The sequence below is a fragment of the Crinia signifera genome, chromosome 9 (assembly GCF_055691185.1).
Source record: "Crinia signifera chromosome 9, ASM5569118v1, whole genome shotgun sequence".
Taxonomy (NCBI): Eukaryota; Metazoa; Chordata; class Amphibia; order Anura; family Myobatrachidae; genus Crinia; species Crinia signifera.
In genome coordinates, this window is record NC_139225.1 from 132,036,101 (window position 1) to 132,108,189 (window position 72,089).

Sequence of the window (72,089 nt, forward strand, 5' to 3'; positions counted from 1 at the left end):
GGCTCCCTCTGCCCGGCTCTATGCCGCCTGTGTCCCCCGCAGCGTCCCCAGCCCCCCCCTTCTCCCACCAGCAGCCCTGATTTATCACATGTAAAAAATGGCACATCAAGTGCCAATCTAATCAAGCTCCCCCGGGGAGCAGACGGGGAAGCTCAGGGAGAAGTCGGGGGTGACTTGTCCTAAGGACAAGTCGCCCTAGTGTATGGGGGCCTTAAGGGTGTAAACTAATTTTACTGTACATCAGCATCATTCACACCAGAAAGAGCTCCACGGAGGAGAGAAGCAGACAAAAGACAGCAAATGTAACTACATTATGAAAGTTTGTTAAAGACATTGTTAAAGGTTGGGAATTGGATTGCTGGTGACAAACAAGGAGCAGAGAGTTTATTGCAGGAGACACACAAGGTGGAGAGATTTCATTGCTGGAGACATGCAAAGAACAGAAATTTTGGACACACAAGGGAGAGAGACTAGTTGGCTGAAGACAAAAGGGGAAAGATTTGTTGGCGGAAGACAAAAGGGGTAGAGAATTGATGGCTGGAGACATGAGGGGGGAAAAACTTGATTGGTGGAGACACATGGGGAGATAATTGATGTCTTGAGACACCAGGGGTAGAGACTTGATGGATGGAGACTCAAGGGGGAAAGACTTGATGGTTGGAGACATGTGGGGAGAGACTTGATGGATGGAGATTTGAGGGGGAGAGACTTGATGGCTGGAGACACGAGGGGGAAAGACTTGATCGCTGGAAACATGAGAGGGAAAGACTTGATCACTGGAAACACGGGGGGAGAGACTTGATGGATAGAGACATGAGGGGAGATGATTGAAGGCTGGAGACACTAGTGGTAGAGACGTGATGGATGGAGACCCAAGGGGAAAAGACTTGATGGTTAGAGACATGTGGGAGAGAGACTTGATGGATGGATATATGAGGGGGAGAGACTTGATTGCTGGAGAAACAAGGGGAAAGACTTGATCGCTGGAAACATGAGCAAGAGACTTTTTGGCTGGAGACACAAGGGGGAGAGATTTGATGAATGGAGACATGATAGGAAAGAGGGGGTACTTGTGTACTTTCACGGCTCCCACGATGTGCACTGTACAGGGAAAAATCGCATCGCATGCGATCGCATGCGATCTGATGCGATGCGATGTCATTTTTCACAGAAATTATGGACATGAGTTGACATCATGTGGCTCACTGCGCTCTTCACACTTTCTATTCTCAACTCCACGCCAACGTGGATAGTGGGGGTATGAAAAGGTCGTAGGATGCGTACCGCCACCCCTCGCGGGCTCCCTGCGCTCGCCATGCTGCGGGTTGGCGTTGATAGTGGGGGTGGTACAGTGTGAAAAATTACATTTGGGGTGCATTTTACATGATGTCAACTCATGTCCATAATTTCTGTGAAAAATGACATTGCATCGCATCAGAGCGCATGCGATCTCATGAGATCGCATGCGATTTTAGCAAAAATGCATACAAACATGGGAAAATCGCATCCCATCGCATGCCATCGCATGCCACTACATATGGCATGCGATGGCATGCGATGGGAGCCGTGGAAGTACACAAGTACCAAAGAGGGTTATAGACTTGATGGCGTAAGACCCAAGGTGGAGAGATTTGTTGGATGGAGACACAAGAGGAGAGAATTGATGACTGGAGTCATGAGGTGGAGAGGCTTGATCAATGAAGACACAAGGGGGAGATAAATGATGGCTGGAGTCACTAAGGGGATAGCCTAAGATGTCTGGAGCCATGAGGGGAGAGATTTGATGGATAGATACATGAGGGGGAGAGAATTGATGGCTGGAAACATGAGTGGAAGAGACTTGATGGCTGAAGACACAAGGGGGGAGAAATGGTGTCTGCAGACAGTAACACTTTCTGCTTTCCCAGTCACAAACTGTCACAAGGCCACACCAGTTTAGAAAGGCCACTTCCCCTAGTCTCTGATATGGGATAATTAGCCAGAATCTTGCCTACAGCATCAAATTGGTCAGGGGCGCACATGTCACTATAGAAGGACAAACACACAGCTTGCTCTGTTTTTAAATATTCATTTGATCTAGATTCCTTGGTGGGACTTAATATATAAAAGAGCTGCCTTCTTTGAGACAAATTCTAAGTCAGGCTGAATTAGCCCACCCTATTTATACCTATGACAGTGGTTCCCACACTGTGTGCTGTGGCACCCAGGGGTGTCTTTGGACACTTGCAGGGGTGCCTTGGGTTGATGGTCAAGGACCAGTTCAAATTATTTATGGTCAGTCATATAGTGCTGGTGGCTGCCAACACTATGTGAACAAACATAAGCAAACATTGTACATTACCACATAAATAAACCTAAGGATGGCATAACACAATTTATATTAATTTCTTAATTTGTATAAGGTACAATTGCTGTGTATGCGATACCTGGTAATGGACCTATGTAGAAATGCTTATATTGCTTTTACACCACATGCTTAGAAACAAGGGACTGATGATAACAAACTTTTACTTGTGGAGGTACGGAGGTTGTCCTGTCCAACACTGGACTTTCCGCAACACTTATTGTATTGTATTGTGCAGTATATCATCTTGTTTATATTGGGTCCCATCCAGTTCTCTTTCACATATCTGCGTTTTTCATCTCCAATTAAACCAAAGAACAAATAACATGTATTATATATATTGCAACCCAACTTATTTGAATTTCTAATTAAACAGATGAACAAAAAATAATCCCTACAGATTTCCTTATGAAAGTATGTGTGATGAAATTGTGACAGAGATCACAGGATGTGAGCACTCAGTGATATGTGAAGCGGAAGAAAATCCTCACGTAGTATTTTGGGCCTGATTCAGACATGCTCGCTAAGCAGTGGTCTTTTGCTGCTACGGGAGAGGGCAAACACCGCCCACCGGGCGAACAAATCCCCCCCGCTGCAGTGCAAATATTTGCGTGTGCATACGAATTGATGTGTACCCTTTTACATCCATCCATATGCGCACGTACGGGCAAAAAAAATCATTCGATGGTCGCTGTCCATCGAATGATTTTTTTTTATCGTAAGAAAAGACAGTCTAGGCAGACTTTTGTTTACGATGGATATGGCTGAGAACAGGGCAGACGCTGACATCATGTGGAATCAGTCGCCTGCCCTGTGCAGGCTTTGCCACACCTGCATTGCCATGGGGAGCCCCAGAATTTTTAGGGGCACGCCAGCACCCTGTCCACCCTCCCCTCTGACATTCGCACAGTGGGCCTGCACATGCGTATATTTGCCGGTACGCATGTGCAGACCCTCAACATCGCTCGATTTGCTGTGGGGTGTGTCAAAACTGAATCAGACCCTTTGCACAATGCAGCTTTTGTTTGACTTGTCTGTTTTGTATCAATATAATGAAGAACACATATGTGCTTAAACCTAAAATTACGTAGAAGCCATTAGAATACAACTGAACAGGAAACATGAGAAAGGAAACAGAAAGTTTATATTGGCTTCTAGGGTCCGAGCGATGTTCTCAGAACAGTGCATGTAACTAATCACTGAAAATAGGCACATTAAACATTTGTAAGTGCCAGGAGAGGTAGTGTCAAGACACCACCTATTTTTCAATGTGTTAGCTAAGTATGTGTGCACTACAAAATGTGCACCCACTCACCAGAACATTTCGGTGGCGCCCTCCCCCCAGGAAAGATAAGATCCCCCAACCCCTTCCTCACCCCTCCACTTGCCACCGACACAGGGTCTGTGGCCGGTGTCTGCAGATCTATTCATCTGTGGCCGGGAGTCGGGACCTGCTGATCCATTTGTCTGTGATCTACTTGTCTGTGATCTACTTGTCTGCAATCCAGGCGCTCCTCCTGCTACTAATAAAAATTGGCCCTCACAAAATGTCCACACCCTAACAGCAGACCATTTTTAAGGATGTTAGAGGAGGCCGATGCCCCATCAACATCCTCAAAAAATGTCTGAACACTCAGATCCGTGCAGGCTTTAGTGTAAAAAAATAAATTAATACATTTTAAAAAAAGGAGTGCCCCCCTCCACCCCACCCCCCTCCCATGGACATAACCAGCCCCAGGCTCACAGAGCCGATCCTGGTTTTAAAAAACCAGGGGAAAAATCAAATAGGGTTCCCCTTATTATTTAAAACCAGCGCCAGGCCCAATTGCCGGTCCTGGTTCCCAAATTACGGAGCACAAAACGAGTAGGGGTCCTACGTATTTTAAAAACCAGCACCAGGCCCAACCAGACAGCAGGGTGATGCCACAGCTGAAGGGAGACTTTTTATACCCCAGCCAAAGCATTAACCCCCTGACCGGTCAGCCTGGGCAGGGGTCCTGGGGGAGTGGGGACCCCCTCAATGAAGGAACCCCGCCTTCAGAATCTACCTACTCAGGCAGAAGCCTGGGGCTGTCCCTGATGCCCCTGTGCTGTGGGCATCGGGCTGATAAATTGTAAATTATTGTATATAGTTGTGGAACTATGAGTCCCAGCAAGCCTCTCCCACATGCAGGGACTTGGAGAACCACAAGTCCCAGCATGTGGGGCATTAAAGGGCCCACTGGAACTTGTAGTTCCACAGCAATACAGATAGTTAAATAAACACAGTTTGGCATGGTTCAGGTTCAGCGTTTTATTTTTTTGCCAAGACCCCAGGGATCCTACATGGAACCAAGAGGACCAATCTACGTCGGAGGAGACTTGTAAGTATAATTTGCTTCCACATGTACCCTACGAGCTCAACATAGGTAAGTGTCTGTATGAGTGGGCTATGTGGGCAAAAAAGTTTTATTTTTCTTGTGTGTCAGTGTGTTTATTTAACTATTTGTATTGCTGTGGAACTACAAGTTCCAGCTGGCCCTTTAATGACACGCATGCTGGGACTTGTGGGTCTCCAAGTCCCTGCTTGCGGGGGAGGCTTGCTGGGACTCATAGGTTAATGCTTTGGCCAGGGGGACCTATATAAAAAGTGTCCCCCCGGCTGTTGCATTTCCCTGCTGGCTAGTTGGGCCTGGTTTTGGGTCTTAAAATACGAGGGACCCCTATTTGTTTTGTCCCCTGTATTTTGGGAACCAGGACTGGCCCTTGGGCCTGGTGCTGGTTTTAAAAAATAAGGGGAAACCTATTCGATTTTTCACCTGATTTTTTAAAACCAGGACCGGCTCTGTGAGCCTGGGGTACACCGTTCTTTTTTTTCATTTATTTTGCCTTTTTTTTTTACACTGAAGCCTGCACGCATTCATGCAGGTGTCTGGCAAATACGCCCCATGAAAATGAAGTGTATTTTCCAGGCGTGTTTACCGGCGATAGTAAATCCCGAAAATACGAATTTGTAAAAAATAGGTGTATTTGTATATACAAATACACCTATTTTTTACGAAATGACCTTAGTAAATTTCCCCCTATGTGTTTAAGTGTGAGTGAGTGTTTAATTTTTTTTTTTTAAACACATTTTATTGGTTGGAACGTGCCTGAATACAAACAGATTAGTATACATTGACATGATACAGAAAGGGTTGCTAACATTTTACAGGTCTAGTTTGCAACAATGTCAGGTTCCAGAAAGAAAGAAGAAAGAAAAGGGATTTTCTGTTTTTTATAGAATGAAGTGAGAAAAAGGGAGGAAAGAGAGGTAAGAGATAGAGGAGAGCGTGAAAAGGGGGAAAAAGGAAGAAGAGATAGTGAGGAGGGTCCTCTCGGTGACAGGAGGGCACATTGCTCTATTATAGAAGGTCAGGTGGTGTCTCTGAGAGACTTGGAGAAGGTATGTGGGGAAAGGATACGGGTAATTAGGAAGGGAGGAAGGATGGGGGGGTAGGCCTCTTTTAGTCTAGGTCAAAAGGGAGGGGGGGCGTTCTGGGACGTCAGCCAGGGTGTCCATACCTTATGAAAGGATTTGAGGGAATGGCGTATGATTGCCGTCATATATTCCATTTTGTAAGTATACCAAATACGAGAGAGTATTGCTTGCATTGGGGCCGGGTCTGTTTTTTTCCAGTCGGCTGCAAGTTGGCAAGTCATGGCTGAGGTAACATGTCTGAACAGTTTATGCTGGTGAAAGGTAAGCATGGGGGGTTTAAGGGGGAGAAGAAAATATTTGGGGTCTAAGGGGACGGCAATACCAAACAAATTAGTAAGCAAGGTCGCTACTTCCTTCCAGATTGTAACTATCTTTGGACATGTCCACCAGATATGGAGGAAGTTCCCCTCCAATGAGCAGCCCCTCCAACACCTATCTGGGGTGTCAGGAAACATCCTGTGTAGTCTGGATGGGACGTAATACGAGCGATAAAGGAGCTTGTAAGTGTTTTCCTTGATTTTCACGCAGATCGAGCTAGAGGCCGCGTTGTCGCAGATTTCCTCCCAGTCCTCATCGTCTAAGGAGAGACCTAGGTCATTTTCCCAGGCCGTCTCATGTGGGGCCCGGGAGGAAGCCGTGCAAGTGTCCAGGAGGGAGTAGAGTGTTGATATTAGACCTTTGGAGGAGGTTCGCTTCCAACATATGTATTCGAAAGATGTTAGGGGTCTGGATGTAAGGGTTGGTGTAATTTTGGAATGAAAATGCCGGATTTGTAGGAAGCGGAAAAAATCTATGTTCGGGATCGTTGTGCCCCTTCGTATATCGGCGAACTGGGGGAAGCTAGCGTCAACTGAGATGTCGTTAAGGTAATAAATATTATCTTTTAGCCATCTGGAGAGGGGGGAGCGGCTCAGGCCTGGGGGGAAGGCTGGGTTATGGAATAGCGGTATTAGTGGAGAGGGGAGTGGGGCTAGGTTGTATAATTTGTTAACCCTGTCCCAAACCGATAAAGCACGGGAGATCACTGGATGGGATGAGGCTGCGTGGGGACATTTGGTTCTGGGTAGCCATAGCAGGGAAGACAGTGTGGATAATCCTATATCGTCCGATTCTATATTTACCCATACCTTTTGGGCTCCCCAGGGGTTACACCATTGGACATTCTGAGACAACCGTGAGGCGTAGTAGTACCTCCGGAAGTCTGGGATCCCTAGCCCACCCTGGTAGGAGGGCCGCTGCAGTAGTTTTAGCCGTATTCGGGGGCGCTTTTTGTCCCATATAAACTGAGTGGTTTGGTATTGCAATGATTTAAACACATAGAGGGGGATGTATATTGGTAAGGTTTGGAATAAATATAGGAGGCGAGGGAGGACACTCATTTTGACTGAGTTAATCCTTCCTATCCATGAGATGTAGTATGAAGACCATGCAGATAGGTCTGTTTTAATTATGTCTAATAATCGCGGGAAGTTGGCTTGGTAAAGTTGGTGATAATGGTGAGTCAGGTATATGCCGAGGTATTTGATTTTCTTTTTATTCCAATTGCATGGAAGGTGTTTCATTAGTTCGGATTTAGAAGATCCGGGTATATGAAAATCAAGGACCTCTGTCTTTTCTACATTGATTTTGTAGCCAGAGTGCTGGGAGTATTGCTGTATTTCAGAAAGTAGAGGGGGGATTGAACTAGCTGGATCAGCTAGAGTCAGAAGCACGTCATCGGCATATAAAGCAATTTTGTGCTCCGAGGGGCCGGTTCTTATGCCATGAATAGAGGGGTTGCCGCGAATCCTCGCCGCCAGGGGTTCCATGATGAGGGCGAAAATGAGCGGGGATAAGGGGCATCCCTGACGTGTGCCATTCGCTATTTTAAAGTGTTTTGACATGACTCCGTTGACAGAGACCCGAGCGGACGGCATGCGATATAGCGCTTTGATGCCTTCTAGGAAGGGTCCTGAGAAGCCCATCTTTTCTAAGACTGCAAAGGCAAAAGGCCAAGAAATACGGTCAAATGCCTTCTCTGCGTCTAGCGCTAAGACCAAGGCGGGGGTTTTCTGCCTCTGGATGACGTGGATAAGGTCGATTGCTCGTCTTGTGTTATCCGACGCCTGGCGACCTGGGATAAAACCAACCTGGTCCGGGTGAACCAGGAGTGGGAGCAAAGAAGCAAGCCGGCCCGCCAAAATCTTAGCATAAATTTTTAAGTCTACATTTCTATAGGGTCATAGGTGTGCGATCCCAGTTTTGAGGAATATATTTTATCGATAGTTCTTGACGCTTGTTGGCGCCGGAGCTTATTGGCCAGGATCGAGTCTATCTTATCTGCTTTTTCATAGAACCTTTGTTGAAGTTTTTTAAGAGTGTTGGCAGCTCGGTGTGATAGGAGTGTATTTAACTGACCTCTAATTGAGTCTATCTGAGACAATAAGGCAGGTGTGGGCGTGATTTTATGTTGATCCGTTAGCGAAGTTAATTGGGATTCTAAGGTGTGTATCTGTGCCGCCATCTTCTTACGGATAGAGGAGACCTTGGAAATTATCAGGCCCCTAATCGTTGCCTTATGGGCTTCCCAGATGGTGTTGGAAGAGAGGTCAGGGGAGGAGTTTTCTTCAAAGTAGTGGGTGATAGCAAGTTTCACTTCTGCTAGCGAGGAGGGGTGTTCAAGTAGGGAGTCGTCTAGTCGCCACCTATAGGTCCTAGGGGGACATTCATAGAGATCAATAAGTATATAAATACCTGCATGATCTGTCCAGGAGAGTGGCGTTATACCTGCCTCTTTTACTCGAGGAATCAATGGGGAAGAAATATGGATCATGTCGATCCTAGAGTATTGTTGGTGGGGGGCTGAGTAATGGGTAAAGTCTTTAGAGTGTGGGTGCTTTAGTCGCCAAGAGTCGCTCAGTCCATTATGTTTTAAGGCTGCAATAAGAGTGCGGGATGCTTTAGGGATATTTGACATTAGGGTGTGTGGGGGTGGGGAAGATCTGTCTAACAATGGGTCAATAATAGTGTTAAAGTCCCCTCCAATAATTATATGGCCCTGTGCTATTCTACCCAGTCGTTTAAAGAAGGTGTCAAAGAATTGAGATTGGTCCTGATTAGGGGCGTATAAAGAAACCAGGGTTATGGTCATTGAGCGAATGGTACCGATTACCAGCAAGAACCTCCCATCTGGATCGGCAACTGATTTAATTGGGACAAAAGGCACCCCCCTGTGAATCAGAATAGCCACTCCTCTTTTTTTGCAATCTGCCGATGCAAAAAAGTTTTGAGAGAAATAGCGACCCTTAAGTTGGGAGTGACTGCCAGAGAAGTGTGTCTCTTGCAAGAACACAATGGATGCGTTTTCCCTTTTGCAAGCTCCCAAAAGGTTCGTCCGTTTTTTGGGAGAATTCAGGCCGTTAACGTTTATGGACAATAATTTAAGGGCCATGGTAAAATATGTCAAGGCGAGTTATATATAAAACTAAATTACCAATGGGGGTAGACTGAGAGGGACAGGGAGGCCACCCTGTGAGGTAGAGGGTAGGAAAGAGGAGAGGAGGGGGAGAGGCACCGAGAGGACACCAGAGAAAAAAAGAAAATAACTGATAGATAAGAAGAGAGAGCCCAAAAGGGCTATTACCCTGAGGAGAAGGGTCCCAGGTAGGGGCCGCTACAAGAAAACAAATTTTTACAAATAGTCTAAACATTTGTGAAAGGGAATTTGTGGGGGAGTGAAGAAGCGTAGTACTGGCGTGTTAGGAACCGCCGGGACCAATAGCTTCCCAAGCTATAGAGAACTGACGAAACTACTTAAGCTAGCATGTTGTAAGTCTCTACACATATAATTATTAACTCTACGGATAGAACTAAACAGAATAAACAATATAACAGGGGTGGATCTCACCCATAGAAAGTCGTTGTTGTAAGCACACACATGGGGCCTACTACGATATACTTCAGTTTAGGTAAACATGAGAGAGTTCAGTTAGGCTCGCCGTTTTCCACTCGGTGACGAGAAACCCTTGTCCAATCTGGTGGTGGAGGGGAGTGTCGCTGAGGTCTAGGGGTAGAGGGACTCGCTTCGGCTCCTGTTGAAGGGGATGGAAGAAGGTCTAGCTTGGCCAAAAGGTCTTGACCTTGGGTCAGAGTCTTGATGTTGTGCAGTGAGTCATTTGCCGACACTTGTAGCATGAAGGGAAAACCCCACCTATAGCGAATCTTGTGTTGACGAAGGATTTTAGTGACCGGTTGTAGATCGCGCCGTTTTTGGATGGTCGAGGGGGCTAAATCTTGAAATATTTGTAGTTGCATGTCTCGGAATTGGGTGGTTGGGGAGTCTCTGGTGGTTGAGAGGATCTTGTCTTTTGTGTGATAATAGTGGAATCGGACAATAATGTCTCTTGGGGGTTGTGATTCGGGGGGTTTCGGGCGAAGGGCTCTGTGGGCCCTATCTAGAAGGCAATCCTTGTCTGAAAGCGAAGGAGCTATTTGTTGAAAGAATTCTTTCAGGAATGTTGGTAGAGAGGAACTAAGAACAGTTTCCGGGCTGGAATCCCCACAGTGACACCAAAGGAGTTCCAACAGACCAAGCCTACCAGTTTAAGACACTTGCCTTCATGGGACATCTTTGACCAAGTGGATGTACAATACATTGCTGGAATTTCCAGACTGTTGCGTCCCTCCTCCTGTGATCTGGACCCTGCCCCATCCAAGCTTCTTTTAGGGTGTATGGAAATAATCGGCCCTGCATTTGCAAAAATAGTTCAATGCTCTTTGCAGACAGGCGTTTTTCCCGAACCACTAAAGGAAGCAATAGTCAGACCACTTCTTAAAAAATCTAATTTAGACCCTGACTGCATGACCAACTACAGGCCAGTATCAAATCTTCCTTTTCTAGGAAAGGTTATTGAGAAAGTGGTTGCAACTCAACTAGAGACCCACCTGTTAACCCATGACATTTATGATCCATTCCAGTCAGGATTCAGGAGAAGACATAGCACAGAAACAGCTCTGGTATGTGTGCTCAATGATCTTCTAAATGCAAGGGATAGAGGAGACTGCTCAATCCTAATCCTTCTGGACCTCTCTGCAGCATTTGACACCATTGACCATGGGATTCTAATTGAGCGCCTGAAGAATTTCTGTGGCCTGGGTGGCACAGTCCTTAGCTGGTTCAAATCATTTCTCGCTGGCAGGTCACAGAGAGTTGCATCGGGAGTATACTCTTCACCACCAGTGCCGTTGTCTTGTGGTGTCCCACAGGGCTCTATACTATCTCCCATGCTTTTTGCAGTATACATGCTTCCACTTGGTGACATAATCAGACGTCACGGCCTGGTCTACCACTGCTATGCAGATGATACCCAACTGTACCTGTCCTTTGCTCCAGGCACCGATAACACAATAACAACTTTAAATGGCTGCCTAGCTGAGCTCCAGGAGTGGATGAGTGCCAGTTGGCTGAGACTGAACCCAGATAAAACAGAAGTCCTGATGATAAATCACAGGACAAGACGGCAGCATAGCCAACTGACAGGTCTTAAGCTGGGGGGCACAGCACTAAAAAACTCTGATCATGTGCGGAATCTTGGTGTTGTCCTGGATAATGGCCTGACACTTAAACATCAGGTGTCAGCCACAATCAAATCCTCATTCTTTCATCTGAGAAACATAGCCAGAATCAAGCATTTAATTCCCTCAGAAGACCTTCCTAAAGTCATACATGCATTTATATCATCACGACTAGACTACTGCAATGCTCTCTACCTGGGTCTTCCAGCAAAAGAATTGCACCGCTTGCAGCTGGTACAAAATGCAGCCGCCAGACTATTAACTAACCAGCCCCGCTCCTGCCACATAACTCCCATTCTTTACGCCCTTCACTGGCTACCTGTAAAATGGCGAATCGTTTTCAAGATTGGCTTACTCACTTTCAAGGCCCTACATGACCAGGGTCCAAGGTACCTGCAACAGCTGCTGATCCCTTACTGTCCTACTCGATTACTACGATCCACTGAAGAAGGACTACTAACAGTACCCAGAATCTCCCTGAATTCATCTAGGGGTCGAGCTTTCAACTTTGCAGCTCCAACTCTGTGGAACTCTCTTCCTCGCACAGTGCGAGAAGCGCCCACTATAGAATCCTTTAAAAATAGACTAAAGACATACTTATTTACTCAAGCATTTCACTGACATCTACTGTTAAGCTTGTTTTGTATTTCGAGCTGTAAAGACAATGTGTGAAGCACTTTGAGTCCTATTGGGAGAAAAGTGCTATATAAATATCATTATTATTATTATTATTACATTGCGGATGCGCAAATTGTTGCGCCGAGAGCGATTTTCTTGATCTTCTTGTCTCTCTTTGAGGGCCTCCATCTCTTCATGGAGTCTGGAGAGTTCTTTATCCAGACGGGATTGGGAACGAAATAAGTCGTCTGTTTTAGATTCTAAAGCGTCAGTTCTGTTGCCTAGAGCTGTCAGGTCGGACCTGAACTCCGAGACTGCCTTAGCTAGCTCCTGTTTGAATGCACTTTGTACCCCTTCCAGGAGTCCGGTCATAACTGCCTGAATGTGGGGGTCTATAGTCGTTTCTGCCGTCTCAGGTTGGGAGGGGGAGTCTGAGAGCTGCATGCTGCTTGAAGAATTCTTAGATTTGGAGCCAAAGAAGTTTCCGGATGGCTGGGGGTTTTCTTGTGTCTCTGAGACATAATAAACAAGATCGGTCGTGGCCTAGATCAGCGATCAAAGTGTAAACGTGGTATTTGTGGAGTGGAAATGGCTGAGGTGATCAGTAGTGAGGGATAGCCTTGGTCCCCGCAGGTTACAAAGTGAGCTCAGGAGAGCATGTTGATGATTGTCCTGACCTCCAGGGAGGAGGTTGAACTGTTTAGGGTAGGGAGTCTCTCCCCTTTGAGCCCAGGGACCAGCCCTTGAGCTGATATTTCGCCGCCAATTGCACCAGGTGGAGCAAATAAACGGTCTTGCCCGGCTATCAGGGGGGTAGAAGGGTTGTTATAATGGGAGGGACAAGCCGAGGCTGGAGTTGAAGCCGGGGGCTTCTGTAATGGTGGTGGACCAGACGGAGGGGAGTGTGGGGTCGCTGGGTGCAGATTGAGTCTCTCGAGGCCCCAGGAGGCGGTCAGCGATCAGAGTGAGAGGTCCTCACCCTGGTCCCCAGAGGGGAGGGAGCAGTCCCTGACACTCAAGCTGGGGCACCTGGTGATGTCTCAAGGTCAGTTCTCTGCCCGGGGGTCAGCGAGGGCTGTTAAGGAAGGTGTCTGCTGGGTTAGGGGCACTCCTGAGCCACGGGGCACCCACAGATCTTAGTCAACTAAAGTGCCTGCGCCAGGGGTCTCTCTCCAGCTGTGTCCCTGCAGTCTATCAGGTCTCTACATGTATAGCCGGGCCCACCAGGGGGGGAGGGGAGGGCAGGAGGGATTTTCACCTTGGTCTTATGTTAGGTGTGTGCCCGTGGGAGAGTCTGATGTGTGTCTCCGGTGGTCCGGGACTAACCTGCTGGATGTTTGCCTCTCCCCGGGGATATCCAAGATGGCGGCCGCCCGGTGATCGGAGCGTCCGCCTGAGCTGCTGGGTCTGCTCTGGTCCTGCTGTTGGGGACCAGCGGCTCCCCGTCACGGAGGGGTCTCCGGGCTGCTGGGTGTCCCGCCGACTGAGGCTGGTGGGTCACAGCGCCGCTTCGAGCGGCCTCCTGCTCCGTTCCGGCCGCCGCGTCTAAAATCGAGGCCCCGGCTTCTGTGAATCGGGTAGGCCGCAACCCGCGAGAGCGCATGGAGCACTCCCCGGCTCCGCAGCTGCTACCCGATCGATGCTGGAAGGTGGTGGGGACGTCTGGGGGTGAGGGAGAGGGTCTTGGGGTAGAGGGGATAGAGTAAAGAGGTTTACGGAGGAAAGCAGAACGGGAGCTCAGGCTGGATGCGTCCGCTCTCCTCCACAGCGTAGCCACGCCCCCCGAGTGAGTGTTTATTAAAGTTATACTTTCACTTTGTGGATGTATGGGTTTTTATTTGCATATATCTGTGGTTGCAGAACTACAAGTTTCAGTTGACCCTTTAATTTCCCGCATGGCTGTTTCTGGTGGTTCAAGTACTAGATCTCCAGCCAAACATATTTATAGTAATTTTTACACAAAAGCTATCAACTTTGCACAAACTGCCGGTGTTGGTTCTTTAAATACAGGGGGACCCTAGTCAATTCTTCCCCTGTATGTTTAGAACCAGCAATGGCTGAAAGAGCATGGTTTGATTATGCTTAGGAGGAGGGTCCCCATGCCGCTTTTTTTTTTACATTCTCGGGCCTGATCCTCTTCATAAAAAGCAGAGTTGCTAAATGTCCTTCTTAGAATCTGGATCATAGGTGTGCGCACATTGAGTCCTATGGGTGCACAGGCACCCCCTAATGCTGTGTCCACCCTTATGAACATCTCCCTACCAACCATACCTTTTACCAAAGACTTTTGCTTTTTAGAACTGTATTCCATTGAAACAAGCGCCCATCAATCCATTATGTGTGTTTTGCATTGTTACTTGTACCAGACAATTGTCATATCACTACATATCATCCATATATGTTTTTTTTACTTTATTTGCATGTATTATTAAACTGAGAGCCGTTTTATATTGTTGCGAATACCAGTAGATGATGATAGACACGCCTGATTGGCGCTGTTATGTGGTGCTAGGCACACCCCTTTGACGGTGCACCCCCTAATAAAATGTGCTGCGCACGCCTATGATCTGGATAGTTGTTTTAGGTTCACTTCAATGTTTGATACCTCTCCCTCATATAAATATATTTAAACTCAGGGAGCACCTACACTCTGACAGCTCACAATTGATTCAAACTATTGGATACATCCATATAATATAACTAGGGGATTCATTGCGACCCACAGGCGCTCTTCACACCGTCGTAAGGGGAGTAATTTTATGTTGAGGGTGGGGTAGCGGGATTGGTGTGGGTGGTAGAGGGGTGGCTGCGTGGGTAGTGTGGGTGCGGTGTTGTCGTGACTGAGTGCAGGAGTACTGCAGATGGAGGAGGTCCGGGGGGTGGGGGGTGGCGTGGGTGGGTGCATTAGTACCATGGGATGGGGAGTGGCAGGTGCAGGGTTGCCATAGGTGGGAGAGGGTGTTTTCTGGTGCTGTGGGAGGGTTGCATGTGGGTGTGCTATGGGTGGTGGAGTTGTAGGTGCAGGGGTAGCTCATGTGGGTGGGGAAGGGGGGGGGTGCTGAAGTTGGGTGCGGGGGTCCCAGCGGTGTTGGAGGGGTGGGTGCAGGGTTGGCGGGACAGGGTTTGTGCATATTGATAGGGGGGAGGCCACTGTGGCGTGGTAGGGGTGGGTGTGGGTGTACTGCGGGTGGTGGAGGGTCGGTTGTGGGGTTATTGCAAGTGGATGCAGGGGTGCACACATCGCAATGGCCATTGCCAATGGGGAGGGATTTAACGCTCATTGCCAAGGGTGGGGGGGATATATTCATTTCCAGGGGGAATGTTACTTCAGACACAAGAGTACACGGCCATGTATGCCCGCTCACATGTAACAATGCCCCCCCCCCCCCTTTCTCATGATGGATGTGACTGGGCGGCTGACACAGAAAGAGCGGGCAATCCCAGTGTAGCTGGCCGGGTGACCAAAACTCAGCATAGTGGCTGTGTGTGGCACCCTACAACATGATGGTTGCATATATGTATACCTAAGTGAATCCTTTAGGACATGTATTAGAGGTTGGTCATTTCACAGAAATGTATAATGCATTATAAGTGCTGTGATACAATATGGTCTGCAGAGACTTTATTAAACTTTCAATGGAAACGTCTCTGGACTAAGATACACTGGTGGTCTCTTTGTTCTGCTATTAGGGGGAGCTGGTGTAAAGGAGAGGGACATGCCAATAAAGTTTCCTGGAGCGTGGACAGCTGAGGCACCAGTGTAGCGCGAGGTGAAGCATATAAAAGAAAAGAGCCGTTACCGGTGTGGCGCAGTTAGGAGGAGATAACGAGAACGGCCAGAGCTGCGCTGCTGATGTGAGATAACCGGGCGGATAAGGAGACCGACGTGACTTACCGGAGCTCGGTGTTTTGGTCCAGCGGGTCCATCCGACGGTGAGAAGCGAGACTGGGTGATCCGGTGCTCGTACAGGCTGAAGAGGCGGCACCAGTGAAGAGAGGCGCGGCCGGCTTGGTGCGTCATCCCAGAAGGCGGCGCCATTACAGAGAGGCCGTCCGGAGGTGTGACAGAAGGCGGCGCTAACACTCGGAGGGGTGTCCGTCTACAGTGTCCGGCACATCGGTGCCCAGCCAATCTGGGAAAGAGTGGTGAGTGTAACTTGTCACACCGAGCACTACTCCATTAATGTAACAAAACAGCAGGGGAAGGAAGGTACTGTTTAACCTTGTTGAGGGAAAACCGCAGGGAGTCTGGCCTGTCCCTAGAATTATTGAGGCATCGTTCAGGCGTTAATTGGTGACTGTGACTCATCTGTCCACCGGGCTAAACCCGACCCAGAGTGTCAGGGGAGGTCCCGCATGCCACCATACTCTTGCAGACAGTATACCCTTCTTGCAGCGTAGGAAGGAAATCAGCTCAGTGGAGGAGAGTGAAGAAGGAGGGATAAACCCGGCGCAATCGCCTGGGGAAACCCACTGTGGTCAACGCAGATAGAATACGGGATAAACCCGGCGCAATCGCCTGGGGAAACCCACTGTGATCTACGCAAATAGAATAACGGGATAAACCCGGCGCCGTCGCCTGGGGAAACCCATTACAGCAGCCAGTTGAGCTCATAGACATTCCTAACCAGCATAGACTCAGTGTCCAAACGCTTCATAGGGACATAATTCAAAAGACTATTTTAGTGCAGTAGTATTATATCAGTTTTATCGTAGATACAGTTGCAACATATAACTTGTCACATTGTTAGCAGTAACGGTGAACATACTTACCAAATATCCGTTTGTAGTTGCTTCAAAATAATATAGGAACCTGTAATATATAAAAGCGAGAATAGGATGTAATTCATTTATAGAGGGTAACATTGTTCATTATTGCGCAATAATCCCAAATCCGTACTGGATTGATTTTATCCAAGATAGGTTTACTTTGTCGTGTTAAGTTAGAGTCATTTGTATGTGTTATATATTGTGACCTGTCGACAAACCACAGAGGTAGGAAAAATTGTGGTTAGAAGTACGGAACCAAAAGTGATAACCAGAACACTGGATGGCAGTGCATGTTCCGGAATAATAAAGATTGTACTGTGTTAGTTGTATATTCACTATTAACCCTGTTGATAAAAAGTTGTATGTTTATTCAATTGCCTTTATTTACTGTATTATTAAATTTTGTTGAATCAATACTTACGTGTGGATATCTACAATCGAAGCAACTTAAGTACACCTGTTCCCCTCCTCCTAAGTAATAGAAGGAGTGGGACATTTGGCGTCATCCGAACAGGATAAAGACAAAGCGTCAACTATGTCTTCGGAGGAACAAGATGAGGTGCTGGAGAATCCAGGGGGCGGAGTATCCTCGAGCGTGCAGACGGAGGCCACAGAAACGGGTTCGAACCCGATAACTCTACCTTATTATTTCGGAGCACCATGGCTTCCCATGTACTCGGGGGAAGGAAAAGACGGCGATGGAAGTGTGTTTAAGGCGTTCAGAAAGAGAATTCGCTCCATGTTCAAGTTGTATAAACCAGGGAGTGAACAACAGATAGAAATATTGTTGGGACAATTAAAAGGAGCAGCTGCAAGGGAAGTAGCCTCGTGGCCATCCAGACAAAAGCAGACGGCGGATCAAATTTTTCAAAAATTAGCTACAATATTCGACACTAGTACCCTGCCGGAGCGAAAAAGTAGATTCTATAGTAGGAAACAGAAGGCCGGAGAGACGCTCCGGGATTTTGCACTCGGTCTACAAGAAGCCTTACGGGACATTGAGGGAGAGAGTTATGTGGAGGGGAGACCGGAAGACGATGACACCTTAATTACGCAATTCATGGAGGGAGCGTATCACGAAGGCATTAAGATACAATTAAAAATGCTAAAACTGCAGAATGGACCCAAAACATTCGAAGAGTTCAAAGAAGTAGCTATTAAAGTTCTGGGCAAGGTCAAAACCAAGGAGGTAACCTTCGCAGAATGTAGCGGTTATGCTGAGGAAAACAGTAGCGAATTGGAGGGAATGTTGCCAGGAGAGGAGATCCAATTAAGGCCAGCTATTGCCCAAGGGGTACAGACACCCGCTGCTGAGGTTAACTACACTTTGAAGGGACAAGTAGAAGATTTGGCTGTAAGCGTAAACCAGATTAAGCGTGATTTACAGCGGCTTGCTCAGAGAAGCGTGTCACCCCCCAGTGAAGGTGGCTGGCGAGCAAATAATAGACAAGAGCGAAGTGAATGGAGAACAACCCCAACCGGGGGAAGACGTCGCTCTACTGATCGTTTTGATCCCCAAGGTCGACCTATCTGTAGAAGGTGTGGACAAAGCGGTCATATAGAAAGGGTGTGTCACAGTGAGGAGGCGTTAAACACACAACCCCCGAGGATGGAGACCGATCCTCGGGGGCATTAATAGTTCAAGGTCCCTCGTCTGAAGAGTGGAGTTTTCAATACATTGGACATTGCCCCATTGTGCCCATCACTATCGGTGGAAAAGAAGTGTTAGTTTTACTTGATACGGGATCTCCTGTCACCACTATACAGCGGGGATTCTTTGTACAACATTGGGGAACCACAGAGGCTTTGCCTACGCCACCAGCATGGCTGAGACTTTTGGCCAGCAATGGTCAAGACATTTCGTGCATCGGTTACTGTGAAATGACCATACAAATTAGAGAGGCTGTTATGCCCAATCAGGGATGCTTGATCACCGACGTGAATGACCCGTTAGTTCCTGCAATCATCGTGGGCATGAATGTCCTAAGAAATTGCCCTGCAGAACTAACCGCGATACTGACACAGAAATCGTACAGCCAACCTCAGACTCTGAACCAAATTATGCAGCACTCTATTTATGGCCGGAGAAGCCCGGCAGGGAAGAGAGTGCTGGCTACTCAGGTGCAAGGAACTGTTACGTGGTTTAATGTCCGTAAGCGGTATGGTTTCATTAACCGGAATGACACTAAAGTTGATGTCTTCGTTCATCAGACGGCTATAACAAGAAACAACCCCCGGAAGTTGCTGCGCAGTGTCGGAGATGGCGAGGTGGTGGAGTTTGATGTGGTAGAAGGAGAGAAGGGTACTGAGGCAGCCAATGTGACTGGCCCTCGCGGTCTACCGGTTAAAGGAAGCCGGTTTGCTCCTAACAGACGTCGGGTACACAGGCGGTTCTACCAGACAAAGGCAAAGGATGCTGCAGAAGTAAGGGGAGAGGGCGTAAGTATGGACCAAGAGAGTGGAGGTAAAAGAGTGGAGGAAACGTTCCCTCAGCACAGATCTGTTCCATGCAGAAGTCCACCGCCCTTCTTCCGTAGACGATCTTCTGGTAGGAAAAATAGAGCTACGCCTCAGAAATTTAATACCCTCCCCGAGGGAACTGAAGTTATACAGCCTGGCGGAGTGAACGAACATGAGCATCGGCTTGAATCGACAGAGAATGTAATAAAGGAAAGGACGGAGACAGCCCACCATCGATCAGGACTAAGTTATAGTCAAGCCACGATTACTGCATCAATCCACGTGGGAAACCGAGTTTGGGAGATGGATAACCAACGGAGTAACGAGTTAGCTCCATTCTGGGAATCTGAAGCATATGTGATGGTCCAGCTTCCGGCTATAGGCACTGAAATGTATGAGTTACGAAGAGCTGCCTATGGCCACCAAGCTCCTGGCATGATAGTTAATACCCATGTTAAGTGTATGTAGTTTTTGATGGTTTTAAAATGCATGAGGACATGCAATTATTTAGAAGGGAAAAATGTGGCACCCTACAACATGATGGTTGCATATATGTATACCTAAGTGAATCCTTTAGGACATGTATTAGAGGTTGGTCATTTCACAGAAATGTATAATGCATTATAAGTGCTGTGATACAATATGGTCTGCAGAGACTTTATTAAACTTTCAATGGAAACGTCTCTGGACTAAGATACACTGGTGGTCTCTTTGTTCTGCTATTAGGGGGAGCTGGTGTAAAGGAGAGGGACATGCCAATAAAGTTTCCTGGAGCGTGGACAGCTGAGGCACCAGTGTAGCACGAGGTGAAGCATATAAAAGAAAAGAGCCGTTACCGGTGTGGCGCAGTTAGGAGGAGATAACGAGAACGGCCAGAGCTGCGCTGCTGATGTGAGATAACCGGGCGGATAAGGAGACCGACGTGACTTACCGGAGCTCGGTGTTTTGGTCCAGCGGGTCCATCCGACGGTGAGAAGCGAGACTGGGTGATCCGGTGCTCGTACAGGCTGAAGAGGCGGCACCAGTGAAGAGAGGCGCGGCCGGCTTGGTGCGTCATCCCAGAAGGCGGCGCCATTACAGAGAGGCCGTCCGGAGGTGTGACAGAAGGCGGCGCTAACACTCGGAGGGGTGTCCGTCTACAGTGTCCGGCACATCGGTGCCCAGCCAATCTGGGAAAGAGTGGTGAGTGTAACTTGTCACACCGAGCACTACTCCATTAATGTAACAAAACAGCAGGGGAAGGAAGGTACTGTTTAACCTTGTTGAGGGAAAACCGCAGGGAGTCTGGCCTGTCCCTAGAATTATTGAGGCATCGTTCAGGCGTTAATTGGTGACTGTGACTCATCTGTCCACCGGGCTAAACCCGACCCAGAGTGTCAGGGGAGGTCCCGCATGCCACCATACTCTTGCAGACAGTATACCCTTCTTGCAGCGTAGGAAGGAAATCAGCTCAGTGGAGGAGAGTGAAGAAGGAGGGATAAACCCGGCGCAATCGCCTGGGGAAACCCACTGTGGTCAACGCAGATAGAATACGGGATAAACCCGGCGCAATCGCCTGGGGAAACCCACTGTGATCTACGCAAATAGAATAACGGGATAAACCCGGCGCCGTCGCCTGGGGAAACCCATTACAGCAGCCAGTTGAGCTCATAGACATTCCTAACCAGCATAGACTCAGTGTCCAAACGCTTCATAGGGACATAATTCAAAAGACTATTTTAGTGCAGTAGTATTATATCAGTTTTATCGTAGATACAGTTGCAACATATAACTTGTCACATTGTTAGCAGTAACGGTGAACATACTTACCAAATATCCGTTTGTAGTTGCTTCAAAATAATATAGGAACCTGTAATATATAAAAGCGAGAATAGGATGTAATTCATTTATAGAGGGTAACATTGTTCATTATTGCGCAATAATCCCAAATCCGTACTGGATTGATTTTATCCAAGATAGGTTTACTTTGTCGTGTTAAGTTAGAGTCATTTGTATGTGTTATATATTGTGACCTGTCGACAAACCACAGAGGTAGGAAAAATTGTGGTTAGAAGTACGGAACCAAAAGTGATAACCAGAACACTGGATGGCAGTGCATGTTCCGGAATAATAAAGATTGTACTGTGTTAGTTGTATATTCACTATTAACCCTGTTGATAAAAAGTTGTATGTTTATTCAATTGCCTTTATTTACTGTATTATTAAATTTTGTTGAATCAATACTTACGTGTGGATATCTACAATCGAAGCAACTTAAGTACACCTGTTCCCCTCCTCCTAAGTAATAGAAGGAGTGGGACATGCTGTGCGGGGCCTAGGCCAGGGTTGTGCGCTTTGCTTATGTAGCTGCAGGCTTCTGGGGTGCTGTGGGCTTGTGGGGGTGAGTGGTGTGTTTTACCTGCTTGGTTATCCATGCGGTGAAATCTTGTCAGCGGTGGAAGCCGCCTCCTTCTGCTGCTTTACAGCGGCACCTTACACACAGCAGCAGCAGCCAGCGTGGAGGCGGGTGCCTCCTCCGCTGCCAGTGACACCCACTGCCTAGCCACCCCGCTGCATGCCTGGAATATGGGGTCCTAGTTAAATCTGAGCTCCAACAGCGGGATGCCCAAGGGACTACAATTCTTATGAGCCCCTGTGCTCAATTGAGGAAGCAAGAAGAGGAGGGCGGCAGCAGCAGCACAGTGAAAACAGGACAATGTGCTGCTTCTAGGGCAGGTTGGGAGTGATGTGGGTGCGAGTAATAATAGGTGTTATCATTATAATTGCTGTAGCGGCGGCAGCATATGGGGGTGTGCTTGAGCTGGAGGCAGGACCTTGCTCAGCACAAGGCCACGCCTCCTGTGATGACATCACGGGACCTTGGTGCGTGTGTCCCAGGCACGTGTATGTATATTATGTATATAGCAGTTGTGTGGCGGGGGTAGGGCACCCATAATTTGTGTGCATATGATGTTGATGCCCTGCGGCAGCTATATTTCGTTGGTGCCCTGGGGCAGCTATAGTGTGTGTGATCATTCTGTGAGTGTGTGTGTATGACCCCGCCCATGACTCTGCCCAGCATCATACACACACTCAAAGATTGACAGTACTGGGCTATTATATAAGAGATAGGGGAAACATTTTTTTTAAATATCAGCATCAACAATATTGTTATAATAATTGAAGCCATATTAGGGTGTGAGAATCATAAAGTGAGACATTTTGAGAGAGTCTTCCGCCCTGGAGAGGTGGTGGAACTCTTTTCCCATGCCACCCCCCTCCCCCCAATAGGTAGAGCCCAAGCCACTGCAAGGATTTTCGGCACCCCCTGCAAACTATAAAATTGTGCCATTCCTCCCATTCTTAAGATTATTGATCTTGCACATTTGTAACTGCTATTTATTGGACCTGATGAAAAGACCACAATCTATAATCATTTGCTGCATATAAAGAATGCAACAAGAAATATAAAAATATAATCAGGATGGCTAAATTAGAGACATAAAGAAAGATAGATGCAGATAGCAAACCTAATCCCAAAAAATCTAAAGTTATATACTGTAAATGGGAAAAAGGTTAAGGAAGGAAAATAATGGTCCACTAATAAATAAGCAGGGTACCCTGGTAATAGAAGAAAAAGAGAAAGCGGAAATATTCAAGGAATATTTTTGCTTTGGTATTTACAAGGGAAGAATCTTCGGAGGTTCTCTTATAGATTAAATCAGGCATGTCCAACCTGCGGCCCTCCAGATGTGCTGAAACTACACATCCCAGCATGCCTTGCCACAATTTGGCTATTAGAGAATGCTAGAATGATGGCAATGCATGCTGGGATGTGTAGTTTCAGCACATCTGGAGGGCCACAGGTTGGACATGCCTGGATTAAATGCTTGGCTCTTGATTGCTACGAAATTGTATTTTTGAGTGAGGAAATAGTGAAAAATAGATTACACAACTTAAATACAGTAGTAACAAATCTGTCCCGGACGAAATACACCCTAGGATACTAAAATAATTGAGTTCTGCCATAGCACTACCATTATATCTGATGTTCAATGAATCAGTACTCTTGGGGATAGTACCAAGGGACAGGCGCATAGCTAAGTAGTACCAATATGGAAGAAAGGTAGCAAAACTAACCCTGAAAATGATACACCGGTCAGCCTTACATCCATTTGGGGGGAAATATTAAAAGGAATAATACGAGATAGTATAAAACATTTCTAAGAACAGGAGAAGGTGATAAGTAAGGCTTAGCATGGGTTCATCAAAAATAGATCACGTCAGACTAATTTAAATAGCTTCTATGAGCAAGTTAGTAGGGGGGTGGACTTAAGGAAATCTGTTGATTCTTCTTGATTTTGCTAAAGCTTCTGACAGGGTGCCTCATTAATAATAACCTCAAAGGTTATTAATAAAACTAGGTAACAAGGTTAGGAGATAAAATGTGTAATTGGATTAAAAACTGGTTGCACAATCGGGGACAGAGAGTGGTGGTAAATGGTATACATTCCAGCTGGGGTAAGGTCGAGAGTGGAGTTGACCAGGACACTGGACCGGATTTCAAGAACAATACTGGAAGCAGACTTGGGGGATGATATTGGAGACAGACTTGGAGAATACACTGTAGATGGACTTGGAGAATAGAGTGGACTCAGAATAATAGTAACTGAAAGAATCTACTGGCACTGGAAGAGTTCAACAGGATACCAGACCAGACACAGGATTACAGTAACTGAAGAATATACTGGTACTGGAAGAATACAGCAGACTGTGGGATACGGACAAAGGACAGTGCTGCAAACCAGAGAGGCATACTTGAAAGAAGCCTATTTTTAACTCAATGATGAAACCAAAAATTGTTGAGGCATACTACTAAGGAATTTCAGAGAGAGTTTAATATTATCTTAGATAAAGGGTTGTCAGATGGTAGTATTACGAGAGATGAGTTTTATTTTTTATTCATCAAACACCCTGTTACATTTTTTTTTTTTTATATCACATCCCCAAAATCCATAAATCATACACATAATCCCCGGGCACCCTATAATTTCAGGTATTGATTAGTGGAGTATGGGTGACTTGAACCAGAGAATGACTAGAGGACTGGACCGGAGACACTGGAGGAATGCAGCAGACTGTTGGCAGGAACAGGTGAGACTTGTATGTTGGAACTGTCATACAGCAATGGAGCTGACAAGCGACAATGCACAAGCCAGTAACTGTAAGCTTGAGCTAGGAACTTAAACCCCTTGGGTTGCACTCATTGGTGAGTAAAGGAAAAGGTAACTGCAATAATTGGAACAGACTCTGAATGGAGCAAACCGTATGAAGCAGGAAACATGCATAATTCCACCCAGCAAGTAACTAAGGAGTTAATAGCTGCAGTCAGAGGCGTAGCGAGCCCGGAGCCGGCGGAGCACACGCTCCGGGCGCAGGAACATAGCATGGCGCCGGAGCTGTGCTGTCACCGCCAGCTCCCTCGCTTGCCCGCTCCCCTGCCCTCTGTGTGCGGGAGAGACTTCCGTGGCCGTGCTGCTATATAAAATTCATTCATAGCTCCCGCTGGCTGGACCGCTAGCCAATAGGCGCACTTGGTCCAGCAGCCACCAATTGATTGGCTGCTGGACCGCAAGCGCCCATTGGCTAGCGGTCCAGCGGGAGATATGAATGAATTTTACATAGCAGCAGCACGTCTCTCTCCCGGGGGAGGGGGGGGGGCACAGCAGCAGAGGCAGGGAGGGGGATCAGGATGCAGCACAGCAGCACAGGCAGGGGGGTGAGTAAGGTCAGGTGTACTCCCACCCTGCTGCACCCCACCCTCGCATCCACCCTGCTGCACCCACCCTGCTGCACACTACTGCACCCACCCTACTGCACTTACCCTCCCACACCCGCCCTGCTGCACCCACCTACCCACCCTGCTGCACCCACCTACACTGCTGCATACTACCGCTCCCACCCTCCCTCCCTGCTGCACACCACCGCTCCCACCCTGCTGCACACCGCCACTGGTGCACTGAATTGAAAATAGCGGACGGGAGCAGGCCGCTGCACAGTTCTGCCCCCCTTGGCAACGAGCAAATTCAGTCCCCTTTGGCATCGAGCATGAAGCCCCTTGGCATCGAGCATGAAGCCCATTGGCATCGAGCATGAAGCCCCTGGCATTGAGCATGTAGGTAAGTGGCACTCATGTGTCAAATGTGTAATGGGCATTATGGTGTGTTATATAGTATGCAATGGGCATTGCGGAGTGTTATATAGTATGTCATGGGCATTGCGGAGTGTTATATAGTATGTCATGGGCATTGCGGTGTGTTATATAGTATGTCATGGGCATTGCGGAGTGTTATATAGTATGTCATGGGCATTGCGGAGTGTTATATAGTATGTCATGGGCATTGCGGAGTGTTATATAGTATGTCATGGGCATTGCGGAGTGTTATATAGTATGTCATGGGCATTGCGGAGTGTTATATAGTATGTCGTGGGCATTGCGGAGTGTTATACAGTATGTCGTGGGCATTGCGGAGTGTTATACAGTATGTCGTGGGCATTGCGGAGTGTTATATAGTATGTAATGGGCATCATGTGTGGGCTTATGTGTAATTGCAGTAGTGCACGCAGGGGGGGTTTCTGAGTACCCAGAAACCCCCCAAGGAGTCTAAGGGTCCTAGACTTAAAGCTGATGGTCCCCTCTTTTCATGGGTACAAGAATTTTAAAAATCGGCCCTTGGGAACCGGAGATATCTGACTTCAAAGCAGTGGTCCCCATCCAAGCCTGTTAATTGCTCTTCCCAGTCAGATATTTTAGGTTCTGTCTGGCTTAGAGTTTTTCTGAGGGTATATTTCAAAAGCTGGGACTCTCCCCCTTTGACAGACACTAGTAGCTTGTCTCTACTATTCCCAGAACCAGAGATATCAGCCTTCCAGCAGCTGGTTACTGCTCCAGCGCCACACACCTGGTATGTCGTTTTATATTCTCATTGGCAGATTGCTCTGCCTCCTGAACTTTGATCCCATAGTCCCCAATACCATTTGGTAGGTGGGGTCCTCTAGTTTTTAATTCCATTAAAATCTAAAAAATCTATTTCTGGGAACTGGAGATATCTGTAGTCAAGCAAGCTGTCCTCCCACCAGAAAATTATGAATAATAAGCCCACTCCACTATAAACCCCTCCTCTGCATATTAAACATCCTCTACCACCCTGGAAGTTATGTATCAGGGCCCCTTCATTCAGCCCAATGCCCCCTTCTCCCACCATCTGTTCAGTAAAGGCGTAATTAGTGGAAATTACTGATCCAGGCCCTACATGCTGAGCGGTTGATATAATACCCCCACCACCCGGGGGACATCAAAGCTTCCCCCACCCCTACCGCTGGAGGATCGGTAGGTGCCCCAATACATTGCTATGCCCGGGGGTCTACACTGCTGTTGACGCCCCTGTATGTATGTATATATACAGTATATAAATATATATATATGTATATATATATTTTTTTTTTATTATTATTATTTATATACATTTGGTATATCTATAATACTTTAACTGACCCGGCATATACTGGGTCACCTAAGTGTCCATCTCCGTGCTTTGCTCCGCCCCTCTGGAAACCCCCTTCTGAAAATCCTGCGTTTGCCACTGAATTGGAATTACAAAGTTCACTAATGTGCAATGGGCATTACGGTGTGTGGTATAATGTTGGTCCGTGCCCACTTTTCACTGCGCTGGAGCCTCACCTACTACAAATTGGGGGGGGGTGGGCGCGAAACATGCCCTTGCTCCGGGCGCCGTGGCACCTAGCTACACCACTGGCTGCAGTAGATCTCGCAACAGCTAGGAAAACTACAGGTGTCAATTAGTAACAATGCACAGTCAATAGGGAAGCATGATTGCAGTCTAGCTGCAGCAGGCTGGAATACATAGAACTGAAGAGCAGGTAAAAAGGATTTAGGCAGGATTGTGACACCCACAAGGTTCAATATTGGGGCCCACCTTGTTTAATATATTTATTAATGATATAGGTAAGGACATAGTGAGTAAGATTGCAATATTTGCGGATGACACAACATTGTGTAAGGAAATGGGGATTACTATACAATGCGACTTAATTAAACTAGAAAGGTGGGTGGAAAGGTGGAAGATGTGGTTTATTGTTGAGAAATGTAAAGTAATTCATTATGGGAACAAAAATTAACAAGCTACTTACTGGCTAAATGGAGTTATTTTTAGTAAATTCTGGAATAGAGAAGGACTTAGGGGTCATCATAGATCAGTGGTCGCCAACCTGTTGCTCGCAAGCTACTGGTAGCTTGCGCTAGCTATCCAGGTGGCTCGACCACTGCAGCTGCCTGCCCGTCCCTTCCTCTGCCCACTACTGCCACTTCCCTTCTGAGGGAACGAGAGCGCATCATGCATCTCTCCTTTCCCTCACTGTGTATCACTGTGACTGGATCATCAGCCAATCAGAGGTCGCGGGCTGGCAGCCAATCAGGAGCAAGCCAGCGAGCTTTGATTTGCTGACGGCGCAATCACCGGGAAGTGAGGGGATGGAGAGATGCATGATGTGCTGTGCTCTCCTGCCCTCAGAATGGAAGTGGCGGTGGCGGAGAAGGTGGAGCAGGAGACAGAGACACACAACCAGCCAGCAGGGGGACACCGGACTCTCCTCCCCCCGGCAGCAGCAGGAGCAACAACTGTGAGTTGTGCTGCTGCTGGGAAATTGGGGGCATACCTGTTTCTGGCTCAGTGGGGGCATATCTGGCACCCTGGTGGCATACCTAGCAGAGTGGGGGCATATCTGGCACTGTGGGAACATATCTGGCATGCCTGGGGCATATCTGGCACTGTGGGGGCATACTTAACATCATGGGGCATACCTGTTTCTGACACTGTGGGGGCATACCTGGCACCGTGGGAGCATATGTGTGTCTGGCACTATTGGGGACATATGTGTATCTGGCACTATTGGGGACATATGTGTATCTGGCACTATTTGGGCATATGTATATCTGGCACTGCACTATTGGGGGCATATGTGTATTACACCCCCATTTTCATTGACCGCACCCCATGTGGCATGTGGCTACACCCATTTTTTGTCACGCACTTATGGCTACTAAGAGTATTTATTTAGAATGGCACCACAATCGGGCAGGCATTGTTTATCTGGCACTGATGGGGGGCATTGTGTTTATGGCATAACTGAGGGTATTGGGGGCATGGTGTAACTGGCACTGCTGGTGGCATGTGCATATATGGAACAGCATCTATTCAGAGAGGCTGAGGGCATGGCCAGCAGCTTTCAGAGGAAAAAATGATGGATGTGGCCTTGTAGGAGTACCACGATAGTAGGTCATGCCCCCTAATTTCGGGCGCAAATGTCCCTTCTCCTCTGCCTCCAGTGATGGGAGGTATGTATGCGGCATATTGGACATTGCAATGTGTGGCATATTGTGTCTGAGGCATTGTGGTATGTGGCATAATGTGTCAGGGGCATTACAGTGTGCGGCATAATGTGTAAAGGGCATTTTTTTTTATTTTAGTAGATCTTCAGGCGGTTTATTATGACTTGAGTAGCTCACACCCTGAAAAAGGTTGGAGACCACTGTCATAGAAGATAAAATGGGTAATAGTGCACAGCAAAAGCAAACAAGACACTGGTATGCATTAAAAGGGGAATGGATTCAAGGGAAGCCAATGTGATAGTGCCTTTTACAAGGCAGTGATGAGACCACACTTGGAATACTTAAAAAGGACATAAATGAATTGGAACAGGTACAGAGAACGACAGCTAAGGTGGTTAAAGGTCTCAAATCACTAGAATAGAAAGTTAACTAGAATCACTAGAATAGAAGGTTAACCAGGCTGAATATGTTTTCACTGAAGAAACTGAGGTTGAGAGGTGATATGATTAGTATGCTCAAATACAGGATTGGGTATCATATGAATCTGGAACATGATTTGTTCACTAACAGGCCTATACTTAGGACACGTGGGCAAGTACTGAGGCTGTAGGAAAAGAAATTCCGTATTGAATTAAGAAGCGGATTCTTCACCATTAGAGCAGTAAAATTCTGGAACTCATTGCCGGTGGGGGTGGTTACAGCAACTACTGTTAATAAATTTAAATCTAAACTGGATGCATTTTTGGCCACTAAGGGAATCCTATAGATATGAATTACTCAAGTCAGTAGTTACAGGTCAAATAGCTTGAACTCGATGGACTGATCTTTTATATCTGATATATGTAATTTCATTTTTCCCTTGGCTTGAATTTGTCTTTACCTACTCATAAAGCATGCCCTTGTCATTTGTCAAAATGAATCCATTTGAAACCTGTTGAAAAAGAAATGTTTTACTTTCCATAAAGGCAAAACACTCTCAGATGTGAAGATCACTTTATTCAAGTTTAGTTTTTTCTTGTATCCTTTAACAATGTTGTAATAACATAACTGAAATAGAGTGGTTTGGCTACTCTTATATGTATTCAATTCAGAACATTTAAGTTGTGCAAATTTGAATGTTTACTGTGATACTACAAGACTTTTTATATGAGAATTAAATGTGTAGCAATTCTAAAAGTCATTAAAAAACAAAATACTTAAGAGAGGGACTTAAAATAGAGATTATAGGTGACCAGGTACCCATCATTGTATACATAGAGCTTGTGGTCATTGGGATTGTAGGACATGCTCTGAATCTTCTCCATCGCCTTGTCAAATGGGATACTCACATAGCTTTCCTTACTGGTGGTGGTGTCATACATATAAAAGATCTCTTCTCACTTCGTGTTGAGAGCACGAGTGCCATACATGACCCCACAAACCATGAATGCGTTAGAAAGGCTAGGCTTGTACATTGAGGTGTTCCACGTGTTTATCAGCTCAAGAGAGGTGTCATCCAGTTTCCCAATTTGTATATCTCCATCTCTATCCTCTGTGGAGTAAATGACCCAAGTTCCATATTCATCCCCGGCCATGTCTATATCTTGGAATTGAGAAGATGAATAGGAGAATCTGTTGTTGTATGCCGCATTTGGCAGGGTCTTGCGATCTATCGTGTTATTGGTCATGTCGAGCTTACAGATATTGCCACTCTGGTAGCAGTTATAGTATAAGGAGTTGTTATACATTATCATCCCAGCACCATTACCATTTCCAAAGACTGGTCTGTCTTTGGCATTCTTGTTCACCACAAGGTCATTATAGGTAGGATATGTCCGTACAGTATAGAAGTAAGTTGAGCCATCAAGAGGGACCTGCCAATACAGTTCATCAGACCCCAAAAGTGAGTCCTTTCCCCATCCACCAGCAGGAAAGCCAGTTCCTCTCCAGTTGAGTTGGAATACTTGGGGTTTACTAATATTCACAATTCCAGCATGTTCACATGAACCTGAGGAGAACAGTTATGGAACATTAGTAGCGGTTACATTTACCTACCATAAGAGGAACGCTCCAGATGCACCCTTTATAATTCCTTGTTCCATAACTTGTTGAGCATGCTTTGTATTCATAGGCAAGCACATGAGCCAATATGGCGCTCTGGGATTATCCCCTTCCTCCGCAATATGGACTATTACCCTTTCCTCCACAACATGGACTGCTTACCCCGGGGGCCCAGCAATATGTATCAATATGTGTTGTATTTTTTTATTTCTTTATCTATTTAAGTTAAAACATTGAAATAAGTTTACTCGACTATACATTCAAACTAAAGAAACTAGCAACCAATTTACAACCAATTTTAAACAATGTTAATGGTATCCAAATTTAACTGTACTGTTATGATTAAATATTCATGGAGAAAATTAGGTCAATATTTTACAAAAGGTCGACAGGTAAATGGTCAACGGTGCTTACGCTCAATAGGTAGAAAAGACTGACATATTGAAAAGGTCAACATGACAGTGGTCGAAAGACAAAATATATTTTGCTTGATTTACTGTCCAGGTGGACATCTATTGGGAGTAATGACTAGTGATGAGAATAGCGAGCCACATTGTCTGAAATGTGGCGAGTGAACGAGCCCTTATGGGTAAACATTTGTAACAATCTGTTTAGGGTGCCAGGACCTGGGAGGTGCTACCGAGTTGGTCTATCGTAAAATGAAGCATGTTTATAAGGAAGACATCCTTGACGTACTTAGAACAGGTATCAGCTGAGGAACTTCTAAGATGTTGCCTCCACACTTTCAATTGAGGGGCTGGAAAGTGGGTATGGGCGGTAGTGTGGGGTTGAGGAGGAGGCAGTAGCATGAAGTTTTATCTTAGTTGCCCCCCTCCCAGATCCTGGCGCCCTAGGAGCTGCCTAACGATAGTTCTAGCTCATGGCACATCTCAAACTCTTAAAACCCTGTAACTCCATAACTTTTGATGGACAGGAGTGTCTAGTACAAGACATTGAAGTAAATATATATTTTATTACTAGCTGATAGCATTGAGTTTCTTAAATCATAATAAGTTCCGATTGGATGTGGGCATTCAGTGAAGGTAAGGAGAGATGTCAATAGCTAATAATAGCTATTATTATTAATTAATTATTGCTGAATCACAAGAGAGTGGTGAGAAGATCTAATCTTGTTCACAAAGAATAGGGGCTGCATTATGTCCCGGTCCCTGATGTTCGGGGTCTGCATATGCGCATACGCAAACCCCAGTAGCGAACGGTTTCAGCGATTTTCACACTTGCCAAGCCATTTGCTCCAGGAAGGGAGGGCCGGGGGCAGGCAGAGAGCAGCAGTCTAGTCAGTCTAGATTGGCTTTTATTAACATAAGAGAGAAAAAATACATTTATGCTTAAGGGCGATACCCTGGGAAGGAGCCGCAAGTGTAAACACACTTGCGGCTCCTCCAGTACATCTTGGTGTCGGGTCATGCATTGTATTATTTTAACCCCCTAGGTACCTACATGGAATAAAGGAATCCATAATGATTGGCTGCTAGGTGGCAGAACAGGATGTAAACACACATTCCCCAGTCAGTGCATGGTATCGCATACTTTGTTTTTTTATTTTGCCAAGTCCCTGTATGCCTACTTGGATAGAAGAGGACGCAATCTACACCAGAGGACCCTGTAAGTATGGATACCTTCCATAGGTACCCACATTGGATTTCTTCAGGTCCAGTGGACAGAGTATAGCTACTTACGTGTCAATGTACTTAAGTATTTGTATGGATGGGCTCTGGGTGTAAAAAAGTTGTACTTTACTGATGTTTTTGTGTTTTTATTTTACTATTTATATTGTTGTGGAACTACAAGTTCCAGTGGGCACTTTAATGCCTCACATGCTGGGAATTGTGGTTCCCCAAGTCCTTGCATGCATGGGAGGCTTTCTGGGACTCATAGTTCCACAGCAATACATAATAGTTGTTCTATTTTTCACCATTTATCAGCCCAATGCCCACCACCTAAGGGGCATCGAGGACAGCCCCGGGTTTCAGCCAGTAAATTCTGGAGGTGGGCGACCCCTTCATTGGGGGGTCTCCACTTAACCAGGATCCCTGCCCATGCTGACCGGTCAGGGGCTACATTTTTTGGCCGGGGAAACTTGTATAAAAAGTCTCCCCCAGCTGTGGCATTACCCTGCTGGCTGGTTGGGCCTGGTGCTGTTTATTGAAAAAATCCTGGGGACCCCTAGTTAGTTTTTTTTTTTTACAAAAGTCGGAAAATCGCATCTCATTAATTCTTGCCCAAAATGTTACAACAAAAGAAAAACGATGCTTGAAAATTCTAGGTTTAGAACAGGTTAGAACAAAGAAAGAGGGGGAGGTTGTTTCAAAATCTTATGCCAACAAGAGGTTTTCTGGATGTACAAAATTAACTCTAAAATGACTCAGTGGAACTGAATGTTTGTCTATAATCATACCTCTGCTCTACTTTAAGGAGCTTACAAAAAAGTTAACAAGTTATGATGACTATAGTATAGCTTAACTTCATTTGCCTTCAGTTAGAAATTTACTCCCGGGGGCGTGGCTTGGCAGCCATTATGGACAGCAGCATAGACAGGTGCCCCCCCCCCCCCCCTGAATCCTCATTATAGTATTTACAGTGGCTTATAGACCCGAGTTGTCTCACTGATTGCTCCCTAAGTTCTATTTTCCACATTAAGTTTGCTTGTGCCCAAGCGGCCTTAGTAACTTGATTTTTGTTTTGTAGATAACATTTTTCAAGTAAACAATTTTATTTTCCAACTCCTGTATTTTTACCCTAGCATTCTTTTTAATTTGGGCAATTCTCTTGATTAGTGATCCTCTAATAGTCGCCTTTCCCGCATCCCACACCACTGCCTGTGATGCAGACCCATTATTATTGCTGAAATATTCTTCAAACTTATCTTTTACAGCCTCAGTTTGGGTAATACAATGCAAGCCCCCCTTTCCCAGCCCCCCACCCCCTCTCTGTATACCTTTCAAAAAAAAAGGATACCTCTTCACCATTCCCCCCTACCTTACATTCACCTTTTCCTCATACACACATACACCCTACCTTCCCACTTGACTCTATCACACCCTCTTCTTCCCTTTTTCTTATAAAGCAATATTGGGAAATTCTTCCCTGTGATCACCTTTGCAGTGGGCTCTCTGACATGTGCATCTCTATATTTCTACTACGTGGCCTGTTAATATATTTATACCTCCCCAACCCCCCACAAACCCCCCCGCCCAACACTTCCCGCCCAACCCCCCTTTTACCAGCGCTTCATCCCCCAGGGGTACAAAGAAAAAAAGAAAAAAAAAGAACAACAAAACAAAATAACAAAAAAAAATATCACATCCTCTTTTTTTTTCATATAATTCATTAGATTTTTAATTAAAATTATATTAAGACGAAAAGAATAGTAAAGAAGTGGAATGGAAAGGAAAGGGGAACCAACCCGGCTGATGCTTGAGAGAAGAGGAAAAGAAGGGGGGAAAAGAATAAAAAAATTAATAAATAAAGAAATTATATATATTCGTATATATTATATTAATGAAATGCTTGAGGAATGTTGAAATATGAACTCCATGGGTTCCAGACTCTAATAAATTTAGCAGAAGAACCATTTAAAATGCTAGTTATATACTCCATTGAATAAATATGCCATATGTTATTAATTATCTCATTCAAAGTTGGCAATTCTGATGATTTCCAATGACTAGCAATACAAGTTCTAGTCGCGAGAACTATATGCATGAATAATTTGTTCTGAGCATGACTGGCCTCTGGGATGTTCATGGAAAGGAGAAAACATCCAGCTTTCAAGGGTACCTGAATTCCTAAAATTGAGCTAGTTAACACGTTAATTTCTTTCCAAAGTGCAATTAAAACTGGACAATCCCACCATATATGAATAAATGTGCCCTCCATACAATTACATCTCTAACAAATAGAGGAAAATTCTGAATTCATTTTATTAAGTTTAACTGGGACATAGTACCATCTGTATAATAATTTGTATGCATTTTCTTTTAGTTTTACACATATTGAGCTAGAAGAAACATTTTTGTAAATTTCTGACCATTCTTCATCGTCTAAAGGCTCTCCCAGGTCTTTTTCCCATGCCAAATCATGTAAATCTCTTATATTTGAACCTTGTTTTAATAATAAAAGATATAATGTTGAAATAAGACCCTTAGTGTTTGTTCTGCAATAAACTAAATTTTCAATTGGAGTCATGTTTCTAGCAGTGATTTGATGTTTTGTCGATAAATGAAAGTATCTTATCTGGAGATATTGAAAACCTTTTTTATGAGGAATTGAATGTAGAGTTTAAATATCTGCAAAAGTTGGAAAAATAGTATTTTTGGAAATATCATTAAGAAATCGAATTCCACTCTTCCACCAGTACTCATAAGATTTTGTCTTAATTCCTGGTTGGAAGCTGGGATTGTCAAATAATGGAATCAATGGACTAGGCAGAGGAGCAATGTTGTATTGTCTATTACATATATCCCATATATCTAAACTAAAATAAATTATCGGATGATTTTTAAAAGTTTTTGGTCGTGTTTTTTTTGGCAACCATAACAATGAAGAAATAGAGTGCAGGTTTAGAACGTTAGATTCGATTTCAACCCAAACTCTTTCTATTTTCGGTCTGTTCCAAAGGATGCATTGTGACAATTTTGCTGCCAAATAATATGATCTAACGTTAGGGACCCCTAGGCCACCCTCTGGTGGACGCTTCTGAAGTATTGAATAATTTACTCTCGGTTTTTTCATAGACCAGATAAAATTCATAATGTTGCATTGCAAAAATTTAAAAACGCACGTCGGAACCCTTACTGGTAAAGTTTGAAAATAATAATTAATCTATCACATCCTCTTATTTATGTCTCACAGTCTTCAGACTTATTGTGTTATAATGCCACTTTTTACTTATTAGCAACTGTGACTATTTTTTCCTTGTCTTCTTCTGTAAGTTGATCCATACAGATGCTTCTTCTGCCGATGCAAAAAATTTTGTTTCTCCGTCCATTATAATTCTCAGTTTCGCTGGAAACATGATTGAATACTGGACCCCAAGCTCTCTCAACCTCTTCTTAATGTTAATATACTTCAGCCGCTCCTTTTGAACCTCTCTGGAGTAATCAGGGAATATCATAATTTTAACTCCATTGATTTCCATCTGGGTTTTGGTTCGGGCAGTTCTTAAAATAATGTCACGGTCCCTAAAGTTCATGACTTTTGCAATAAGCAACCTTGCTGGTGCACCTGGTGGTAGGGGCCTTCCTGGGATCCTGTGCGCTCTCTCAATGCAGAACTGGGGGGATAACACTTCCCTCCCCAGTTGTGCTATTAACCACTTTTCTAGCCAAATCTCAGGGGTGTCACCCTCTGTTTTCTCCGGTACTCCTACCAATTTGATGTTATTACGGCGTAGACGCCCCTCCATTTCGGACATTTGGGATTGAATCCCCGCCATAGACCCTTTTAGCTGATTAATTTGGGCTGTTGATGAGGCTTGTATATCTTCTAAATTAGAGATCCTTACTTCAGTCTCATCTACCCTTGTTTAACAGTGTGCAGCTCCTGTCTCAGCAAGGCTATCTCAGCTTGTGTCTTTTCAATTCCCCCCCCCCCCCCCCCCAGTCTGTGCTCACAGCCGTTTATTGCCTCTAGTAACTGCTGCAGTGTTGCCTCTGCTGCAGGTTCTGACACTGTGGAGTTTGACAATGCAGCTTCCTGGGGGGATAGGGACTGCCGGGATTCCCCAATAACTGATTTCTCTTTGGGGTTACTTCTAGCAAACCGCTCTAATTTTGCCGCAGCTGCTGTTTGTCCCGTTTTCCCCATTTTCCAAACACTCAGGACACAGGAAGAAAAAAAAGAATGTCAGTACTTACAGTCCTGGTTGAGTTTACTCAGGGTCCAGCACTCTGCCAGAGTCCTCACACTGCACAAACTTCAGTGCTGGGTTTTGTATCCACCAAAACTGGCTCACATCAGGTGCACACTGCTTTCAGATTAATCAAAGTAATCTCCCCTCCGGCACGCTGAGCTGCGCTCCCACTCACTTGTGTGCTGGCTGCCGTTTCCAGCCTGGAGCAGTCTTCTAGTCCCTCCAGCTCAGGTCCAGGGGAGCGGTGTCTGTGGCTGCAGCTGCTTGCAGCTTCCTCCTGCTGAGCGCAGAGGGGTTGCTGGCTGAGGCAATCCCCAACTCCGTGGGGTCCCGTCATGCTGGCTGGTCTCTGTGTCAGAGCGCACACTTCCACTCGTCCCGCTCTGACGTTCAGTTACAGCGGCTGGATGTGGCTATTAGGGGTCCCTTCTTTACACCGCTACAAACAGCGGTCAGCATTTCACAGGGTCGGGCAGGTTATGCGGGGCGAGGCGGACGGACGGGTCTCATCTCTGGGCGTCCACGCACATCTCCTCCTGACTTCCCAGCATGCCGCACGACAGAGAGCCCGGACTTCCACCCTACGTCTGCCGCGCCGTGATCCCGTCTACCCAAAACCAAATATTGTGTACTTAGTACACCTGAGGGTTGAGACTCCCTTACCTTGAAGTAGAACCCCACCCACCCGACCTAATGGTACAACCAGTCTGGTCCCTGGTATTTACATACTGCACATTGGAACTAAAGGCACAATTAAGGTAAAACCTGAAAATTTGTACATTGTGCTAGTTTTAGGGATGGATTTGGGGCGCGGCTCCCCTTGGGTTGGCGTGGCTGGGTTGCCTTGGGGTGGCACACCATAACATTTAGCACTATTTATTTTTCCACTAATTAAACTTTCTAGTATTTTCACTTAAGTAACACTTTTTAACCCCTAGCTATGGCTCACTAATACCTTATCTATTCACTTGTGTGCTGCCCTGAGCTCGCTGGCTACAGCTGACCTTTTTTGGGGTGCTGCGCCCCAGGTTCAAACTTAGTATTAGGGACCCACCAGAAAATTTGAGGTTACCTTGACGCGGTTGGTGGGTTAGTATTTCTTGGCCAATAAATATTCCAAGAACCTCAATTAATTGCTTTATATGAGATAGCAGAGCTTATTATTATAGAGTGTGCATCAGGCGCCGCATGACTTTCTCTGTAGAACTACAGGTCCCAACGTGATGGCACTTCATGATATATGTATATTATTAGGGTGTGCATTTCAAGATCCCCCCCCCCCATATTGAGCATACTTCTCCCCTAAATGATGTCACTTGATCGGAACAGCTACTACCTCTGAGTGCCCAGAATGTCACTCCTGTGACGCTAATCTATACTATTGTTTTTGGACTTTCCCCATATTCAAACTTTTCGGAACTCCCTACATACATACGCTAACTCTTCATTAAAACTTTCCTTTCAACTCAATGATTCTTGGGCGCTATTCGGATATGCTGCAAACCAATCTTCTATCTCCAAACATGATAAAAAACTTCTTGTAATTCTCTCAGCAGTCAGTAGGAAAGCCATCCTACAGCAGTGGATAACACCCCCTTCTTAGAAATGGTGACCTCTAGATTACTTTTCTTATTTACCATGGACTGGCTGGAGACAGAATCTATGACCTCAGTCCTGTTTAAATGTTGGGACAGGTAAATTCACACCTTGCCCCTTAAGACTAAAACGGCGATCTGAGCATGCTTCCAGTCTACCTCATGGTATAACCTACATTCTCCCAGATAAGACTCCTGTCACACTCTGACTACTTAATTCCATACCACCCTTCCCTCTTCTCTCTTTTTCTTTGTATTATTTGTGTCTCTCTCTTTCTCCACTTTCTCATCTCTTGCTGGATGGCTGGATTGGTCCATGGAAGGGATGATGTTTGGGCGTGGGAACGGGCGGGCATTATATACTGTATTTTGTTTTGTTTTGCTCTTTATCTTTTTCTATATTTTATGTCTTTGTTATATTTTGATGCCTCCTCTAGACACAGATTTTAATTTATTCAAATATTATTGGTTACTAAAGCTGTATTATTATATCTTCTTTTTAATCTTTGTCCTATACCGTACTTTTATTACTTATTATTATTAGGATTTTTATTTTATTACTGTTATTACTTTACTTTCACTCATATCCTGGTTTTTTTTTTTTTTTAAACGCAAAGGATTTTTTTTACAATACGCACAACTATTAATACCTGTATATACAAAATTAAACTATAAGTACTGTCATTTTCTTTTGCAAAGCAATGTAATGGAACAAAATCAGCATCTCCATGTTTTTATGGGGACACCTTCTTTACCGATTATATATATATATTAAACTAAACTGGGGGAACTCCTAGATAAGCTGGAGGGCTCTGCAGTACTTTATATGCCTCCTGTGAAACTTCATTAGCTGCTAACATCACTATTTTCCGCTCGTGGTCCGAACACCTTAAGTCACATGACCAGGTGCGTTCTACGAACCAAAAGTGACACGTGGCATACGTTCCAAATACCTGAAGCACTCGCGATATTGCTGGGGAGAAGTTTTTCTGATTAGACTTCACTTTCTATGTGATTGTTGAAAGAAAAATGTAATAGTTCAATAAATTAGTTGTGCCTCCTATTAACATCTATCTTTATGACAAAAATAGACTTTTATCATTGTATTTCATAAATGGTTGGATCTATTGGATGATTGTTTGCATTGCATTTCCTGTTTTGGGGTATAAATATCCCAGCACAATACCTTTGACAAAGTTGTTGCAATACAATGAAACACGTTAGAATTCAGGAGTCTTATCTGAGGAGCATGCACTGTGTAATTTTATGGTGGATTACCTAAGTAATAATGGGGAATTATAGTCATGAGCTAACTTTATTGTAATCATTGTTTCATCATTATTGATAACAGTCCTCTCTTATTGCATATTTAGGTTATTCTGTGTATTATGTAGCCTTTTTTTCAAATATCTTCTCTTTCTTAATTTTTTCCTCCTTTTGACCCTGGTTTAGCTGTGATGTGATATCAAGTAGCCCACCTAGAAACCTTGTAATCCAGTGGACAACTATGCAATCGATAGCACCTATCCTTGTGTATGAATGCCTATTTCCCTATAAATTGGAAGCTTGCGAGCAGGGCCCTCCTACCTCTGTCTGTTATTACCCATTTTTGTTTTATTTGTGTTTCCAATTGTAATGTGCAACTGAATTATCTGTGGTATATAAGAAACTGTTAATAAAATATTGACTTTATGAAATACATTTAAACCAGATACATTAAAACCGGCACTATCTTTCTTCCTTTAGGTCAACGGTTCCCAACCTTTTTTTCTCTCCTGTACCCCTTGATTAGGCTTTTAACTAATGAGTACCTCCTCCTCTCATAAATCTCCCCACCCATCCCTCCAGTGAGCAGTATGTGTGTCCTTGCATTAAGCCTAGTAGTGGAGGAGTAGTGTGTGGTCCGGAAACAGGTCCCTTTGTGTCTGGTCGCTGGCTGTGTACTGTCTATGGGGTTCCCGCTAACTCCTGTAGGATTAATGCCGCTGCTTCCTCCACCTGTATCAGCACGGAGTAGATGAATGCTACATAGGTGCTGATTTATGTTTTTGCTGGTGGGTACTCAAGCCAAAAATATAGAGGAGTGGCTTCATAGGGAAGGGGTGTGGCCACAAAATAATACCAATTTATATTACGGAACAGAGTTGTCTCCAATATTCAAATTACGGCAACAGAGTTCCACATACATAAATGCCCCCACAGTGCAGGTACATAAATGCCCCCACAGTGCAGGTACATAAATGCCCCCACAGTGCAGGTACTCCGCGGACAGAATACACTCTTCCCGGCATACTGTTTCCCAGGTGGCGGGTCCAGCAATGTGGGTGCTGCAGCCGCAAATTACCAAGTTAATATGGCGGCCCAGCAGCGGGACTCAGGCCCGTGGGTGCTCATCAATTTCCGTGGGTGCTCGGGCCCTTGAGCACCCACAGAATCAGCACCTATGAATGCTGATGTGATAGTCTGCTCCCAATGTTAGAAGCCTGGCCCACCATTTATCCATCTAAGGGAGAGTTTGGTAGCTCCCAGTTGATAACTGGTCTGGCAGAAGCATGAAGAGATGCTGATGATGTTGCAGATGGAAACAGAAGTGACGTAATGGAAGACTTGTTCTACCATTGGGATACCTCCATTACCATTATTATTTTCAAGTACACCTAACCGATCTGCAGTGTACCCCAGGCTGGGAACTGCTGTTTTAGGTGTACACTGTATACCGGAGGTTTTCGAATTCTTAGTTTATGACCCAACACAGGTCATGTTTTCCAGGTCACCTGTAGATTTAAAAAATGTGACAGTTGGTAATACACAGTGCTCCTACCAGGTGATCTGGAAAACTTTACTTGTGTGGGGTCCTGTGGGCCGAGATTCAGAACCATTACTAGAATGTAAGCTCCTCAGAGCAGGGCCCTCTTCCCTACTGTTGTCAAAGCCCTCTTCTCTTCACATTTCACTCACAGCTTTCCCATACTCAAACACTCAGCGACCATCTTCGCCCGCATACATCTCCATCTTTGGCCACTAGCCCCTAGTAGTATGTTGATCATGTCCTCAATACTTATATTTTAGCTGTAATGTGTATTGAATCGTCGTGCTTTTTTTTAATCTGTACTCTATTTTTGCTATTTATTTAATTACTGTAATGTTAAGTTTTGTCCCCCTGTACGGCGCTGCAAAACACTTGTGGCACCATATAAATAAAATAATAATAACCATTTCTCTATATAATGCATTAATTTACTGGATCATTCTCTTCTTCAACCCTGGATAATTTGGTCTAGAGCTAGTTTACACTGATATAAGCTGCAATGCTTTTGGCAATCCGCTCTCATACATGTTGTGACTTATGTGGCAGGGCATATATTACCTGGCTGGGTCATCCCATAATTTCAGTCTTGATATTAACTGAAGCTCACTGTGACGTATTTCACCAGTGTATGTGTATGTCAGGAAAACATCACTGTTGTTCCCCGTACCCTCTTTATTTCCCTGATATAAGACTGTCTGACATACTGTTATTATAGTTTAACATTCTTAGGTGGGTCTAATGATTTGGTCGACAAATACGTTATCAGGGCACGGTGCCTCGCTACTCCCGGCAAACTCTTTTATTCCCCCACCATGCCCTAGTGAATGGTAGGGCATGAAATATCACCTGTTGGCACATGTCAGCTCAAAAAAACAAGTGAAAAACCCCATGTTGACCTTATGACCCTGTTGACCTAATGACCCTGTCGACCTAACCCATATCAACCTTCAGACATGTCAACCTTAATGCATGTCGACCTAGTGGTGTCGACCTAATGCTGTTAGACCTAATGCTTGGTGACCCAGTAACCGTATCCCGACTTAAGTCCTGATCTTACCATACTCCACTGATGAGGGTGCAAATATCATCTCGTTCTGTTTACACTCATCCAGGCGTTTTTGTAAAGAAGCGATGTCCCTTCTGACTGCCAGAACATTGTTCTTATCATATGTCTCTAGCTGAGTCACCACGGTGGATATGTTATTGATCTGTCAAAATAATGAAATACGGACAAATGTAGAACAGGTGCACTGAGTATTACTATTGACTGCCTATAATACAAAATCCTTTCCTTGATAAATATGCATCTGGTGGATGTATTATCTTTACATTTTGTGTAAAATCTACCATACCATGGACCTTATTCTGATCGGTGCGTACTTTCCCGATTTCCTACGGTGCGGTCCGCACGCCACGCTGTACGGTGGCGTGCGGACATCGTCCGTAGAAACGCCCACGGGTCCTCCGCATTCAGACGGACTCACTCTTTAAGAACAGGGCGTGTGTACGGACGACATACAAACCTTGCGTGTGCGGTGGACACGTACAGAATCTTGCACGTTCTTGCAACGTAAGCACGGTCTTACCGCATTAGAACGGACGGGAAGCTGGCCGTACGCACCGATGCAAAGTATTTTCGCTAAATACAACATTTTTTTACTGAGTACACACAGTGATCACATGACCCACTTAGGCAATTAGGCAACCTCATTAAAAAGGGATTGTTATCTATTTCAATCAATTAAATCCTAATATCTACTGAACCACATTCCTACTACATTCATTACACACATTAACCCTTACAGCATGTGAACCTAACATACATCTATATACAGTATTTACATTTTGCTTATTTAAAAGATTTTAAACAAGTTACACATATACTTTCCCATTTTAAATAAACACACAGACAACTTCGAACTGTAATAAACAATTTATTTACAAAACAAAAATTTTAGGTAATGGAAAAAAAAACAAAATTAAAAATCCCCATCCACGAGCTGGTCTAATTCCACCAGCACCTGCCGCAAGTGGCCTCTTATACGTAAGAGGGCCCCACGGAGACCCTCTTGTGCTTGGGCAGGCTCATCTGTGGACAAAATAAAAATGGAAAAATTACTAATGATATTCATGCATACATTTAACATAGTCATACCTCAATTTTAAACATGCACCGTGACAGGTGTGTGTGTATATATATATATATATATATATATATATATATATATATATATATATATATATAGACACATATATAACTATATATATGACACATACATCTATACATACATACATGCATACATACTACATGGGAAGCCTGTTTTTTCCCCTCTACCCTTTACTCTGTAGAACACCTCACAGTCATAGTGCTCCTTCTGAATACAAACCCACCCATGACTAAGCTCTGAGAAGCATGTCACGCGCTGCACCAATCCCAATTCTGCAAACAAAGTTCAGTGTCTGTTATATGATGGAGCGTGGCAGGGGAGTTAGTCAACTCTCAGGAATGCTCAGTACATTTGTGCAATCAAGCATGGCTTGCCTGCTGATGGTCTGCTCCATAAATCATTGTCATAATGCCAGTTCGGTGAAGCTGCAGCACTAACCCACTCCCATGCACTAAATCATTACTAAGACAAAATCAACACACAATTATGGTGCCAAACATACATGCAGACCGCAGGGGGTGCTTAGCTAGAGGAGGGCCCAGGGGCACTGACCACTTGTTACTCCAGTCTAAGCCACGCCTGTCCATACTCCATTTATGCCATACTGAATCTAGTTTTGTCAAATTAATCACCTGTAAACTCTACTCACCTATATGAGGCTACAGATTGTACGCTTGCAGCAGGGACATGTAACCCTTTTTTTTTTTTTTTTTTATTCTTTATTGAAATTTTAGACATATAAAAGACAAACATACATCAATTCATAAATATAGCAAACATCCACGTTCTGGGACAAGTGGGTTCTCCAGTTTTATCCAAGCATAGAAATCAAATACCCCTAGTCCCAGTATTCAATATCTTACAACACATACAATCAGTTTATTACATAAAAACATTTAAAGACAGAACACCCCTAACATACATATATGCCTAGTCTATTTTACTTCCTATCCTCTACCTCTCTATTTTTACTACTTCCACTTCCTCTATCTCTTGCTCACGATGGTTCTTAGTGGAAAGGTACCTCTTTTCTTGTTCTCTTCTCCTCTCTCCTCTATACCCTTGCCCAAACTAGTTATACAGCTGTCACCTAGATTCGCTATATCTCATATGGTATGATGGACTATACCCTAGTACCCCTTCTCTCTTTTGGACATGCCTCCATATATCTGTATTGCCCGTATTGGCCAGCTACTTTTACTTGGTTTCTGGTTAGAAATTTCTAAATGTGTTAATTTAGTGATTATAACATTATATTTTTATATCTTATATTTTGTGGAACTATTTTTATCTTTGTGGAAACAGTGATTCCCCAACAAAAAAAAAAAAACAAAAAAAAAAAATTAAAATATTTAATTTAGGAATAAAAATTAAATAATTCCTCCCTCTAATTATTAGTGTTTTTATTGCTTTATTACTTTATTCTATCGGTCTATCCACCGACTCCAAATTTTAATAAACTTACTCAGTGAGTTCCTATATATATATATACATTTCTCGTGTTGAATTGTGTATTCCACCAGTGCTTTCCAACCTTCAACATCTGGTCCTATATCTGCCAACCAGGTCCTCGCTATCATTACCTTGGCCAGGGCACATACATTGTTTATAAGGGCCTTATCCTCCTTCGTTTGAGACACATCATTGTTGATATTCAGCAAACAGCATCTATCTGTTAAGCACGCTCTATTAATACCTAGCTCCACCAGGGTTTGTATTACTTTTTCCCAAAAAACCCGAATTTTGGGGCATTCCCATATCAGGTGATAGAATGAACCCGGTGATAATTGACACTTTGGACATTCATCAGATGATCTGGCTCCAAACTTCAATAATCTTGTTGTAGTCAAATATGCTCTATGTAGTACAAACATCTGCACCTGCTGTACTCTAATGGAATTTGTAGCACCCGGGACCGCCGCCATTGCCCTCAACCAGTCATCTGATTCTATAGGTCCTATGTCCTTTTCCCATTTCTCACGTGTATCTTGTAATTCTTGTATCACACCCCCTTCCACTGATACTAGCTGATCATAAATAACTGAGATTAATTTGTGTTTTTTATCTGACCTAAGCACCTTTTTGAATGGTGATATCCCAAATATCGGAGGCCCCTCCCTAAAGTGGGCCGCAAGGGAATTTCTCAGTTGGAGGTACCTAAAAAAATGTTTAGTAGGTATCGCAAATGCTGCCTGGATCTGGCTGAATGACTTAAGTACATCCCCCTCGTATACCTGAGACAAGGCCGTCAACCCAAATGGTTCCCAAACTTTCGCCACTTGGAGGAACTCGATCCCCTTCAGGACAATCGGGTCATTTAGGGGATGTTCATCATCAAGCGCGCGAAACCCCATCCACTTATTGGCCTCCCGCCATATTTTAATTGCCTGTACCACGATGGGAGCATCTTTCTTACTTATTTGGCCCCTAACTAATTTCTGCAACGGGGAAATCCCTCTTTCGGACTGGGAGACTAATTTCACTATCCCCCTATTTTTCGCCTCTGGACTAATCCAGTCTTCTAATAACGTCAACTGACTAGCAATGTAGTATAATTTAAAGTTAGGGAGTGCTAACCCCCCTTTATCTCTCTTTTTAGTTAAATATTGTAGTCGTATTTTAGAACGGGAATTATTCCAGATGAACGCTATAAGAATATTATTTATTTTCCTAAAGAAATTATCCGCTACATATTGAGGGGAGTGTTGTAATAAATAAAGAAATTTCGGGAGCGCTATCATCTTTATAAGATTTACTCTTCCCGAGACTGTCAGTGGTAGTTTTGCCCATACCTTAATTTTATTGGCTAGATAGGTCACTAAAGGGTCTAGATTTAATTCCTTATATTCCCCAGGATTTCGTGAGATCCACACTCCCAGATATTTGAAGGTGTGTACCCATTTCAGTGGGGTATCCACTAGGGGGTTTCCTGAGTCCCGTGATTTAATTGCAAAAATGTTGGATTTACTCCAATTCACCCTAAATCCGGAGTGATCCCCAAAACTCCTAATCTCCTCCATTACCAATGGCGCGGCCATACCCCCGTCCGATAAAAAGATTAATAGATCATCCGCATATAGCGCTACGACATCCTCTATGTCGCCCGTCCTGAACCCCTCTATTCCCTGATGGTGCCGTAATATACAAGCTAAAGGCTCAATCGCCAATGCGAATAGAGCTGGTGACAGGGGACACCCCTGCCTAGTCCCTCTATAGAGGGGAAAAGCTTGAGAAACGTGACCATTAACAGCCATTCTAGCACCCGGGTCCGAATATAGCAGTTTTATCCACCCTATGAACCCTGGTCCCATTCCCATTGCACGCATAACCTCCCAGAGGTAATGCCACTCGACCGAGTCAAAAGCCTTGACCGCGTCGAGTGACATCACCACCGGGAGCGGACGCTCGTCCTGTGAGGCCTGTAAATGCACGAAGAGCTTACGCAGATTTACTGCCGTTGATTTGCCCGGCATGAAGCCGGTCTGATCCTCGTGCACTATTTTCCCTATGTATTTATAAAGCCTTGAGGAAAGTACTTTAGCCAGAATTTTTGCTTCGGTAGCTATCAGGGATATTGGCCTATAGGATTCCAATACCATTGGATCTTTTTCAGCTTTTAATATGACCACTATCTTAGCTTCCAACATCGACCGTGGGAGCTTATCTTCGCAATAACTGGCGTTGAATAACTCCAACAGCAAGGGGGCCATAAATTCAGCATATCTCTTATAAATCTCGGCAGGAATACCATCCAGTCCTGGAGCTTTGCCACTAGGTAATGAACTAATCGCCTCTTTGATTTCAATTATGCTAAGGGGGGCTTCCAACTCCTGCATATCCTCCTGCGATAACCTATTCAGGCCTATATTATTTAAGAACTCACCTGTTTCTGCCTGGGTAAACCTTGCCCTAGACTCATATAAATCCATAAAATAATCCCTAAAGGAATTCATAATTTCTTTGGTTTCGCAAACCACCCCACCATTTCTATCTAATATTTTCACTATGGTGTTTGGAGAGCTCTCAGCCCGGGCGATATTTGCTAGAAATTTACCAGACTTCTCGGCCGTTGCATATCTAATCTGTGAGCTATTCATCATCATTTTAGCATTCTCTTCTTTTACACACTCAATCCATTTCTCTTGGGCAGCCAACCAGTTTTTTTTACTTTCTTGATCATTATCAGCGATATATTGTCTCTCCCTAGCTATACTCTCTGCTTCTAGCGCGGTAGCTTTGGCCCTGCCAGCTCTCTTTAGATCCCCAATACTCTTTTTGAGACCACCCCGCATATAAGCCTTGAAGCAATCCCATACTATATCAGCAGTAGCAGTGCCTTTGTTTATTTCCCAATACTCTTTCCACTGGTCCTGAAAGTTAGTATTCTCCTCTAGTTTATCAAGCCATCTTGCGTCAAATTTCCAAAAGAAGTTCTCTCTTCTACGGTCATCTGACAGCTCTATAAAAACCGGGGAGTGGTCAGAGATACCCCTGCTCTTGTAATCTGCTTTTACAATATTGGGCATTAGATCTTTTGATATCAATGCAAAGTCAATTCTAGAGAAGGATTGGAAGGAGGCGGAGTAACATGAAAATTGCACTGCGTCGGGATTTTTCTCCCTCCATGGGTCAACCCACCCAAGGTTTTTGACAAATTCGTCAAGCCCTCTATTATTCCTACGTCCCGCCGATGGCGACTTACTCCACCTATCCATATGGACATCTAAGATATTGTTGTAATCTCCAATACAGATTATCGGGGTATCCGGGGTCAAGGCCGAGCACATTTGCAATAATAGTTCTCATTTGAGCAAGCTAGAGAAGCACATTTGAATACTAGGCATAAAAAGACAAATACATACATCACAAACACATCCCCATCCCTCCCTCCCTCCCTCCACCCTGTATACCTAACCCACCCTGGCATACTTATTACCCTACCCCCAACCACCTCTTCCAGCCCCAGGGCTCTTACTCTTCTAGCTCACCAAAAGGCGACGAGTTCCCTGGACCTTAATAAAAAAAAAATATCAATGTAATTTATTCATTATGCATTACTATTAGACATTTGACTAGTGCCTGGCATCCATTTATCCAGCCAGGCTGCGGCTTCATTTGTTGTTTGAAAAAAGACTGTTCCGTTATCAGTCACTTTTCTTAATTTTGCCGGGTAAACCATGGAGTATTTAACCCCCTTCTCCCGGAGCTTTTTCTTTATTTCCATGAATTTTGCACGCTCTCTCTGGATCTCAATCGCAAAGTCAGGAAAAAGAGACACTCTCATTCCATTGTGCTCCAATGGGCCCTTTAGCCTTGCTAACCGGAGTAGATTATCTCGGTCTTGAAAATGTAGGAATTTAATTACAATCGTGCGCGGCGGGGCACCAGGAGGGGGAGGACGAAATGGCACCCTGTGTGCTCTTTCGATAGAAAAATGATTAGAGAAAGATTCGCCACCCACTTTCTCTTTTATCCATTTCTCCAAATAAAGAATAACTTCTGTTCCCTCTTCCTTTTCAGGAAGGCCAACCAGTCGCACATTGTTCCTTCGCAATCTCCCCTCCATATCAGTGATTTTCGCCTTCACTTCGCGCATTTGCTCTGTTAAATTATTGACTTTCACCAGCAAGACATTATTACTGTCCTCTACATTAGAGACCCGTGTTTCGGCCTCTTTAATCCGTTCTTTGACCTCCTTAATATCATTTTTCATCAGGCCAATATCCTGCTGGATTGAATCAATTTTTTCTGTGAGCCTTTGCTCACTGCCATTTATGGCTTGTAAGAGTTGATTAAGCGTAATGTCTGGGGCCTGTGGGTTTGTACCCTTGGTGGGGGTACTTGGTGGGGAGTGGACTGGGGGGTAGAGGCCGGCGTTTGCCCATTATTAGTGGCCTGTACTCGGGCATATCTTTCGAGGCGGGCCGCTGCAGCTGTATTGCCGGTTTTCCCCATAATTGAGAGTATATTATACAGTCTCTAGGAGGGCGCGAGGAACACAGATACTTGACACTTCCCAATACTCCAGGTTTTCCCTTGAATTTTCTGCCTGGGAAATTGTCACAGTAGAATCACACAATAGAGTCTCTGTTCAGTATTGAAAAAGTGGCTTTTATACTGACTATGGATATACTGCACAGACTCTATCGGAGTGAGAGTAGCTCTGGCATTATTAGGCTTTGTGCCCGGGCAGTTCTCCCATTTGGGTCAGTATTAGATGATATATATACTGGGGATTCTGGGGGGTCTGTAACGAGATAATGAGGGGGACCAGTGTTAATTCCGGATAATAGCAGCACCCCCAGCTCATTCCCTGTTCAACAGACTGTCCAAAGTCACTCATTAAACGTGCTACCATAAGCCACGTCGTCAATATGTGCCCAGGTGCCCAGCAGGCAGCCTCCCCTCTCACCTCCAGATATCCACCAAGGCAGTAAGGCTTCCTCACTCTCTTCAGGGGACCCGCAGCCAGCAGCTCGCAATGAACGCAGCAGGATTCTGCCTGCGCTGTAATGTCGGAACAGCCGCCCTCTGTGGACTGGTAGCCGTCGCTCCGCCGGAGTCTTCCCCCGTCCACCTTGCCCTTCTCGCTCAGTGGGGCTTGGTCCTCTGCTTGTTTTTTTTTTTTTTTTACGTTCACTGCCGGTGTCTGGCAGCGGTTGTGCTGTGCCTTGGCTTTGCACGTGTCCCGCTGAAGCACCGCCGCGGCCGCGTCGCCTTCCTATGACGCGTCACCTGATTCTCAGCCCGCGTCACACACTCCGGAAGCCGCTCCACAGAAGCGCTCCCACTCATCTGCCGGCAAACTCCGGCACCGCTCTCAGCCCACAGCACCCGGCGTAGCTTTAGCAGGGATATAGCGGGGATCGCTCACCAGCGCTGGAGCTCAGGAGCCAGGTAATTTTGTTTGCTTAGTCGGATAGCTGCATAACAACGGATCTTCTGTCCAGGGAGCTCCCTACACTCCCCTCACTCCCGCCTTGCCGTGGCCACGCCCCGGCTCAGCAGCACTTAGGGACATGTAACCCTTACATGAGCACGTCATCCCTTTCTTCCAGGATACAGATTAACTACACTGGTTCATTGACACTTAAAATCGACCTGAAAGCCATCCCCACAACCTGTATCATTAATATGTGTCCTGGATGAAAGGGATGGTTTGCCCACCCTATCTAACCCCTAAGTGTGTCTGTTGCTGCCCAGTTTGTTTTATCACTTTATAGTATTGAAAAACACAATTGAATCACCAGTGCTACATAACAAATAGTAGATGACAAAATGAAAAATTAATCATTATGTATACATACCAATTTCGGCCGCCTGGACGACCTCACAGGCCTCAACCTCCTCCTCTTCCTCTTCCTCAGGGGCCTCCTCTGGTGGCACCTCCTCCTCTGCTGGCAGCGCCTCCACAGCCCACCCCTCCTTCTTCACTTCCTCTGCCTCCTCCTCCGCCATCCCTTCCTCAGGAAGCACCTCCTCGGCCCTTGGTTCTTCAATCTCCTCCTGGGCCACCTCTGCCTCCTCCCGGGCCTGTCTTGCTCGATCCCGTGCTGTTTGGGAAAAAACAAAAAAGTGGCAATTAGGGGTCATTTGTATTAAGCCTTATCAAGCTATAAATGCAAAGGTTCTAAGTACAGATAATTGTACAGGCAAACAGCTCCTTAGTGGCCTTTACAAAACACAGCCTGTAACATGGCAGGTATGCTGTGACATTTGGCCCATTGCAAGCATCACAAACATTAATCCTCCACAATAACATATTTTATGACCATTACAGGGTGTCAAACAGGAAGTAGCACACATATACTGTATGCCATGTTTAACTCATGATCAGGCTAGTGACCTTATTGGCTTAAATAATGTCATGTAAGCAATCAGGTACAAATGGACATTTAATGGATAAACACTCACATCTAGCAATACTGCCCCTGATTTGCTGGAGCAACTCCGGCTGCCGACGCCTCAGGTCGGACCACCGCCGCTCCAGCTGAGCGATGGTCCGCCGCACCTGTGTGCGGGCGTATATGCGCCGGCGGGCCGCCGCATAGGCATTCCTCTTCTGGCGGTTTGTGATAAATGGGCCGGCCCGCCCGCCCCAGCCTGGTCTCCATAACGGAGACCAGTGTCCTCAGCTCCGCAGCTGAAAACGGTGCTGCTCTGCCATAGGCCGCCATCTTAGCAATGGCACAATTCAAGCAATCATGTGCTGTCATTGGTTGATCAGAGTGATATTTGGTATTAACTTTATTGTTCATTTTTACACTAACAGCGTGTATGCGCCAGAACAGACGGCTAACCCATTGCATCGCAAACCCACACTTGCTGTACCTTTGCATAGTTTAGCAGACCATGCCATTACTTACTATCTCATAAACAGACAGTGTAAAATAAGATGGGAACCCATTATATATAATCTATTACATTCACCAAACATGGGTATAAGCAACAGGTGAAATAGTCAGCATCACTTGCCACTTACACCTAACTCAGCAAGGTACTAAACAGCTTTTTTATAGTGAAAGCTATGCATCAGAAACATAGCAAATAGTGCCAGACCTTTTACCAATATTAGGCCATGCTGCCATGTGTACACTTACCTTCTACTGGGCCACACTAGAGATGTTGAATGAAAAGTAGCTAGCATCAAGGCTGAATTTGGAGACCTTTCACATGTGATTTGGATGCTAGCACTGATTACTATTGCCTAAGTGGTGGACTGGATTTACATATGGAATGGGTATTGTCATTTGTACTACATACCAAACAAGTGCTCAGTACAGATGTACATTCACATATACATTTCATGTCTGTCCTCAGTTTTATTTGGGCATTGGTGTTGAAATCTGCCTTTACCTACTAAATCAGACTTACTAAGTTTGCCTGGATTTTTAAAAAAAAATTCCCGCAGCTAGGGGCGTGGCCTATGCGCCGCACGGTTGACGCTGCCATACGGAACGCAGGGTGTCGCTGATGTACGCCAATTACAGAAATAGTATATAAAGGTGTGTTAGAGAAATGCAATGTTGTTGCACACATGTCTGCATCTCAATCTGAGGAAGAGCAGGAGTGGCAGGAACTATTTGCCCGCATGGAGTCCAGCACCAGCTATGTCCCCCTCAGCACAGACCAGCCAGGGGCAGAAGAGCAGCCTGCTGGGCCATCCACATCTGCCCAAGCTGCAGCTGGCCCATCTTCAGCCTCAGCAGAATCATTGGGAACACAGCAGGTGGCTTCCCAACAGAGTAGCCTGCCCAGCACTTCAAGTACAGCGACAGGTGGCCGTGGCCGTGCCAGTGGCCGTGGCAGTGGCCGTGCCAGTGGCAGTGCCAGTGGCAGTGCCAGTGGCCGTGGCCGAAATAGGGCAACAGAGGAACCAACCACCAGAAACATGGCATTCAAAGCGCAGGAGCTGGCCATCCTGGTGCCCCGCGCACGGGATTGGATCGAGTGTCCACAGGACCGGTTGACACACACAAGGAGATGGAAGATTTGGGAGGACATAACGGCGGAGATTAATGCGGTGGCTCCACAAGTTCGTGAGACGGAGCACGTTAAGAAGAGGCAAGTTCATGTGTGTTACATTTGAGCAGTACAAGACCAGTAATGTTTACATTAGATATAAGATGGAGTTGGTCAATGGGCGGTCACGTTGCTTGGAGGCACAGACATGTTTGCCATGTCATTTAATTGATAGTTTTTGGAGGGTGAGTGTGAGTGTATCTTCTAAGGGTTGGTTTTCAAATTTTAGATAATCTAAGTTTGGTGTGATGAGGCACATGTTGTATTATATTGCAGATTGCTATGGGTGCTGCAGCAAACATGAGGAGTGACATGTATTAATATGTAAACTTTGATTGCAGGTGGCACGACTTCAAAACGAACCTCAAGAAGAAATTGACCCAGCGGTGGGAACACAGCCACACCTCTGGGGCTGGCCCCATGCCATCCAAGCTGCAGCTCACCCCCCTGGAGCAGATGGCAGAGTGCTGCATTGCAGTGGAGGAGGTCCGGGGGGTGAGCACCTTGGACAGCGAGGCCCCAGCGGAAGTCATGGCTTCTTTGCTTGAAGGTAATTATTTGACATGCCATAAGTAGGTGGTTCTAATTTTCCATGGAATGTGTGGTAATTCTAATGTTCTCTTTCACCAGCATCCCCACCGCTTGGTCAAGAATCTCTTGAGGAGGTTGAGGAGTCTGTGCCACCTGGCCCCAGTAGCAGGCCCGTGCAGCAGCAGCAGCAGCCACTGACCGCGGCTGAATTGGCCACGTGGGGGCATGTGCTTGGGAATATTCAGCAGCAGGGAGAGTCGGCATCAGAGCGGGTGCGTAGGACTGAGGAGGTCTTGCAGGGTTTGATCACCAGCCAGCAGAGTATCACTGGGAGCCTGCAGGCTATGGCTGTCACCAAGCAATCCATTGCTGCTAGCCTGCAGGTGCTGGCTGATCAAGCCCTGCGGCAAAATGACCTCCTCCTCTGCCATAATGAGCTTATGGTGGAGCTAGTTACCAGCAATAGGGTCCTAATGTCATCCGTCTCTGGTGCATTACCACCATCAGCACTCCCTGCTGCCAGAGGGGGAAGACGATCCACTCCCTCCCCAGCATCTGCTCCACCTGGCCCACCATCTGACCGTGGCCGTGGCCGTGGCCGAAGAGCTGCTGCACGTGGCAAGGAGCCTGCCAGGGGCAAACGTGCTCGCAAATGAACTTGTGTCCGCATTAATCTCCCCCCTTATGTCTTCCCAAATCTTTCATTGAGCTGTGTGTGTCAGCTTCCTGTGTCCAATTCCGTGCCGAGGGTACCCACATTTGCCCTCGCTTCGAATGTCATGTTTGGTTCCCCTGTTGCCCTGTTTCGGCTACCATTACTGTGTGCTGTACTTGAAGTGTTGGTGCTCTACTTTTGTTGTGAAGCCACCTGATGTGTTCCTAATGATTCTGCTGTGGCTATGTATGTCTAGAATACATGGATTTAGTATATATTATTTCATTGTCTTCCTGCTATGCTACCTTTTATTTTGTTGCGATTTCTAATATATTTTATAAGTTCCTTTAATAAATGTGGTTTTTTTTTTCCCCAAATGTGTGGTTTAATTGATACATGTAGAAGTGACATGTGTATTTGTATTATTTATATTAAGTTGGGTTTATTATTTGCAGTGTAAAAGTGTGTGACAAGTGCAGCATATATGTGTGTGCTTAGTAATGTTCCATTTAAGCTGCAATGGGTCCAATTGAAGCAGTGAGAAGCGTGTAATTAACAAGTAATGAGTAAAGTAGGTGATTGTATTGTGTTCAGCTGACATTGGTTGAGGTGCGTCCGTCCTGATTAGGTGTTCCGATTGCCTAGCGCATGAACGAGTGGTGTCCGCAAAGCAATACTTGCTTATGGACACCGCACATTTCTTCCCTTTTTGTTCGCGTGCATTCGGCGTGGTGTCCGAATGCACACCCACCAGAATAAGTGCACTCCCCCGTGTCCGCCCATGTTTCCGCCCAGTTTAGCCCACTTTGAAAGTACGCCGAATGACGCCCATAATACGCCCATATTTCCCGAGTGATTGCGGTGCACATTTCTGTACGGTATTAGTGAGAACGAGTACGGAGACCATGCGCAGACGGCTAAAAAACGCCATCCGAAAGTATACGGAAATGTACGCACCAACCAGAATAATGCCCCATGTGTATTAACAAAACATGTATAAAAAGTTTTCCATTACAATAATTGTACTTATTAATCATATGATGACACCACTTATTGAAAAACAACAATTATCTTCAGACAATTTGGTGGACCTCCTATTTTCAGATACAGTAACTCTTGAAAAAATGTTGACTGAGAAAATGTTTTTAACCCATGTTTTACTGACAGAGTGGGCAACACTTACATCCATATATAGGGCTTCCACTTTCTCATTCGATCCAGTAAAGAATGACTTCAGTTCCATTGCTAAGGATTCCAACTGAACGATCTCAGCCTTCAACAACTCAAAGTCTAGTTCCGTGTAGGAAACACTTCCCTTCTCCATGAGCTTCACCCTCCTTGTCAAGTTTTGTACATTCTGCATGTAAACATCCAGTTGGCTTTGGTAGATCTGTATCTGAAAAATTCCAAATTACCAATATTATATGACTGATATGTAATAGATAAATCTTTTTTTCCTTCGACCATAAATCCTGTGTGCCAAGCCCTATGTTTGGGATAAATATGGATAATCAGAGGACAAGATGCCAGTGATCAGAATACATTCTGCATTCTGATGGTGCAGCCTAGCCTCCCTTCTCAATGCCTAACCCTAACACTCCCTCCCTGCAGCCTAACCTTAACCACCCCCTGCAGTCTAAACCTAAGTCCCCCCACTAGTGCCTAAACCTAATTTCTCCACTCCCTGTGACCTAATGCTATTCTGTCCTGCATATTTATATTAGGGATGCTAGCAGTCGAGATTATGGCGGTGGAATTCTGGCATTGCCCAAAGTAATTTTTTTAATGAATGCCTTTCCAGCTCTTATATTCTTACAGTGCTTACCTTAGTGAGCTCCTGCTGCAGGCTGATACTCAGGTTATAGCTAGATTCCTCCAGAAACTCCATCCGGTCTGCAGGGAAGGTGGAATCCGGCAGCATAACAGAGCATTGACAGGCTCCACGGTCATCCTGAAACCCGCTCCATCTGTTCTGGCTTGAAAAAAATGTGTTTGGATTCTAGAGGTTCATGATAAAACATTATATTAATCATGGTCACAAGTATTTTATGTTTAAAGAGCCAGACTAATATCATATCTAGCTGTAATGTGTTAGATTTCCCAAACACATCCTCAAGACAACCTATCAGTCTGGGTTTTAAAGCTTAATTAGTACCCCAGTCAAGTTGATTGTACCATCTACGCACAAGGACAACCTTAAAACCTGGACTGTTGGGTGACTTGAAAATGAGCTTGGAAACTCCTGGACTAGAAGTTTGAGGTCGACATCAGCCAGAGAGCCATAACTAATGGTTATGCTAAGAATCTCCACTTCTGAGTATCCTGATGAAGTACCAACAGACCATTTAATCACACATTCCTTACTGTGTTATTTCTATCACTTTTTAATTATCCACAAATCAATCTCTCTCATTGCTTTCCTATCCCTCTCTGCCTTCTCTACGTCAGTCTTTCCACATACTTACTGTAGTTGACAGCTGAGCCTGGCACATTCCAAGACCTAGGAGCAGTAAGAGCATCATCTTGTTTTTGCTATGTTTTCCTTATGATTGACTCCTGACATCATAAAGCTAATATTATATACACCTCTTGCTATAGGGAGGTGGCATTCCGTTAACAATGAGCTTTCTCAAGTCTTACCATTTCTTGGACAGATTCACAAATACTTTTTTGGCTTTACAACAGATCACACAATGAACTTCAATTAATCAACCAACCATGAACAGTTATTATTGTGCACCTGCCTTTGCCATCAACTTGGTTGGTGGCCCATTAACGGGCTTGCTGGGACTCTTAGTTCCACAACAAAACCAATGGTTAAATAAAAGCACACTGACAGTAGTAAAATAAAACTTTAAAACACACAGAGCCCATACATACTGATACTTACCTTTCTTGAGCCCGTAGGTAGCCCTCGGTCCGGTGTCCTGGGGTCCGGTGTCTGCCGATACCTGCTACCTGCTAGGCGACCAATAGCGTCATTCAGAGTGAGAAGCCCTGTAAACATTTAGCACTTGTCACTGTAGCGATGGTGCTGGGTGTTCGTTTTTATTTGCCAAGCACTGTGCAGTAGCCCACGGTGCTTGGCAAAAAGAAAAAAAACGAACACCATCGCTACAGTGACAAGCGCTGAATGTTTACATTGAGCTCTTATCACTCCGAATGACGCTATTGGCCGCCAATCAGGAGCCGCTAGGCCGCCTAGCGGCCAATAGCGTCATTCAGCGCTTGTCACTGCAGCCATTTTTTTATTTATTTATTTTTTTACCCTTTTTTTTTTACACTGAAGCCTGCACGGATCTAACTGATCCGTGCAGATTAAAGCAAAATACGCCAGGAAAATAAAGTCTATTTTCCTGGCATATTTGGCCGTCAATAATCGGCAGTTTGCCGATAATTAGTGGCCGTATTTTAATACGGCTGCTTAGTAAATTAGGAACCACCATTCTTTTGAATGGTGATTCCTATTTGTATTCTATCGATGGTGTTTTCATTCGTATTTGTAAATACAAATACAAATGTGCCATCAATCCGAATACGAATTGGCGTATTTTTGGGATAGTAAATCCCAAAAATACGAATGTGTAGAAAATAGGTGTATTTCTGTATACCAATACACCTATTTTTTAGGATTTTGGATCAGTAAATTTCCCCCAATCTGTCACACAATCCGTCATACAATCCATATGCTGCATGATTGTATGATTGAAGCTTCATTTAAATAGGGGGCTGGCTATAGGGGGATCCTACTAGGATCAAAAGGATAGGAGTACCCCAAAAAAAGTCTTTATTTTTTTAATTTACATTACCAGCAAACACCAATCTGCTCACATCTGGTGCGCTACTCCATTATTAAATAGCCCGAATGCAGCAATCCTCTGCTCAGAATTGTGCAAAATGATGTCCACCGCTCTCTTCAGCCGCCCACCCGTCTGCTGCTTGGAAACTTCTCCGGCTCCAAGCATCTTCATGCTAGGTATGCGATACCTAATTTGACTGACAGTGTAATGACCCTATGTCGAAATACTGATCTTGCTTTTATGCTACATACTCAGAAACACCAGATTTATATGTGGAGGAATGAATATAGTCTTGTCCATCACTTGACTTTCCACAACACTTATTGTATTGTATGTAGTCTTATTTATATTGGGTCCCATCCAGTTCTCTTTCACATATCTTCATTTTTCATCTCTAATTAAACCAAAGAACAAATAACATGCTGTTTTACATATAGTGTATCCTGTCTTATTTCAAATTTTTTATTAAACAGATGAACAAAAATAATCCCTATGAATTTCTTTATGTCACTGTGTGTAATGAAATTGTGACAGAGCTCAAAGATTGTGAGCACCCAGAGATATGTGAAGCGGAAGAAAATCCTCACCTGGCACTTTGTTTGCACAATGCAACTATTGTTTGACTTGTCTGTTTGTATTAATGTAATGACGTGCACCTACGCACTCAAACCTAAATTTACATAAAAGTCATTAAGATACAATGACAAATTGGAAAGGAAACAGAAAGTTTATATTGGCCTCTGCACTTCTAGGGTCTGAGTAGTCCGCAACGCTGATGTTCACTGCACTTATTGAATGTGCATATAACTAATCGCTAAAAGGAGAGCATAGGAAGCCAACCAAGTCTTGGCTGGCCATAGAAATCTGGCTTTAGAAATTTAGTCAGAATCCAAAGTAGGAACATCCTAGAAAGAATACATTTGCATAACTACAGCCTGAACTTAGCCTGGACTTAAACTGACAGAAACTGAAGGAAACTGAAAACCAACTTGGTATCTTGGTAACTAAGTGAAACTGAAGGCCTGAAAACAACAGCAACTCCAAAGGACTGCTTCATACTCACAACATACTACTCCTGACTGCTTATTCTGGCTATTCAGCCGTAATATCATCATCTTTACATCTGCGAAAACTCTTACTATCACTGTTAATGCTTGTATTTGCACTGTCGGTTTTGGAAATGCCCAGCTGTACCTCTAATGACTTCAGCTCTCCTGCTCTTTCATTGATAGTAGGTGTCCCCTAAGAATGTATTCTTGGCCCTCTACTTCTCTATCTCTATACGTCCTCTCTGGGTGAGCTCATTTGCTCACTCGGCTTCCACTATCACATCTATGCTGATAATACTGGAATCTACCTCTCCTCTCCTGATCTCTCTCCCTCTATCCTCACTTATATCTCCAAATGTCTCTCTGCTGTCTAATCTTGAATCACTCAGCGCTTTTTTAGACTTAAAATATCAAAAACTAAGCTGACCTCTTCCCACCCTCCTGCATGAAACCTGGCCATCTCTCATCCTAACCTTCTGTTTATGCTCACCTCTTTCCCTTCTGTGTCATCCCAGTCTGTCTAACCCTCCCCTTTAGAATGTAAGCTCTCACGAGCAAGGCCCTCTCTCCTTATGTGCCTTTCTTAGAATATATATATATATCTCTGCCATGCTGATATTGCATCAGTGTTCTGTTTCCTGATGGAACAGTCTTTATGTGGCGGGACACACAAATAAAGCCTTAATGGTAGATAACAATCGTTTGGCTAGCTTGAAGAAGCACCTAATGCGAAACACGTGTCCTAGACCCGTGATAGGCAGATGAATAGGATGTAAATTGTGTGTTAATTGTTATGTCATACTCACTGTTTAATAGATCTTAACCTCACTGCTTAGACCCAGTGCTGTGGGGATAAAAAAGCAACTTCTGCTCATGCAGTCTACCCTCACAGGGTAACCTGCAGGGAATGTACTGCATGTCAGCGATAATCAAAACATAGCACACCGCCAAATCTAAGGCAAATAAATATCTTTGCTACCACCCAATACCAGTACGGCTAAAAAAGGTGGAAGCAAGTGGAATCTAGGAGTGTGCCCACAGCGAAAAATACTAGACTCTATACTACATATATGTTTTGAAACAGCTGCATGAAAATCCACTGGCAAATTTGGCCAGTAGAACGTTGCTAATTACACATATATAAAAAACCACCAGCAGAGGTCAGCAGCAACTAGTGGAAGTGAAATAAAAATGTATCATTAAATACATACAATATTACTTATCTGAAACCCTGGGCACAAAGCCAAACAGGAACAAGATAGTAGCAAAAAGTATCATAGCTACAGAAACTAGATGAACTAATTTTCTGTCTATTAAAAGAAGACTTACGTCACTCAGCTCACTTAATATCAAAAGGAGGAATTATGTGATAAGCGGTAACACTTTCATATAGTAACACGCCCCAAAATAGATTGTGAGGAATACAGCTCACACTCTCTAACAATAACGTGTGACATAGAGCCAAAAAGGAGGCCAAATCACACACCTCACCAATTAAAAACTTGAGGAGAATATAATATACACCGATAAAACCAAGTGTGACATAGAGCCAAATTTAAGGCCATATCACACGTCCAATTCACCATCCAATGCTGATAAACAGCCGAATGTGTATATGTGACAGAATTTGAAAAGTATACTCACAGTACCATACGCAGTATAAAATCACAAATCCCCAGGTATAAGACCACTAATAGTAACCTGTGGGGAATATAACATATACATGAAAATAAGTGTGACATAGAGCTGAACCTGCGGCCAAATCACACATAAGACCACTAATAGTAACCTGTGGGGAATATAGCATATACCTGGAAAATAAGTGTGACATAGAGCTGAACCTGCGGCCAAATCACACAGTCTATACAAAACAATCTATGGGGAACACACCATATACTTATAGCAGAGTGTGATATAGAGCCAAAATTTTGGCCAAAACACACAAGTGACCAATTCGTGAAAGTATATGAACAAAACCGCAAGACTAAAACCACCACGATCTTTTAAGAAATCCACACACCTCCCAATTAAACCCAGGGCAAACATAAAAGTGACTCAATCTATATAAACAGTGTGACACACAAGCCGCAAGACACACATCACAAGGGAATATCACCTAAGTATTATAAATCAACATCATCCTATTAGAATCTGCCTACACGTTTTAAAACTCTTTCCAACATAAATCTTTTTCTTTCCTCACTTTGTGTATGTATGTATGTTGGGATATTTTAACCTCTTATTTTCGCAAATTTGTGGGTAATTCCTTGTCAAACACCGATTAAATAAAGACAACAGGAGTCCCCACGGTTTTACCTAAAAAAAAGAAAATTTATTGTAACATTAGTATCGATCCTTGTTGATCAGGAGTGCATCCACAAACAACTGTCTTTTTCTCTTCCCCCCTTTTTTGATCACTGACCCTCAGTTGGTCAGGATAGCACCCCCGCTACATAAAATAAAAATAGCGGCAAAAGCCCGACAATATAGGGCAAGAAACAGAACTAATTGAGTGCAGAACCCACAACCCCCTCTGTTCATCTCTCATCCTAACCTTCTGTTTATGCTCACCTCTTTCCCTTCTGTGTCATCCCAGTCTGTCTAACCCTCCCCTTTAGAATGTAAACTCTCACGAGCAATGCCCTCTCTCCTTATGTGCCTTTCTTAGAATATATATATATATCTCTGCCATGCTGATATTGCATCAGTGTTCTGTTCCCTGATGGAACAGTCTTTATTTACCAGGTACTTGCCCTAAATTGTCTTGTACTGTAATTTGTTATCTGTTTTTGCTCATATGTGTATTGTTAGGCACCGCGGAACCTTTGTGGTGCCATATAAATAAATGATAATAATAATAACATGGTGCAAGCATCCCCCAAGTGTCTGGGGACACAGTCGCAGGACCACTTGAGTTGCACTGAACCTAGAATGTACTAGGAGTTCCTGGACAGTGACTTAACAGATGCATAAAAATAATGTGTCTGATGGGCGAGATATGGGAGGGTCACAGGCGTGTTGCAGGGTTAGAAGTGAACTGTATGTCTATGTACTAAGCCTTGGAGAAAGATAAACTACCAACCAGCATAATTTTTTAATCACATCCTGTAACATGGAGACAGTCGATTGTCTTAAAGTTGCAGACTAAACACTAAAACAGTCGCAGCAACATGTGACTCTGGGGTCTTCTTACTAAAGGTGGGCATACACCTACAGATTTATTGTCAGATCTGGCTGGTTGGAACAAAAATCTGGTCATTTCTGAATGACAGTTTGTCAGTTTTCCAGCATTTCCAAGTCAAATGTCAACTGTCATTTATCCGTAACCATATTTTTGTTCCAACCAGCCAGATCTGACAATAAATCTGTAGGTGTATGGCCAGCTTTAGCCTTGGATGGCGATAAAGTACCAGCCAATCAGCTCACTATCATGTTTCAAACATTTGCCAGTTAGGAGCTGGTTGGCTGATACTGTACTTTTTCCAATCAAGGCTTCATAAATAAACCACTCGGTCCCCTAATGGGAAGAAGATGTTTATGAAGTCACAGAGGAGTCATTATTTGAAGGTAAAATGTTTTAAAAATCACAAATTCCATTTAAAAAACTTGAATCCAAAAATGTTTTGTTGTTTAAAACTACAATTTAATAAAATTGTGAATTACACATTCGGCTGTTTATCAGCATTGGATGGTGAATTGGACGTGTGATATGGCCTTAAATTTGGCTCTATGTCACACTTGGTTTTATCGGTGTATATTATATTCTCCTCAAGTTTTTAATTGGTGAGGTGTGTGATTTGGCCTCCTTTTTGGCTCTATGTCACACGTTATTGTTAGAGAGTGTGAGCTGTATTCCTCACAATTTGTTTTGGGGCGTGTTACTATATGAAAGTGTTACCGCTTATCACATAATTCCTCCTTTTGATATTAAGTGAGCTGAGTGACGTAAGTCTTCTTTTAATAGACAGAAAATTAGTTCATCTAGTTTCTGTAGCTATGAGTGGATACTTTTTGCTACTATCTTGTTCCTGTTTGGCTTTGTGCCCAGGGTTTCAGATAAGTAATATTGTATGTATTTAATGATACATTTTTATTTCACTTCCACTAGTTGCTGCTGACCTCTGCTGGTGGTTTTTTATATATGTGTAATTAGCAACGTTCTACTGGCTCTCATCTGACCACATGACATTATCCCAATCCTCCTCTTGATCATCCAGATGGTCACTGGCAAACTTTAGACGGGCCTTGACATGTGCTGCCTTAAGCAAGGGGACCTTTCGGGCGCTGCAGGATTTGAATCCATGACGACGTAGTGTTACTAATGGTAACCTTTGTGACTGTGGTCCCAGCTCTCTTGAGGTCATTGACCAGGTCCCCCCATGCAGTTCTGGGCTGATTCCTCACTGTTTTCAAGATCATTGATATCCCACGAGGTGAGGTGAGTGTGGGGTTTAGCATTTACTTCTCCAGGGAGGGTATTGCAACAGTCTTTGACTGGGGGGGGGGGGGGGGTGTTAATTTATGTCCATGGGGCATGAAGATGAACCACGTTGCGTCACTTCCAGTTCCGTCTGCAGTGTCATCAGCATCTCCTCGTACTATTGGCCGACCAGAAATCCACTGGGAGCTGCTAGTGCTGCCCTCAGAAATCAGTGTTTATCCAAGTGTGGAGGAAGCCACAGCATTAATCCTACAGGCGTTAGTGGGAACACGGAAACAGTACACAGCCAACGGTCAGTCACAGATAGACCCCATTCCTGACCACACACTACCCCTCCGCCACTCCTTAATAGAAGGACATGAATACTACTCACTTCCACTCCACTTAAAAATACGGGAGAGAAAAAAATATGGGAAAAGTTACGCTATGATATAGCATTAATTAAAAAAGAACCCATAGTTTATTGGTTAAGTAGAGATGAGAAATTGCAAGCAGAACAGAACTGTTTAAATGGGATGCAGGTAAAATTCCAACAGCTGAGATCCCACTGGTCACAATCCGAACACATCCACAAGGTAAGTAATGGGGTTAGAGTTAGGCACCAATGGGAAGGGTATGGTTAGGCTGTTGGGGTTAGGGATAGGCTGCCTGGACAAGGAAAACAGTTAGGGTAAGGGTTAAGCTGTGGGAGTGGGAGTTAGGCTGCAGGAGGGTGGGTTAGGGGTAGCTGACTAGGGACTCCAAATCTGGGATGCGCCCCTGAGTCTGACGATCACAAAATTAAGAATGACTGAGAGAGACATTCTTGTCGAACTGCATGCAAATGGCAGGTGTAGAACTTAAATACACCACCTCAGAGGTGTTTTAAAAGAGGAGGAGTAGCCGGTAGTAGCAGGGTCTGATCACTAGAGTGCGATTTCCAGTTGGAGTTTTGCCTAGGGTCCCGAAAAACCTTGCAACAGCCTTGCATTCACATCAGTCCTTGACCCATTGGAGATTACAATCTATGTTCCCTATCACATGTACACATACACACTAGGGCAGGGGTGGCCAATTATTTCAGCTGGGGGGGCGTGTGTACTATGAATGGGTGATGGGCGGGTGTGGTGTTGGTTTGTTTTTGCTGGGTTGGGGGTTACTGCCTGCTGAGGGGGTGCAGATGCAGGGGTGGGTGAACGGTTGCTGCAGGTGGCAGAGAGTGTCCAGTGGTGTTGTGGGTGTGGGGGGGGGGCGGTGCGGGGGTGCTGCAGTGGTGGAGTTGCACTTGCGGGGGTGCTGTTAATAGGCTGAGTGAGGGGAGGTTAGGGTTAGGCTGTGTGAGGTGAGGTTAGGATTAGGCTGTGGGAGGGGAGGTTAGAGTTAGCCTGTGGGAGGGGTAGGTTAGGCAGCGGAAGAGGTTAGGCTTAGGGTGCTGCTGGAGGGCAGGTTAGGGGATGTTAGGCTGCAGGAGGGATCTTAGGCTGCTGGAATGCAGGTTAGGGGATGTTAGGCTGCTGGAGGGCAGGTTAGGGGAGATTAGGATTAGGCTGCATTAGGGGTGGTTAGGGTTAGGCTGCGGGAGGGGAGGTTAGGGTAAGGCTATGGTAGGAGTGGGTTAGGCTGCAGGAAGTTAGAGTTAGGCTGTGGGAGGGGAGGGGAGGTTAGGGTTAGGCTGCTGGAGGGCAAGTTAGGGGAGGTTAGGCTGCAGGAGGGCAGATTAGGGTTAGGCTGCATTAGGGGACATTAGGTTAGGCTGGGGTGGGTTAAATTTGCACACCTATAAACATGCACATTTGTTTAGGCTGCATGAGGGGAGGTTAGGGTTAGGCTGGTGGAGGGCAGGTTAGTCTGCGGATGTTAGGCTGCGGTAGGGAGGTTAAGCTGCTGGAGTGCAGATTAAGGTTAGGGGAGGTTAGGGTTAGGCTGCATTAGGGAAGGTTAGAGTTAGGCTGTGGGAGGGGAGGTTAATGTAAGGCTGCGGGAGTATTAAATTAGGCTGCAGGAGGATAGAGTTAGGCTGCGGGAGGGGAGGTTAGAGTTAGGCTGCTGGAGGGCAGGTTCGGGTTAGGGGAGGTCAGGGTTAGGCTGCATTAGGGGAGGTTAGGGTTAGGCTGGTGGAGGGCAGGTTAGTCTGCGGATGTTAGGCTGTGGTAGGGAGGTTAAGCTGCTGGAGTGCAGATTAAGGTTAGGGGAGGTTAGGGTTAGGCTGCATTAGGGGAGGTTAGAGTTAGGCTGTGGGAGGAGAGGTTAATGTAAGGCTGCGGGAGTAAGTAGATTAGCGGGAAGGATTGGCACTGGTTGGACGTAATGGATTGAAATTTATTAAATAATCAAATAATCGAAAAGACCAACATAATTACCGCTTGTTGGAGAAGATTTTAAGCGGTGTCAGGTTGGCGGTGCTCCCAAAAGGATGTTCAGTGTTTAGACTGAAAAAAAGGGAGGGGGTCACGAAGATGACCACAAAGGAACATACGTAAGGTTTTTTGGGGCACACTTGAAAAAATATATATGAATAATAACGAGTGATTGATTTATTGAATATTGAGTGTAATAAAGCTTAACTTTTATTAGGGTTGCTACTAAAAAAGGGGGGAGACACTAAAAAGTGTGGATATATAAATCCAAAGGCTAATTGCCAAAAAAGAGGGGTCCTTGGTATAATTCACAAAGTCTGCGCAATGTTGAGATAAATATACACTGTACCTGTAAAAATAAATGCTTATAAACAGATATGGTTTAAATAATTCATTGACACCGAAGTGTGGATTGGTTGGTACAGGTATAATTTAAGGATGCTTAACACACCTCATGAGTAATAATAATGCAAATCTAAAAATAGAACCTCCGTCGTATTCAAGTATTGGTGGGTCACAGCATGTAATATGGGGGAGTGCGAAGAGATTGAAGGTTTAGAAAGTGTGAAAAAATAAAGGATATAGAAAGCTCGGGCTGGGTCCAGAAGGTGATCCCCTGTTTGCCTGATAATTACAACACCAGGTATTCCCAGTGAGTCTTCCCACAGGTACTGACCGGGCCCGTCACTGCTTAGCTACTGAGATCGGGATGGGTTCAGGCGATCCAGTGAGGAATGGTAGTAATGTTGACAGGATAAAGGGGCACCAGCGTTGTAGCCCAAGTGAAAGTAGGGTGCTTCTGCTTTCAGTGGCGTATATCAGTGGTCAACCCTGTTGCTTGCATGCATTGCAGGGGGGACAGATTTAAAGCGACTGATGAGAGAGCACTGAGATACAGGTTTAGTATCAAGGAGGGGTTGGTGTCAATAATGCGGACCCTTACTTCTGCTGTCCACCATCTACTAACGGTATCAAATAGTGGATGAGAGAGTAAAGGGGTTGCTGACCCTTCCCCGGAAATACGAGAGGATGACTCAGGTAAAGCAACATTCGATGATGTCGCCAGAGGTTTGATTCGGATAGACTAAAATGGCAGGGGTTTATAATACGAAAGTGGTGTTTTGTATCCTCATTGGTGAATCACGTTAGTCACCATAGGTGTCAGTATTTGATAATTCCGACTGGGGCTATTGTGACACCTTGAGGAAGTTTTTGCTGAATTGTCCAGTCTGTATACTTCACAGGCAGATTTGGGGATTTGTGGCTGTCATTAACTGAGAAATTAATGACCAGACGTACTGAGCATTGGAAGCTGTAAAAATGTAGACAGAATATATGGTATCTAAATCATGTGATACATCTAATACAATGCAACAGTATGCGATTACTCTTGCAGCAGGTTAATTGATAATATTAATGTGATCAGCACACCCTGCCGAATGACTAGAGCTTCACAGGAATAAATACAAGTGTCCTGTGGGACAGTGGTGCAATACACTGATAGCAAGTGATTTTTACAGGTTGGCTGAGAGGCGTATGGCAGGTTAAATAGGAAATGCAGCGTACACTTGTATGTTCACAGGAGCCAGTAATATAGTCTCAATGCAGTTACTCACTACGTAATTTATGCGGGAGGCTGAGAGATGAAAAAATACATACAAGTATCAATACATGCAGTTACTCACTACGTAATTTATGCAGGAGGCTGAGAGATGAAAAATACATACAAGTATCCTGTAACACGTTTAACAGGCGCCGTATAGCATAATTTATTAGGTAGTGATACCCATTAACAAGTTGTCAGGTGATAACATTTGGCGGATTGGATAGGAAAATGCGGCGCACAATGCATGTAAACGGGAGCCCGATATAAAGTATCCACTTCAAACAGAAGGAGTAATAAATGCCCAACTGTTACAGAATGACAAATGCAAATCAACGGTATAGGGCTTTAGAAAACTTTTGAAAAAGCTCAGGCGAAACACGTGTGAGGCACGCCTCTGACACGCCTCCCTCCTCCGTCTTCCACGCCGATCACAGCGATCACTTCAAGCAGCAGCTCCCGCTACATGGCGCCGGGCGCCACTCCTCGGAGCTAAGTATTCTACTTAGATTCAGTGCAGTGAGATATCCCATTGCCAGACCTGCTACTTATATTATTTGCAGCATCATATGTATCCATTTGTATTATTTACAGCCTCACTTGTTTCATTAGCGACTGGTCTATACATTCAACTAAACTACACCTGCACTCTTTAGTGCAAGCGGCCTCTGCCACGGTATTCAAGCCGCCTAGTTTTCTAAAGCCCTATACCGTTGATTTGCATTTGTCATTCTGTAACAGTTGGGCATTTATTACTCCTTCTGTTTGAAGTGGATACTTTATATCGGGCTCCCGTTTACATGCATTGTGTGCCGCATTTTCCTATCCAATCCGCCAAATGTTATCACCTGACAACTTGTTAATGGGTATCACTACCTAATAAATTATGCTATACGGCGCCTGTTAAACGTGTTACAGGATACTTGTATGTATTTTTCATCTCTCAGCCTCCCGCATAAATTACGTAGTGAGTAACTGCATGTATTGATACTTGTATGTATTTTTTCATCTCTCAGCCTCCCGCATAAATTACGTAGTGAGTAACTGCATTGAGACTATATTACTGGCTCCTGTGAACATACAAGTGTACGCTGCATTTCCTATTTAACCTGCCATACGCCTCTCAGCCAACCTGTAAAAATCACTTGCTATCAGTGTATTGCACCACTGTCCCACAGGACACTTGTATTTATTCCTGTGAAGCTCTAGTCATTCGGCAGGGTGTGCTGATCACATTAATATTATCAATTAACCTGCTGCAAGAGTAATCGCATACTGTTGCATTGTATTAGATGTATCACATGATTTAGATACCATATATTCTGTCTACATTTTTACAGCTTCCAATGCTCAGTACGTCTGGTCATTAATTTCTCAGTTAATGACAGCCACAAATCCCCAAATCTGTCTGTGAAGTATACAGACTGGACAATTCAGCAAAAACTTCCTCAAGGTGTCACAATAGCCCCAGTCGGAATTATCAAATACTGACACCTATGGTGACTAACGTGATTCACCAATGAGGATACAAAACACCACTTTCGTATTATAAACCCCTGCCATTTTAGTCTATCCGAATCAAACCTCTGGCGACATCATCGAATGTTGCTTTACCTGAGTCATCCTCTCGTATTTCCGGGGAAGGGTCAGCAACCCCTTTACTCTCTCATCCACCATTTGATACCGTTAGTAGATGGTGGACAGCAGAAGTAAGGGTCCCCATTATTGACACCAACCCCTCCTTGATACTAAACCTGTATCTCAGTGCTCTCTCATCAGTCGCTTTAAATCTGTCCCCCCTGCAATGCATGCAAGCAACAGGGTGGACCACTGATATACGCCACTGAAAGCAGAAGCACCCTACTTTCACTTGGGCTACAACGCTGGTGCCCCTTTATCCTGTCAACATTACTACCATTCCTCACTGGATCGCCTGAACCCATCCCGATCTCAGTAGCTAAGCAGTGACGGGCCCGGTCAGTACCTGTGGGAAGACTCACTGGGAATACCTGGTGTTGTAATTATCAGGCAAACAGGGGATCACCTTCTGGACCCAGCCCGAGCTTTCTATATCCTTTATTTTTTCACACTTTCTAAACCTTCAATCTCTTCGCACTCCCCCATATTACATGCTGTGACCCACCAATACTTGAATACGACGGAGGTTCTATTTTTAGATTTGCATTATTATTACTCATGAGGTGTGTTAAGCATCCTTAAATTATACCTGTACCAACCAATCCACACTTCGGTGTCAATGAATTATTCAAACCATATCTGTTTATAAGCATTTATTTTTACAGGTACAGTGTATATTTATCTCAACATTGCGCAGACTTTGTGAATTATACCAAGGACCCCTCTTTTTTGGCAATAAGCCTTTGGATTTATATATCCACACTTTTTAGTGTCTCCACCCTTTTTAGTAGTAACCCTAATAAAAGTTAAGCTTTATTACACTCAATATTCAATACATCAATCACTCCTTATTATTCATATATATTTTTTCAAGTGTGCCCCAAAAAACCTTACGTATGTTCCTTTGTGGTCATCTTCGTGACCCCCTCCCTTTTTTTCAGGCTGCGGGAGTAGTAAGTTAGGCTGCAGGAGGATAGAGTTAGGCAGCGGGAGGGGAGGTTAGGGTTAGGATGCAGGAGGTTAGAGTTAGGCTGTGGGAGGGGAGGTTAGGGTTAGGGGAGGTTAGAGTTAGGCTGCAGGAGGTTAGAGTTAGGCTGCGGGAAGGGAGGTTAGGGTTAGGCTGCTGGAGGGCAGGTTAGGGGAGGTTAGGGTTAGGCTGCATTAGGGGAGGTTAGGGTTAGGCTGCATTAGGGGAGGTTAGGGTTAGGCTGCGGTAGGGGTGGGTTAAAATCACACACCTATAGACATGCACATTTACTTTCACACACAAGCACACATATTTTCAAACATCTAAACATACACATGCACACATTCATACAGTCAAAAATATTTAGCAGTTATGCACACACATACATACACACACACTCACACACAGTGCCTCTGCCATGAACATGGCATGGGTGGCTCAGGCTGGTGCTGGAGGTCTCCTCCCCTGCTTATGCTGCTGGCTGGCCTGGCACTGGCTGTACAGTACAGTGCCGTGCAGCTCTGCCCCCATTTTGGACCTCTGGGCTGGGGTAAAACAATTGGGAGCCTGACAGGGGGTGGACTCAGGTAACTTACCCCCTCTGCTCCCTAGTTCATCTGTCTTCATTTTGCTCCACTGGACCTGGGCTGCACCGCAGAGTAGTGAGGAAACTGAAAGTAAACTACAGCTCACTGCAGCAAGGGCTGCTGGGAATTGTAGTTTATTTTCTGTTTCTTCCCTACAGTGCACCCGGCTCCTGCCAGACACAAGTTTGCTGCTGCAGCTGCAAGGGGTCATCCCTCTTCTGCTCCTTCAGGTAACGACTCTCTAATGTTTGAGGGAAGTGCACTGCCCAGATCTGTCACTCTGTGTCTGTCACTGGGCGGAGTCATAACGTGACTCCACCCAGTGTTATACACAGACTCACAGGTTGACAGTTCTGGGCTATTATATGAGATGTGAGAGACGCTGGGATTTTTAGCATATATTTTGCACATCTCTCACACAGATGTTGGTACTCAAAGGGTTAAACCTTGCAAAATGTTGTGCCCAACCGCAGCATCCCTGTGAGCATTCTGCTACCACTATACTGCTAGCAATGGGAATTGGAAAATTGTCAGTGTCCCAGAGTGGAAAAATCTTGGACCCACCAGTAACTAAATTCTCCATAAAGTGGAAGTGGGGTGCATCCATGTGACCAGAAGAACCCTGCAAATAGCAGAGGAGAGGTAATATAATAGTTGTGTCTTATCTATTTCCCACACAAAACTGAACATACAGTAAGTTTGACAATAATCAAATTCTCGTTGTAACAGAGGTTACTCTGCGGTGTAAATCTGCCATACGTATCTTATTGCTCTGGAAAAGAAGAAATGATCTGTTCAATTTGTTATTTAACCAGCTCATTAATCCTCGCAATGATAAAGTTGTCCACATAATAATAACACATCATTTTATTCATTTTATATTTAGTTTTCGAACAAGTAATTACATGTATGTGATTTTAAAACTTGTCGTTTTTCACTCATATTGCTAAAATGCATGTTATAGTATGTGTAATGCATTATACTATACGTTAAAAGCACAAACACAATAAAACATTTGCAGATGTGCAGGTCCGGATTTGCCCAGATTTACCCGGATCTCAAAACAGGGATCTTATTGGCTGTTACATGTTTTGGAGCCAAGACATGTGACAGCCAATAGTCTATAAGAACCCGTTTTGAGATCCGGGTAAATCCGAACATACACATCCCTACTTTTTACTCATATTCATCCCTAAAGCTGGATGTACTAATATGAAAATGCTGGCAAAACAGAAACTGCTGTTTTACAGTATGAGTTTTTCCCATAGTTCCCATACATAATCAATACATTCCAGAGATTGGACGCAGTAGGCAACACCAGCTGTAGATAGAGAGATCAGTCGTCTATGATTTTAATCGCAGTTCTAGGTACATACCAGCATCATTAATGCCAGGGTTGCCGACTTTTTTAATCTTCTCTCCGGGATAAGCCCGGAGAGGAGACTTTATGCAGGAGTTCGGGGGGCGTGGCTTGAGCGTAACATCATTAAGCCCCGTCCCCATAGTGGAAAAATGACTCGATTTGCCAATCTCCGTGGAGGGGCGGGGCACAAATAACGGGATTATGATACTTTAGCCCCACCCCCTAACCTTGGATTGGCAATTCGGCATATCACAAGGTTATTTAAACGGCGCGGGGGGGCCCGATCAGGGGGGGGGAACGGGGGTCCACCAGAAACCGGGAGGGTTACCCACCTTTCCAGGGGAACGGGAGGGGGACCCGATTTTCGGGACCCTCCCGGCCATTCCGGGAGGGTAGGCCAGTATATGCATGATAAATGGCAGCATGTATTGGATCCACAATGCCATGCCATGCCCCCCACGGCCTAATTTAATTTACATAGATTAGCAAAAATTGCTATCCGGCGATGTTTGCTAAT

The 72,089-nt window shown here is 44.7% G+C and overlaps 1 protein-coding gene across 1 annotated transcript; it reads right to left on the bottom strand.

Moving 5' to 3' along the window:
• Nucleotides 1-29,969: 29,969 nt before the first annotated feature.
• LOC146036713 (olfactomedin-4-like) lies at nt 29,970-55,709 on the bottom strand. The gene is made up of 4 exons (XM_083160611.1): nt 55,614-55,709; nt 54,972-55,184; nt 41,970-42,120; nt 29,970-30,580 (listed from the first exon to the last, which is right to left on the bottom strand). Exons 1-4 carry the CDS (start codon nt 55,707-55,709, stop codon nt 29,970-29,972), a joined length of 1,071 nt encoding a protein of 356 aa, XP_083016737.1.
• Between the last annotated feature and the right edge of the window lie 16,380 nt (nt 55,710-72,089).

What these genes read in the sequence shown, in the direction of transcription:
- LOC146036713 (XM_083160611.1), bottom strand. Translation starts at nt 55,709, where the DNA reads ATGCTGCCGGATTCCACCTTCCCTGCAGACCGGATGGAGTTTCTGGAG. An exon ending in TGCAGCAGGAGCTCACTAAG is followed by an intron (nt 55,185 to 55,613) that starts GTAAGCACTGTA and finishes GGAATTTTTCAG; the next exon opens with ATACAGATCTACCAAAGCCA. An exon ending in ACCCTCATCAGTGGAGTATG is followed by an intron (nt 30,581 to 41,969) that starts GTAAGATCAGGA and finishes TGTTCTCCTCAG; the next exon opens with GTTCATGTGAACATGCTGGA.